The following is a 72,089-nucleotide window of genomic DNA, read 5'->3' on the forward strand; positions in this document are numbered from 1 at the left end:
AAGACTACACATGGACATCACCAGATGGTCAACACTGAAATCAGATTGATTATATTCTTTTCAGCCAAAGATGGAGAATCTCTACACAGTCAACAAAAACGAGACCAGGAGCTGACTGTGGCTCAGATCATGAACTCCTTATTGCCAAATTCAGACTTAAATTGAAGAAAGTAGGGAAAACCACTAGACCATTCAAGTATGACCTAAATCAAATCCCTTATGATTATACAGTGGAAGTGAGAAATAGATTTAAGGGCCTAGATCTGATAGATAGAGTGCCTGATGAACTATGGATGGAGGTTCGTGACATTGTACAGGAGACAGGGATCAAGACCATCCCATGGAAAAGAAATGCAAAAAAGCAAAATGGCTGTCTGTGGAGGCCTTACAAATAGCTGTGAAAAGAAGTGAAGCTAAAAGCAAAGGAGAAAAGGAAAGATATAAGCATCTGAATGCAGAGTTCCAAAGAATAGCAAGAAGAGATAAGAAAGCCTTCCTCAGCCATCAATGCAAAGAAATAGAGGAAAATAAAAGAATGGGAAAGACTAGAGATCTCTTCAAGAAAATTAGAGATACCAAGGGAACATTTCATGCAAAGATGGGCTCGATAAAGGACAGAAATGGTATGGACCTAACAGAAGTAGAAGATATTAAGAAGAGGTGGAAAGAATACACAGAAGAACTGTATAAAAAAGATCTTCATGACCAAGATAATCACAATGGTGTGATCACTCATCTAGAGCCAGACATCATGGAATGTGAAGTCAAGTGGGCCTTAGAAAGCATCACTACAAACAAAGCTAGTGGAGATGATGGAACTCCAGTTGAGCTATTTCAAATCCTGAAAGATGATGCTGTGAAAGTGCTGCACTCACTATGCCAGAAAATTTGGAAAACTCAGCAGTGGCCACAGGACTGGAAAAGGTCAGTTTTCATTCCAATACCAAAGGAAGGCAATGCCAAAGAATGCTCAAACTCCCGCACAATTGCACTCATCTCACACGCTGGTAAAATAATGCTCAAAATTCTCCAAGCCAGGCTTCAGCAATACGTGAACCATGAACTTCCTGATGTTCAAGCTGGTTTTAGAAAAGGCAGAGGAACCAGAGATCAAATTGCCAACATCCGCTGGATCATGGAAAAAGCCAGAGAGTTCCAGAAAAACATCTATTTCTGCTTTACTGACTATGCCAAAGCCTTTGACTGTGTGGATCACAAGAAACTGTGAAAAATTCTGAAAGAGAATAGAATACTAGACCACCTGACTTGCCTCTTGAGAAACCTATATGAAGGTCAGGAAGCAACAGTTAGAACAGAACATGGAGCAACAGACTGGTTCCAAATAGGAAAAGGAGTACATCAAGGCTGTATATTGTCACCCTGCTTATTTAACTTATATGCAGAGTACATCATGAGAAACGCTGGGCTGGAAGAAGCACAAGCTGGAATCAGGATTGCTGTGAGAAATATCAATCACCTCAGATATGCAGATGACACCACCCTTATGACAGAAAGTGAATAGGAACTAAAAAGCCTCTTGATGAAAGTGAAAGTGGAGAGTGAAAAAGTTGGCTTAAAGCTCAACGTTCAGAAAACGAAGATCATGGCATCTGGTCCCATAACTTCATGGGAAATAGATGGGGAAACAGTGGAAACAGTGTCAGACTTTACTTTTCTGGGCTCCAAAATCACTGCAGATGGTGAGTGCAGCCATGAAATTCAAAGACGCTTACTCCTTGGAAGGAAAGTTATGACCAACCTAGATAGCATATTCAAAAGCAGAGACATTACTTTGCCAACAAAGGCCCATCTAGTCAAGGCTATGGTTTTTCCTGTGGTCATGTATGGATGTGAGAGTTGGACTGTGAAGAAGGCTGAGCACCGAAGAATTGATGCTTTTGAACTGTGGTGTTGGAGAAGACTCTTGAGAGTCCCTTGAACTGCAAGGAGATCCAACCAGTCCATTCTGAAGGAGATCAGCCCTGGGATTACTTTGGAAGGAATGATGCTAAAGCTGAAACTCCAGTACTTTGGCCACCTCATGCGAAGAGTTGACTCATTGGAAAAGACTCTGATGCTGGGAGGGATTTGGGGCAGGAGGAGAAGGGGATGACAGAGGATGAGATGGCTGGATGGCATCACTGACTAGATGGATGTGAGTCTGAGTGAACTCCGGGAGTTGGTGATGGACAGGGAGGCCTGGCGTGCTGCGATTCCTGGGGTCACAAAGAGTTGGTCACGATTGAGCGACTGAACCGAACTGAACTGAATCTGTTGCACCTGTCACTTCCAGAGCCGTTCCCTCTTCTTGGTTTATTTTGGCGTCCTCTGTTTGCAAGTCTTTAGTATCTAACTTCCACCCTGACACAAGGGGGCGAAGATGGTCATTTATTTAGGCTCACTTTTTCAATTGTGCTGCGGGGAGGGAGGAACACTGCATAGAAATATCACTGGCATGTGTGGGGAGTGCTCGCAGTGTCTGGGTCACACTGGGCTTGCCCCCACTCACGGTGTGTGTGCTTTCCCGGTCTACACTGCTTAGGCTTTGGGTTGTTCTGCCGGGAACTGTCTGAGGCAGGCCCTGGGTTGTGGGCATTTCCCAGATCTACGCTGCTCAGGTTCTGGTTCTCAGGTACTCCACAAAGGCACAGACTCAGTTGGGCCTACGTTTTGTGCCCTTCCGAGGTCCGAGCAGCTCAGGTGACCAGGTGCTTGGCGAGCCCACACTCCCTAGGTGCGGTGCTCCCCATCCCAGCCGCTCGGTTTCCTGGGTGTGCAGCTGCATCTCAGGTGTGCCTTGTGTCTCTTCTGGGGAGCTGATCTCTGGCTGCGACCCTCCTGATGGATGTTAACCATCCAGGATCCCAGGAAAACTTGGTTAGCGACTGAAAGCCCGCTCGCAGTTTGGTAGGGATGCCATCTCTGGGGCCGAGTTTGCCCCCTTTCCTTCCTGCTCTGGGTGGCGCCTGCCTGCCTCCCTGCCTCTGGCGGGGGATGGACTGGTCTGCAGCCGGCTAGCTCTCCTTTGGCATTTGCTCAGTCCTTTGTTCTGTGGTTGGGCTGGCAGTGCCTTAGATTAGAGCTTTTAGCAGGAAAGTTATCTCTTTCTATCTCTTTCCTCTCCCCGCCCCTCTGGCTATCCCACGGTTTGGGTTACTGTCTCATGTTAGCTCCCTCAGATTGCCCTCAGAGCATTCAGGCCCCATCCTTACCCTAAGCAGTGCAGCCCACACCTGCCTGTTCAGCCCCCGCTTGCTGGTGGCAGAGGCGAGCGTCTGGGCTACTTCTCCACTAGGACTGTAGTCGGACCCATAATCTGTGGGTTTTATTTATTTATTTTTTCCTCCCGGTTATGTTGCCCTTTGGAGATTCCAAAACTCCCCAGAGACCCGCTGATGAGACGGTCTTCTGGTGTTTGGAAACTTTTCTTTTAAGATGGTTCTCCATCCCTAACTCTTTTGTCTCTCTTTTTATCTTTTATATTTTGTCCTACTTCCTTTTGAAGACAATGGGATGCCTTGCTGGGTGCCTGGTGTCCTCCGTTCAGAAGTTGTTTTGTAGTATTTGCTCAGCGTTCAAATGATCTTTTGATGAATTTGTTGGGGAGAAAATGGTCTCCCCATCCTATTCCTCTGCCATCTTAGGGCCATCTCTCAAGGCCTCTACTTTAATCATAATATCTGTTGTCCTTATAGAAGGTATGAATAAGGCAGCAATATACCATACCATACAAGAGTTCACTCATTGGAAAACACTCTGATGCTGGGAGGGATTGGGGGCTGGAGGAGAAGGGGACGACAGAGGATGAGATGCTGGATGGCCTCACCGACTTGATGGACATGAGTTTGAGTGAACTCCGGGAGTTGGTGATGGACAGGGAGGCCTGGCATGCTGCAATTCATGGGGTCGCAAAGAGTCAGACACGACTGAGCAACTGAACTGAACTGAACTGAAGTGATACCATACCATTCTATTGAAACACAGACCTTGTCCACCTAGCATGTAAATAAGGTAGATTTACCAGGGCATGTTGTAGGTACCCTTGGTATCTCTACTTTTCTTGAAAAGATCTCTAGTCTTTCCCATTCTTTTGTTTTCCTCTATTTCTTTGCATTGATGGCTGAGGAAGGCTTTGTTATCTCTTCTTGCTATTCTTTGGAACTCTGCATTCAGATGCTTATATCTTTCCTCTTCTTTGCTTTTCACTTCACTTCTTTTCACAGCTATTTGTAAGGCCTCCACAGACAGCCATTTTGCTTTTTTGCATTTCTTTTCCATGGGATGGTCTTGATCCCTGTCTCCTGTACAATGTCACGAACCTCCGTCCATAGTTCATCAGGCACTCTATCTATCAGATCTAGGCCCTTAAATCCATTTCTCACTTCCACTGTATAATCATAAGGGATTTGATTTATGTCATACCTGAATGGTCTAGTGGTTTTCCCTACTTTCTTCAATTTCAGTCTGAATTTGGCAATAAGGAGTTCATGATCTGAGCCACAGTCAGCTCCTGGTCTTGTTTTTGTTGACTGTATGGAGCTTCTCCATCTTTGGCAGCAAAGAATAAAATCAATCTGATTTTGGTGTTGACCATCTGGTGATGTCCATGTGTAGGATCTTCTCTTGTGTTGTTGGAAGAGGGTGTTTGCTAGACCAGTGCATTTTCTTGGCATTGAACAACAGAATGGGTAAGACTAGAGATCTCTTCAAGGAAATTAGAGAGACCAAGGGAACATTTCATGCAAAGATGGGCTCAATAAAGGACAGAAATGGTATGGACCTAACAGAAGCAGAAGATATTAAGAAGAGGTGGCAAGAATACACAGAAGAACTGTACAAAAAAAGATCTTCACAACCAAGATAATCATGATGGAGTGATCACTGACCTAGAGCCATACATCCTGGAATGTGAAGTCAAGTGGGCCTTAGAAAGCATCACTACAGACAAAGCTAGTGGAGGTGATGGAATTCCAGTTGAGCTCTTTCAAATCCTGAAAGATGATGCGGTGAAAGTGCTGCACTCAATATGCCAGCAAATTTGGAAAACTCAGCAGTGGCCACAGAACTGGAAAAGGTCAGTTTTCATTCCAATCCTAAAGAAAGGCAATGCCAAAGAATGCTCAAACTACCGCACAATTGCACTCATCGCACACGCTAGTAAAGTAATGCTCAAAATTCTCCAAGCCAGGCTTCAGCAATACGTGAACCATGAACTTCCTGATGTTCAAGCTGGTTTTAGAAAAGGCAGAGGAACCAGAGATCAAATTGCCAACATCCGCTGGATCATGGAAAAAGCCAGAGAGTTCCAGAAAAACATCTATTTCTGCTTTACTGACTTTGCCAAAGCCTTTGACTGTGTGGATCACAAGAAACTGTGGAAAATTCTGAAAGAGATGGGAATACCAGACCACCTGACCTGCCTTTTGAGAAACCTGTATGCAAGTCAGGAAGCAACAGTTAGAACTGGACATGGAACAACAGACTGGTTCCAAATAGGAAAAGGAGTACGTCAAGGCTGTATATTGTCACCCTGCTTATTTAACTTCTATGCAGAGTACATCATGAGAAACGCTGGGCTGGAAGAAGCACAAGCTGGAATCAGGATTGCTGTGAGAAATATCAATCACCTCAGATATGCAGATGACACCACCCTTATGGCAGAAAGTGAAGAGGAACTAAAAAGCCTCATGATGAAGGTGAAAGAGGAGAGTGAAAAAGTTGGCTTAAAACTCAACATTCAGAAAACGAAGATCATGTCATCTGGTCCCATCATTTCATGGGAAATAGATGGGGAAACAGTGGGAACAGTGTCAGACTCTATTTTTTGGGGCTCCAAAATCACTGCAGATGGTGACTGCAGCCATGAAATTAAAAGACGCTTACTCCTTGGAAGAAAAGTTATGACCAACCGAGATAGCATATTCAAAAGCAGAGATATTATTTTGCCAACAAAGTTCTGTCTAATCAAGGCTATGGTTTTTCCTGTGGTCATGTATGGATGTGAGAGTTGGACTGTGAAGAAGGCTGAGCGCCAAAGAATTGATGCTTTTGAACTGTGGTGTTGGAGAAGACTCTCGAGAGTCCCTTGGACTGCAAGGAGATCCAACCAGTCCACTCTTAAGGAGATCAACCCTGGGATTTCTTTGGAAGGAATGATGCTAAAGCTGAAACTCCAGTACTTTGGCCACCTCATGCAAAGAGTTGACTCATTGGAAAAGACTCTGATGCTGGGAGGGATCGTGGGCAGAAGGAGAAGGGGACGACAGAGGATGAGATGGCTGGATGGCATCACCAACTCGATGGACATGAGTTTGAGTGAACTCTGGGAGTTGGTGATGGACAGGGCGGCCTGGTGTGCTGTGATTCATGGGGTCGTAAAGAGTCAGACACGACTGAGTGACTGAACTGAACTGAACTGTTGTAGCTTAGGCTTTATTCTGCCATGGGCAGAAGTGAATCCCAGTGTGCAGTGGCCTATCCAGCCGATTGGTAACCAAGGCCAAAGGTTAGGCCCACAAAGCCATTGGGTTCCCTTGAACGCCATCCGGAGAAGGCAATGGCACCCCATTCCAGTATTCTTGCCTGGAGAGTCCATGGACGGAGGAGCCTGGTGGGCTGCAGTCCATGGGGTCACTGAGAGTCAGACACGACTGAGTGACTTCACTTTCACTTTTCACTTTCATGCATTGGAGAAGGAAATGGCAACCCACTCCAGTATTCTTACCTGAAGAATCCCAGGGATTCTGGTGGGCTGCTGTCTATGGGGTCGCACAGAGTCGGACACGACTGAAGCGATGCAGAAGCAGCAGAAGTAGCAGGATGCCACCCAGTGGATTCCAGGGTCATATTTCCAATCAGAGCTTGGCCAATGGATGGACTGATTGGGGTAGTATGTGACCTCAAATGTTCATTTACATTTTTCATGGGATAGGTACCGCATATATTTTAGTTTTTTGGGGTCTAATGAATGTCACCAAACCCTACCCTTTGTTCTTTTTGTTCCCAGCATATAGCAGTGGGAGTAATTAATTGACGCTTTTCTGGGGTCATCCAGAAATATTCTTCCCAGACTTGGTAGAATTGTTCAACAAACTACAGACCTGTCCTCCTTTGCTGGTCAGGGAGCTTTTTTCCTTTTGTTCTTTAAATATGACGTATAGGCTTTTGTTACTCCTATGAAACTGGTGTTTACATTAAATGTAACCCCATGACAGGAGTCTATTGACTGTAGGTATGGCTTACACCAAGAGAGCAGGGAGAGATTATGATTGACAAGAGAAAGGAAAGTCTGTTTTTATCGTCCCAGAAAAGAGCAGAGTGGTTTAAAATCTCCTTGACAGAGCAGGGACACCCACCAAGGAAGTCTATCCATCACAGACAGAGGCAAAGCCCCACATACCCAGCAGTTGGAGGTGTTGTGGAAGTCCGTGTAGGAATGTGCCCATGAGATGAAAACATTGTCCTGAGCTGAAACAGAAGTTAAATTCAAAATCACGTTGATGAGGCCAAGCAGCAGGAGTTGATTATGCGGCTTCATCCTGAAGGAGCTCGTCTGGGATCTTCTTTTCCTTCTTCTTAAGGATGATCTTAGTATCTCGGGGGTCAGTGGGGTCCCTCTGCACACTCCACTCAGCGTTTTCTGGGTCTGCATGATATGTTCTCTTCATCCTCATGTGGTGGATCCAGGGAGCGACACCTGCAACTTTAACTGCCGTAAGGGTGGTTAGAACAACAGTATATGTGCCCTTCCAATGTGGGGCCAAGGAGTCATGTTTCCAGTCCTTGACCCACACCTGATCCCCAGGCACAAATTGGTGAATCTGTTCCCCAAGGGGGAATGGCACTCTTTCTTGTACAAACTTAGTTACCTGATTTATTACCTTATCCAGTTGTTCCATCTGCTGTGAAATCTCATCTCCCCTTACCTGAGGCAAATTTGTTGACACCTGTTTTATTATGGGAGGGGGCCTCCCATATACAATTTCATACAGAGAATAGCCATGGGACCGTGGGGTTATCCTGAGTCTGAGCAGAGCCATCAGAAACAAGTCCACCCAGGAGCAGTCAGTCTCTATGATCCACTTGGAGAGTGTCTCTTTAAGTGTCCGGTTGGTTCCTTCCACCATCCCAGAACTCTGGGACCTATATCCTGTATGTAATTTCCACTTAATGTTTAAAGTTTTGCTTACTTGTTATACTAAATCAGCTACAAAAGCTGGGCCATTGTCTGATCCGATGCTGGTGGGAAATCCAAACCTGGGAACTATCTCCCTAAGCAGGCACTGAGCTACTTTGATGCTCTGTCAGTCCGGGTAGGAAAAGCTTTTACCCATCCTGAGAATGTACATACCATGACCAGCAGGTAACGGTAGTGTTGGTGAGTAGACTTCATTTCAGTGAAGTGGGCTTGGTTACCAATCAGCTGGGTAGGCCGCTGCACATTGGGATTCACTTCTGCCCATGGCAGCATAAAGCCTACCCTACAACAAGCCCTGGTAAATCTACCTTATTTACATGCTAGGTGGACAAGGTCTGTGTTTCAATGGTATGGTATGGTATCAGTTCAGTTCAGTTCAGTTCAGTTGCTCAGTCGTGTCTGACTCTTCACGACCCCATGGACTGCAGCCTACCAGGCTCCTCTGTCCATGGGATTTTCCAGGCAATAGTACTGGAGTGGGTTGCCATTGCCTTCTCCTCAGGCAGCATCTAATAGGGTCTTAATTTCTTCCTTATTTTTAATATCTTTTTCACTAGCTGTCAAAAGGCCTCTCTCCTTATACAGAGCCCGGTGTACATGTAGTGTGGCAAAAGCATACCTGGAGTCTGTGTAAATGTTTGTCGTCTGACCTTTGACAGCTGGAGGGCCGGGATTGGAGCATATAGTTCGGCCCATCAAGTAGACCAGTGTGATGTCAGAGAGCTAGCCTCAATGATGGTTTCTTTCATGACTACTGTATATCCCAACAGTTGTTTCCCTCGTTTCACCAGGCTGGTGCCATTGGTGTACAGGATCAAATCTGGGTCTGGGATTGGCTGGTCTCTCAAGTCACGTCTGCTGGCACATTTCCTTGCAATAATGTGAGGGCCCGCCTTATCCCACAGAAAGAAGAGTGGCTGGATTCAGGGCCTGACAAGGCTTAGTAGTAACATGGGGGTTCTCACATAACAGTCTCTGGTATTGAGTAATCTGGGATGCTGACAGCCATTTATGGGGGTCCCCTCACAGGAGAGTGTTAACCTCATGTGGGACTTTCATGATCAAATCTTGGCCCAAAGTCAGCTTGATTGCCTCCCAGACCAGTAAGGCAACTGCAGCAACTGCCCTACATCCACCCAGTGGCAACATTATCCAGCTGTTTCGGGAGATAAGCCATGAGTCTGTCCCATGTCCCCATAGTCTGGGACAACACTCCCATAACCACTTTGTCCTTTTCGGTCACGTAAAGAGTAAACGGCTTAGCAAGGTCTGGCAGGCCTAAGGCGGGTGCTGATGTAATGGTACTGGGTTCGAGTTGTATTACCAGTGGGACTTGTTTTGCAAGCCTGGAAAGAGGTTGTCTTCTGCCCAGACCTCAGGGAATTGTTGAGTTAACTCTCTCTTTTGACTGTTTAGCCCATCCAGTTTCCCTTCAGGAAATCATGTAACCTCCATTCATCTTGAGGGATTACCAAGAGGAAGAGTAAATAGGTGGTTGAGCCCACTTGAAGAGTGGGTCTTTCGTTGGGAGGAAAGGTCACTTGTGCCCCCAATTTAGACAGTAAGTCTCTTCCCAACAAAGGTACTAGGCATTCAGGGATGTATAAGAGTTCATGAGTCACTTGGTGCCCCCCCATCTGACATTTTCAGGGTAGGCTTGAGACACAAAAGCTGCATTTATCACCATCTGAGACCCAGTAGCCTCTGGATCTATTGGTGTACAAAGTCTACAGGCCTCGCACAGTCTTTTGTAGAACTCAAGGGATGATTTGCTTTCCCTTTGAATCATTTCGGAGGGTTTTGCCATACTCATAGGTTTTGGGGGCCCCCCACCTCTTCAGACCTTGTAAAATAGCTGCCTGATATCTCTCCAGGTGGCCCCTCCCTTCCTCTGTGTTACAGTCCCAATTGGGGCTCTCATCGGGGGTGGCTAGTTCTGCCCACCGCTGCAGGTTTGCAGTACCCTCGGGTGTCATTTATCTTAACCATTTTTCTGGCCTCAGTTAGGATCCTGTGTCTTTCATCAGTGCCGAAAAGGGAGACTAGTAGTTGGATTATGTCATCCCATTTAGGGCAGTGGGTTTGAAAAATAGTCTCCATTAGCCTAATCATGGCTTGTGGCTCCCCCGAGTATGGTGGAGTGTGTCTCTGCTAGTTTAATATATCCGTAGAGGAAAATGGCTGGTAATAATAGGCTACAGGGGGCTGACGGTAGTGCCTACATGAGTCCTGAACTGGAGGCTGTTGTAGCTCTCTGAGGGACATATGTAGTGGGGTTCTTTCCCCCTCTTCCTTGGCAGAGCACAGCCTCTGTCTAATTCCTGTGTTTTCTTCCCCCTTCCCAACAGTACTCACCGGGAGAGGTGGATACAATCTAGGAGATCTGGCTGAGGTGGAATTCTGGGGGCATTGACCAGAGGTCTCCATTGCTGGGATCAGAGCCTGCAGGAACGGCAGCTCTATGATCTCTGGTAGAGCTGGCGGGAGAACAGCAGCTGCTGCAGGAACTTCACCTGGCCCTGGATCAGGCATTAAGGCAGCCTCTGGTCCTGGTGTGGTACTGGGAGGCAGGCGCATCATTACCCAGTATGGGGGAGGGGTCAGGTCATCCCCGTCCAAATCCTGTAGAATTTCTTTTTTTATCATCAGCCAATTTTTGTGCCATTAATATTTTCCCCTTTCCCTTCTAGATACAGAACCTTATCCAAGTAGGACGGTCTTGAGCTAACCCTAGCCATGAGTCAATATATGGATATTGATCCAGGTGTCCTGGCTCTCCTGTGACTACTGTATAGGCTGCTTCCACTATTCTTAAGTTCGTGGTGTTCTCTGGTGGCCATCCTACTCCCACAGGGGGCCATTCGACCTCACAGAGCATGTGGAGGCAGTTAGGCATCATCTTCACCCCATAGTCTCCTCCAAATCCCGTCTTTAAATTTTTAATCATGCACTCCAATACAGTAGCCTTAGATTCACTTCCCCCCATCTTGCTTACCTTCTAGGACCTTCTTCTACTTTTCCTTTTCGTTCTGTCTGTGAAGTTCTCAGTACCCTATGTATTTCTGATATTTCCACTCAATGAAACACTTAAATTGCCATTTCTCCTCCTTCCTAATTGGGGTGAGAAGAGCCTTACCTGCCAGATTCCAGTGGGAGAAGGGGGATTGGCATGTCTTCTCCTGCCAGTCAGCACTGCCAAACCAGAACACCACGTGGTCCAAGACTGTTTCTCCCTTAACTTCTAAAGTCTGTTCTGCCTTGGAGGGCTGGATCAGGTGTGGATGAAGACACATATGGGTTAAATACCCCACGTCCAGGCCATCTCTGGAAAAGCCAATTCATACTCACTTATGTATCCCCCTTCTTCTAGCCTGACAATTCCAAGGGCGCCAAGAATTTCACAGCAGATGGGACATCTCCTTGGGGAGGGCAGAATACGAATACAAAAAGACCAAATTTCTTTTTCTAAAAATCCCCTGGCAATTGCTTGGTAATAATTTTCCCCAAGATGGCCTGGACACCACCTCCTAAATGACCTTCACAAATTTCCTTCCTAAGTCCTAACACACTTGTCAACCTGTGTACCAAGCAATCGCTGCCACCTGCCTGTTTCAGGCTCCTGTGGGTCTGTGCCCCTTCTAGTCCCTCCCAGGGGGGTGATCAGGCCCCCTCTTCCACCCTGCCGGGTGGGTTCCTCCTCACCTGAGTGCTCAGTGCCTCACTACCTGCTACCTGCCCCACTACCTGCTAACTTGAAAGGTCTGGGTGTTGAGAAACAGAATCCTTCCAGAAGGGCGAGGCACCTTCCCTCCTCTAGAAGATTCAAGCCACAAGGCCTTGGAGTAGTCCCAAATGGGACTTGTCTCTTCAAAGTGAGAAGTTTCCCAGCCAATGCATCAAATGTTGTAGCCACGCGTTCTGGGAAACAAACTCACTCAGAAGGACAATGCAGATAGTGGAGTGCAGTTTATTACACCAGTGGGCCCAAGGCAGAGTCTCCTCTTAGCCAAGGACTCTGACCAGTTTTTGTGAAAACTTTATATACCCCAAGGGTACGTGCTCAAACCCACCTCCCCAAATTCTCTGAAACTAGTCTGAACAAAGGAAGAGAAAGATACAATCAAAGTTAACCTGTGATTCGTATGCCTTAAACCTAGGTAGTTAACAGTGGACAATTATCAATAGGCCTGTGGTCATACTCCAATAAGCATAATATAATTTATGATTCTATTTGGTTACACAGATAATTAGGGTATTCTTTTAGGCCACGGAGAGTCTAGGTAAGAGCCCTGTGACTCTTCCATCCGGGGATGGGGGAGTGGGGGTGGAGTTCTGGTTTTCCAGCTGGTATGTCATTTCCATAGATACTGGGCATATAGCTCAAAGTCTACAGTCCGGGCCAAGATGAAGTCCTGCTTTCAAGATGGAGCCTGTTCTGTTTCCTCCTTCAATAATAACCATATGATAATCTCAATAGATGCAGAAAAGCCTTTGACAAAATACAGCACCCATTGTGATTAAAGTTCTTCAAGAAATGGGCATAGAAGGAACCTACCTCAACATAGTAAAGGCAACATATGATAAGCCTACAGCAAACATTATTCTCAATGGTGAAAAACTAAAAGCATTCCCTCTAAGATCAGGAACAAGAAAGTGTGTCCACTATTGCCACTATTATTCAACATACTTCTGGAACCCCTAGCTACAGCAATTAGAGAAGAAAAAGAAATAAAAGGAACCCAGATGGGAAAAGAAGAAGTAAAGCTCTCACTGTTTGCAGATGACATGATACTGTACATAGAAAACCCTAAAGATAGTATCAAAAAATTATTAGAGCTTATCAGTGAATTTAGCAAAGTTTCAGGATACAAAATGAATACACAGAAATCACTGGCATTTCTATATACTAACAATGAAAAATCAGAAAGAGAAATTAAGGAATCAATCCCATTCACCACTGCAACAAAAAGAATTAAATATCTAGGAATAAACTTACCTAAGGAGACAAAAGAACTGTACACAGAAAATAATAAGACACTAATGAAAGATATCAATGATGATATAAACAGATGGAGAGATATTCCATGCTCCTGGGTGGGAAGAATCAATATTGTGAAAAAAATTATACTACCAAATGCAATCTACAGTTTCAGTGCAATCCCTATCAAATTACAAATGGCATTTTTCACAGAACTAGAACAAAAGATTTCACAATTCATATGGAAACACAAAAAACCCCGAATAGCCAAAACAGTCTTGAAAAAGAGGAATAGAGCTGGAGGAATCAACTTTCCTCACTTCAGATTATACTACAAAGCTACAGTCATCAAGACAGTATGGTACTGGCACAAAAACAGAAATATAGACCAATGGAACAAGATAGAAAGCCCAGAAATAAACCCATGCACCTATGGGTACCTTATTTTTGACAAAGGAGGCAAGAATATACATTGGGGCAAAGACAGCCTCTTCAATAAATGGTGCTGGAAAAACTGGAGAGCTACACGTAAAAGAATGAGATTAGAACACCTCCTAACACCATACACAAAGATGAACTCAAGATGGATTAAAGACCTAAATGTAAGACCAAAAAGGATAAAACTCTTAGAGGAAAACATAGGCAGAACACTTGATGACATAAATCAAAGCAAGATCCTCCCACTTTCTAAGGTAATGTAAATAAAAACAAAAGTAAACAAGTGGGACCTGATTAAACTTAAAAGCTTTGCACAACAAAGGAAACTATAAGGAAGGTGAAAAGACAACCCTCAGAATGGGAGAAAATAATAGCAAATAAAGCAACTGACAAAGGATTAATTTCCAAAGTATAGAAGCAGCTCATATAACTCAATCCCAGAAAAACAAACAACCCAATGAAAAAGTGGGGAAAAGACCTAAACAGACATTTCTCCAAAGAAGACATACAGATGGGTAACAAACACAAGAAAAGATGCTCAACATCGCTCATTATTAGAGAAATGCAAATCAAAATTACAATCACCTCACACCGGTCAGAATGGCCATCATCAAAAAGCCTAAAAGGCCAGTCATCAAAAAGGCCAGCATCAAAAATGCTAGAGAGGGTGTGGAGAAAAGGGAACACTCTTGCACTGTTGGTGGGAATGTAAATTGATACAGCTACTATGGAAGACAGTATGGAGATTCCTTATAAAACTAGGAATAAAATCACCATGACCCAGCAATCCCACTCCTAGGTATATACCCTGAGGAAATCAGGATTGAAAACGATACATGTACCCCATTGTTCATTGCAAAACTTTTTACAATAGCTAGAACATGGAAGCAACCTAGATGTCCATTGACAGATGAATGGATAAAGAAATTGTGGTACATATACATAATGGAGTATTCAGTTCAGTTCAGTTCGGTCGCTCAGTCGTGTCCGACTCTTTGCGACCCCATGAATCACAGCACGCCAGGCCTCCCTGTCTATCACCAACTCCCGGAGTTCACTCAGACTCACATCCATTGAGTCAGTGATGCCATCCAGCCATCTCATTCTCTGTCGTCCTCTTCTCCTTCTGCCTCCAATCCCTCCCAGCATCAGAGTCTTTTCCAATGAATCAACTCTTCGCATGAGGTGGCCAAAGTAGTGTAGTTTCAGCTTTGGCATCATTCCTTCCAAAGAAATCCCAGGGCTGATCTCCTTCAGAATGGACTGGTTGGATGTCCTTGCAGTCCAATGGACTCTCAAGAGTCTTCTCCAACACCACAGTTCAAAAGCATCAATTCTTCGGCGCTCACTCCAGTGTTCTTGCCTGGAGAATCCCAGGGATGGGGGAGCCTGGTGGGCTGCCGTCTATGGTGTCACACAGAGTCGGACACGACTAAAGTGACTTAGCAGCAGCATCCTTCTTCACAGTCCAACTCTCACATCCATACATGACCACAGGAAAAACCATAGCCTTGACTAGATGGACCTTTGTTGGCAAAGTAATGTCTCTGCTTTTGAGTATGCTGTCTAGGTTGGTCATAACTTTCCTTCCAATGGAGTATTACTCAGCCATAAAAAGTAACACCTTTGAGTCAGTTCTAATGAGGTGGATGAACCTAGAACCTATTATACAGAGTGAAGTGAGTCAGAAAGAGAAAGATACATGTCGTATTCTGCTTATTTAACTTATATGCAGAGTACATCATGAGAAATGTTGGGCTGGAAGAAGCACAAGCTGGAAACAAGATTGCTGGGAGAAATATCAATAACCTCAGATAAGCAGATGACACCACCCTTATGGCAGAAAGTGAAGAGGAACTAAAAAGCCTCTTGATGAAGGTGAAAGAGGAGAGTGAAAAAGTTGGCTTAAAGCTCAACATCCAGAAAACTAAGATCATGACATCTGGTCCCATCACTTCATGAGAAATAGATGGGGAAACACTGAAAACAGTGTCAGACTTTATTTTTTGGGGCTCCAAAATCACTGCAGATGGTGATTTCAGCCATGAAATTAAAAGACGCTTGAAAAGCAGAGATATTACTTTGCCAACAAAGGTCCATCTAGTCAAGGCTATGGTTTTTCCAGTGGTTATGTATGGATGTGAGAGTTGGACTGTGAAGAAAGCTGAGTGCCGAAGAATTGATGCTTTTGAACTGTGGTGTTGGAGAAGACTCTTGAGAGTCCATTGGACTGCAAGGAGATCCAACCAGTCCATTCTAAAGAAGATTAGTCCTGGATGTCCATTGGAAGGACTGATGCTGAAGCTGAAACTCCAATACTTTGGCCACCTCATGCGAAGAGTTGACTCATTAGAAAAGACTCTGATGCTGGGAGGGATTGGGGGCAAGAGGAGAAGGGGACGCCAGAGGATGAGATGGCTGGATGGCATCACCGACTCGATGGACATGAGTTTGAGTGAACTCCAGGAGTTGGTGATGGACAAGGAAGCCTGGCATACTGTGATTCATGGGGTCGCAAAGAGTCAGACACAACTGAGCGACTGAACTGAACTGAACACATACATACAGAATCCAGAAAAATGGTACTGAAGAATCTATTTACAGGGCAGCAATGGAGAAACAGACATAGAGACTAGACTTATGGACATGGGGAGAAGGGAAGAGAGGGTGAGATGTATGGAAAGAGTAACATGGAAACTTCCATTACCATATGTAAAATAGATAACCAATGGGAATTTGCTGTATGGATCAGGAAACTCAAACAGGGGCTCTGTATCAACCTAGAGGGGTGGGATTGGGAGGGAGACAGGAAGGAGGTTCAAAAGGGAGGGGATATATGTATACCTATGGCTGATTCATGTTGAGGTTTGACAGAATAGAGCAAAATTCTGTAAAGCAATTATCCTTCAATTAAAAATAAATAAATTAAAAAATACAATATTCTCAATCATTATTTATTTTGTTTTTAAGAAATTTTTATTACCTGTAAAATTGTTCACATTCTTTCAGTGAAAAATTAGGATACAGACTGAGTCCAAAATGTAATATCATGTATGTCAAAATGTTATGAGCACTAATCTGTGCGTGGTAGGATTTGGGGTAATTTGGTTTTCATCCACATATTATTCTCATGGTCCACATGTCATGTTTTAAATCTATACTTAGATAAATTAAAGTTCTTTCTTTCTCCCATAAAAAACAGGCACAATTGTAGATTCACACACTCAGGGGGAAAAAAAAAATAGAGCAAGTAACTCCATAGTAGTTTACAGGCCTTCCTTAGACAACTCCTGAGATTCAGTGTCATCACTGAAAATGGGTGACATTTAAACCCAAGTCAGGAGAATCTGGGTCACCAGCAAGAACTTGATCAAGGGCTGAAAACACAGACCAGCCCCAGCTCTGCCCCAGCCACCCACGAAGCTTTCCAGCCAGAGTCCCCGCCTCCACCCCTCCTCCAGAAAGTCTGCCCTGATCACCCTGCTCACACAACAGCAAGAAACCCAGACCTTCTGCTGAGAGAGGAGGGGATGCCAGACAGAAAGTCTTGAGAGGACACATTCTCATCAGGAAAATCCGTCCCCCAAACTGCAGAGCCTCGAGGTCAGAAGATGGGGGAGGGGGTAGGAAGAGGCTGTGCTCATCTGGTGGGTAAAGGCAGGTGGGACTTCAACTTCTGGAAAACACCTTGAAACTCTCCTGGTTGCTGTCAAGGGTCTCCTCTTCAGAGAGAAAGGAGAAATAAACAAAAGAAATCTAGATGGTGCCTCTGTCCCCTGCATGCTCCTTAATCTACTGGGTGGCCACAGTGATACTTTCTGTCCTGGTGAAGTTCAGGATCACCATCGCCAGCCTTCAGACCTCTGGTTCCTGAGTTTCTCCACCCCCTGCTCTGGCACACACACACAGTCAATACCCTCAAGACATGCAGGTCCATCTGCCTGGCTAGCAGTTCCCTGAAGCCCCAGTCACAGCCTGTGATGAAGATGCACTTGTCCCAGACGTACTCATCTCCTGCTTCTCCTGGTATCAGCACATGAGGTACAGCAGGCCCAAGAGGACCACCAGCTACAGTCACATGGTGAGAGGACAGACACAGACAGGTGGGAGTAAACTAGAGTCTGGTAGTGTTCAGACAGGAGGAGATAAGAACATGCACAATTATTATTGGCCAGTCAGCCTCTAGGCTTTCCAGCGTGGAGTTCTCAAGATTTTCTTGTTCACCCTCCTTAGTGACTGACTCTAATGATAGTGCATTCTCTTTAGTACATTAACCCATTTCTAATAGACACCATTGCATTTCTAACACAACCTCTCAGGGATGACAATACTTTCCCCAGTTACTTTTTGCTGGTCCTTCCATCCATGCCTGTTTCTCTCTGCTCTGCTCTCTTCAGCCCCATGACCACACATTTTAAGCCTTACATGCCAGGTTTCATGGTTCACAACTAAATTCTTCCTGTTTTCTTATTCGAGCCTGTGACTTGGGTCTCCAAATCTCATGAATAGTCTTACAAAGAGATACACTTAAAATAAACACATGGCTTCAAAACCCAGTTCTCCTGCCAACTAGCTGTGTGCCCTGGGCAGCTGGCTTAGCCTCTGATCTGGTTTCCTCCTCTGGAGCAGCTCATAGAATTTCCTCCTGAAAGACTAAGTTCTGCCTCTCTAGGATTACAAGGAGAAGGCAAAAGAGAGTAAGTTCTCTCCTGATGAAGTGGTTCTCTGGACCAGCAAGATGTTCAGAAGAGCAGTGGGTGTGTCTGAGGCAAAGAGAGGGGACTCAAAAGGAATGCAGGGATACAGACAATGGTGAAACTTCTCCCAGATGCTGGGACGGATGTTGGAAGGACTCATACTAAGTTGCTGTAACAGTTGTGGCCCTTTTATTCCATGAAAATGCCCTGCTCACAGACCTGGGTGCCCGGCTCCATTGCCCTTTGTGCCTCAGGTGCTCAGACCCTGGCCTGCCCAGCACACACCCAGAATCCATACTCTCAGGCACTGAGAAAAGACTGAGAGTAAAGACAAATTTGTACAGGGACCACGGGATGCGGAGTGTTTGCCTCCCCTAAGCAGGGAGGGCTGTAAACCCCCCAAATTTGAAATTACGTGAGCTTCTATAAGGGTGATGGTGGAGAGGAGAAGGAAGCTGACCCCTTGGGGGACTGAAGAAAGGACCGAAGACTGGACCCCAGAACATCTATGTGGAGGGGGGATATCATCCAGGAACAAGGTGTGAGCCACCAGGGCCGTGGAGCTGGTGAGAGGGACAGGGACAGAAGGAGCTGGGGTCAGTGCGTTTATCACTTTCATCACCCACATTTATCACAGCTGCGACTGCCAAGTCAGGAAAAATGACGGGCACTGGGTGGAAGGAGAGGCTTCCCCAAGGACACAGAGGCTCAGATGCCCCTGAAGCCCATCCCAGCAGCCAACAAACTCTGAGAGGAAGACAGATTCAGAATTTCAGGTTACTGAAGGCAAGCAGAGACATTACTTTGCCAACAAAGGTCCGTCTAGTCAAGGCTATGGTTTTTCCAGTGGTCATGTACGGATGTGAAAGTTGGACTGTAAAGAAAGTTGAGCACCGAAGAATTGATGCTTTTGAACTGTGGTGTTGGAGAAGACTCTTGAGAGTCCCTTGCACTGCAAGGAGATCCAGCCAGTCCATTCTAAACGAGATAGTCCTGGGTGTTCTTTGGAAGGACTGATGCTAAAGCTGAAACTCCAATACTTTGGGCACCTCATGCGAAGAGTTGACTCATTGGAAAAGACTCTGATTCTGGGAGGGGTTGGGGGCAGGAAGAGAAGGGGACGACGGAGGATGAGATGGCTGGATGGCATCACCGACTCTATGGACATGAGTTTGAGTGAACTCCGGGAGTTGGTGATGGACAGGGAGGCGAGGCATGCTGCGATTCATGGGGTCACAAAGAGTCGGACATGACTGAGCAACTGAACTGAACTGAACTGAAGCCAATGGCACCCCACTCTAGTACTCTTGCCTGGAAAATCCCATGGCCGGAGGGGCCTGGTAGGCTGTGGTCCATGGGGTCGCTAAGAGTCAGGCACGACTGAGTGACTTCACTTTCACTTTTCACTTCCATGCATTGGAGAAGGAAATGGCAACCCACTCCAGTGTTCTTGCCTGGAGAATCCCAGGGATGGGGGTGCCTGGTGGGCTGCCATCTATGGGGTCGCACAGAGTTGGACACGACTGAAGTGACTTAGAAGCAGCAGCTACCTGCAAGGGGCAGACTGTCTTCCTGAAATTTTTGTCCCTCAGGTGGGAATTGGTAATAGTAATGCAGAGACAATTAAGGATGAACGATGTGCCCTGGAAACTGGCAGGAAGCCAGGGAGCCATGAAAATCTTAGACAAACACAAACCCTACTAAGGGGTAGAGTCATGACTTTATTACTTGAAAGAAACAGGAGATTTTTTTTTCTCAGTGAACACGAATTTCTTCAACCATAAATTCCCAATGGGCCATGCACCAGACACATCCCAGCCCCAACACGATCAGCTTTCCTTTCGTGAATCCTGAAAGTAATACTGTGGTTGTGGGGGTCTCAGGAGCTTCAGGCTGGGAACAACCACAGGGAGGTCGGAAGAGAGCAGGAAGAGACAGGAGGCTGGGGTGACTCACTCACCTGGGAGCTGCAAGGCCCAGAACTAGAAATCTTTCAGGGAGACTCACTGACAAAAATCTCTGCATCCTTGTCCTGGGGGTTGCAGGGGGGCCACATTCCAAGTCAGCAGCTGTCAAGCCTACACGCTCGGGAGCGGGGCTGTCATCCCCTGGTGGCACTCTCCCAGTCTCAAGAGGACCGCAGTCAAGACTCAGGGCATTCCACACCCATCCGCTCATCTCCACCCAGGATAAGTCCTCTGAAGAGAGAGAGGCTTAGGTAACAAAGGGGCTGGAAGGGGCCACGAATGAGGGCTAATTGTGCAACCTTGTTTGCAGCCCCACCTGTCTGCTGTCCCCCTATTGGAGTGAGCTTCCAGAATGGACAGACAAAGCCTGCCTTCAGGTCCTAAGTGTCTGATTCTGGGAAGAGATGATATTTGCATGGGGAGTCACTGAACCTTATCTCCAAAACCACCAGGACGGCCAAGGGGAGGAGGAGGAAGACTGCCTGGTGGGTGCTGTGTGGACTCTGGCACGGGTTCCAGCCACTGCTCATGTCCATCAGACCAGACCTGGCTTTGCCCCCAGGGAAGGCATTCCGGAAGGGGAGGATTGGGGATCTCTGAATGTCCAGGCTGAGGGCTCAGGATGGTGTGCATTGCACTTGTTTTTCTTGCTGATCTGGATCTTTCTTGCTTTCCATGGGTTTTCTCTGGTTGCGGGGAGCAGGGGCTACTTGTTGGTGAGGTGCATGGGCTTCTCATTGCTGTGGTTTCCCTTGTGGAGCACAGGCTCCAGGCCCGTGGGCATCAGTACTTATAGCACACGGGCTCTGTATTTGTGACTCAAGGGCTCTAGGAACCCATACTCAGTAGTGGCGGCACATGGGCTTAGTTGCTCTGTGGCATGTGGAATCATCGGGGACCAGGGTTTAAACCCCTGCCACCTGCGGGTTATTATACACTGCACTTTGTTTTCAATGCATTTGCTATTCTGTCTTGTCTGAGATAGGGCCCTTGAGTGACAGTCCACACAGTTGCCCATGGAACCCATCTCAGTGAAGCCCTGCCCCCACCACTTGTAGGACCAGCGGGATGACCAGGGCCTAGTAACCTCATAAGCTCTCTACATTCTGGAGAGGAGTCCTGGGGATGAGTCCAAACTTCCTGAACACATATCCCCAAGGCATAAAGTGAATCAATGATGCTTTGATATTAGTTGGTTTTGTGAGACTGGCTATGTATGTGTGTGTGTAAATAATAAATTGAAAATCAGGAGTCTTCAGATTAAGCATGAAGCTCTGGCATGCATTCGAGTAGTTGAAATGTTCTACTATAATTTTGAGGAAAAAGATAATCAATGGAAATTCTTGCTTTTATTTCCTCTTCAGGATCCTATTCTGGCCGAGGTTTACTGAGTTGGCACTAGGCTGATGGGTCAGGCTTGGTCACCTTCCACTGTCAACAGATACCTTCAGGCATTTACCAGAAGGCCTTTATCTCCCCTGCCCATTTCTATCCTGGGGAAGAAGGAGACTGGATATAGCAAAGATACTGTGAAGAGGTGGACACAGGCAAAGCAAGGGGGACTGGAACCCCCAGTGACTCATACCCTCCCCAAAATATGGCTTTGCACAGCTGGATGTGGGTCATAAGGCACAAGGAACAAAAGGGAGACTGAACTCCTGACTCAAGATCCTCAGCCACAAAACCTGTGTCTTTCTTCGTAATACCTCTGAATCCTAAGCAATGTCCCAAGAGAAGCCTGGGGTGGAGGTGACGAGCAAGGTGAGATGGGTGTCCTGGGGATATGAGAAGCCTCCTGTCCACTCTATTTCCCTCCCCCCATACACCCTCTCTCCACCCAGTACCCAACTATCCCCTATCATGCACCCCAGTCTTGGGTTACAGGGCCTTAGCAGGCTGAGGGTAATAGCAGTACACCATGAGATCCACCAGGAAGCTGGGCAGGTAGCTCATGGGGAGGTAGATGAACTTGGCATCCCAGCCAGGTGAGTATCGGGTGGGGGGGTGGCAGGCAGTCAGGGCGTGCTCCATGCAGTCAGTCACCAAGGACAGATTCTGAGTCCATGGTGGTTTCAGTAAACTCAGTGTCTTCAAGACTGTCCAGAAGGAGACACCATCTAAGTTATTCTCATTTTCCAAGCCTCCCAATTCCAGATCAACTTCAAAGTTTCTAAAAATTCCTTTCTCTCCCCAAATCATCCTCCATATTAAATCAATTGATTTCACTGAAAAGTGTCCCAACACCCCCATATTTCTATCCACACTAAGTAAGCCTACCCTAGAGCTCATCCTGTAGGTATACTACATAATCCAAAGATCTCTAAAAACACTAGAAATAAGAAATTGAGGCATCTGAAACAAGGTGGTTCTAACACCAGCTTGCCATGATTCCATGGATGGCATCACTCTATGACTTCAGTTACTTTCCCAAATAAAAGAATATTGTAAAAGAAACTGGTCTCCTGGTCTGCCAAGCCTGGATCCTTTCCTTCTGTCATCAGTTGACCACACGGGACCCTGGAGATGAGCTCATGTCCCCACAGTGTTGGGGGGACTCAGAGCCTGGAGGGTGGACCTGAGACTGGACAAGGCATTAATGATGGGCCCAGGCTTCCAGACAAGAGTTGGTTTCTCTCCCCAAGGACCACAGCTCACTCACAGTCAGCAGGGAAGTTTTCTCCATAGAGTTCTTTCAGCTCTGGGCTGGCCCAATTCCACAATGCCTGGAAGTATTCAATAAAACCCTCACCTTGGGTCATATTGGTAACGAAGTGACCAGGCTCAATCATAGCCACCTTCACTCCAAAGTAGGAGAGCTCCCTTCTGTGGACAGGACAAAGGGTAAGGAATTGAGAGGTCGTTCAAGTAGAGCATGAAAGAACAGTCAGAGACCAGTACAGGAGTGGGTGAGATGGGCTGGGAGCTCTCAGAAGTTGTGAGATGCAGAAGCCAGGGAGAGAAGCTCATGGTGATGTTAGTGCTTCTCTACCAAGTTTGACCATTTCCCCAGTTATTTAACACCGCATGTCTAGCAGCTCTACATCCTACCAACTGTGCTGCAGAGCATCACTGAAATCCTGCATCCTCCTGTTCCTCTCCCCCCCAAAAAATCACCACATTGCACTTTGTGTCTTTCCATAGTGCACGTCTCCTGTTTCCCCTCTCCCACCCCAGTATCCCCTCTGTCCTCTAAGGAGTATCCACCTGCCTGTGGACAGAGCTTCTACACATCAGAGACACCCTCTCTCCTCAGCCAGTAGTCTCTACCACTGATTTGACTAGGTGGTTCCCTTAACTAATTGCTTCAAGGAGTACACTTGCCTCCAGGGCTCCGAGAGCCTAAATACCACAGCAGCTGAGCACATGGAAGGCCTGCACAGTCAAATCTATCCATTATTGTGCCTCCAATAATTTCTGACCGTGGGCCCTCCTGTAAGGCAGAAATAAGTTGAATCAAACTCTACAGGTCAAGGAACAACTGGGTGTGTGAAACATAGGAAGGTGCTTCCCAGTGAAAGACATACACAGAGTAAGAGAGGGACCTGGAAGGAAGAGCCATTAGATATGTGATGTATGAAAATCTCTGCAGAACCTCCGCCCCACTCCCTGCCAACCCCCATCCCCCAGCTTCTGGCTCAGAGCACAGAAGCAAAAGAGAAGGACATCCACCCCAGGCCATTACCTGAGAGAGTCTGAGAAGGCCTCCACGCTGTACTTGGATATGCAGCAGCCTGCAGGATAGAGAGACACCCGGCCCAAGACGCTGGAGACATTGACCACACGGCCCCTCGCCTTCCTCACCAGGGGCAGCAGACTCAGGGTCACGTCAATCGCCCCCAACAGGTTCATATCCAGAACCTTCACAAAGTCCTGTTTGGTCAGCCACTCGTTGGGTACCATGGGTGTGCAAATGCCGGCATTATTCACCAGACCCCAGAGACCTGGGAAGAGTGAGGACAAAAGGACAACAGTGTGCTGGGCCCAGGAGAGAGGACTGGGCCATGGTGCCATTCACCCTCCAACCCAGAAGGACTTTAGGAGAGGGGCGGGAGCAGAGACCAACACGCTCCTGGGGGTTTGGAGAGTCCAGACCCTGTGAGCAGTGGGAGAACAGAAGGTGTGCTCCCTCTTGACTCAGTCTTCACACCCCGCCTACTTCCTGGTGACAAGGAACTAGCACCCCAGAGCTGATGGAGGGAAGTATTGAGCTTGAGGAAAACTTGTGTGTCTACAGTCTCTAACTCAGAGGGTGAAGTTGTGTCTTTCACAGTCCCTGTTCTCTTTGCAGACATGATAAATATTCCCTAGCTGCTCAGATTTTCTGACCCCTCAGGACTGAGTGGTTAACAGCTAATATAAGGGAAAGAGAGGGAAACAGAGAGAGACAGCGAGAGAGTGAGGGCAAGAGAGACAAAAAAGAGACATTGGATAAAAGACAAAAACAAATATGAGTATAGAATGGATGCAGATTGTTTGGATAAATAAAACTTGAAATCCTGGGCTGGGGGGAAATTGTGGATAGGCCTGGTATTGACCTCTAGAGCCTGGGCTTGAAACACCCCCATCAATACTGAATCATGTCCCTGTAGGAATCTGGGGAATTACATGGGGTATTTGGAGGGGAGGCTGGGCTTCTTCTCTTTACCCATCACCCACAGAACACAGAGTTCACCCTCTACCCTAGAAAACCCCACCTGTCCTTCCACTCATATAAGAGATCACTCTAGCCCATCTCCTCGGGAAAGATTCACCAGCTTGAAGGAAACTACCCTGCAGGAATCAAAGACACAATCCTAAGGGTTTTTCTTTTGCCCTATTTTTTTTCTTTTAAAGTTTTAATTGAAGGATAATTTATTTAATTGAAGGATAATATTGTGCTGGTTTCTGTGATATATCAAGCTGCCCGGCCAGCAGTTTCACGAAGCCCGAGTCACAGACTGTGATAAAGATGAACTTGTCCTGGAGGTGGTTCACCACCTCCTAGTACCAGGAGGAGGTAGTACAGGCCCACGAGGACAACTAGGTCCGGCCACATGGCTTTCCAGGGGACAGATACACACAGGCTGCAGTGAAATTGACTGACTAGTGATCAGACAGGAGGAATTAAGAACACACAGGATTATGGTTGGCCAACCAGCTTTCATGCTCTCTGGCAAGGAGTTTTCTAGATTTTCCTGTTCACCCTCTTCAGTGAGTATTACTGGCTCTAACCCCAAAGCATCCTCTTGTGGCCAGCCAAAATCTTGGCCTTCTTTGTCTACAGAAGCCCAATGAAAAATACGGACAGAGTTTGGAGGAAATAGAAAGGTGGCTTTTATTCTCAGCCAGTGGAGAGGGGAACAGAGTAGGCTCATGCCTCAAGAACTGTGCCCTCCCCACCCCCATTCCATGAGGAGTGTGGGGGCTTACATAAGGCAAGGGCTCACAGTCAGCAGTCAGTAATGAAGAACAAAGGTGATAGGATCTTGATTTCTTCCTCTTGCATTATTTCAAAGACAATCATAAACTAGTGTCAGTAATGGGCTTCGCTCATAGCTCAGTCGGTAAGAATCTGCCTGCAATGCAAGAGACCCAGGTTCGATTCCTGGGTCAGGAAGTTCCCCTGGAGAAGGAAATGGCAATCCACTCCAGTATTCTTGGCTGGAAAACCATGGACAGAGGAGCCTGGCGGGCTACAGTCCATTGAGTCACAAGAGTTGGACACGACTTAGCAACTAAACCACCACCACCGGTGTCAGCAACCCAGTATTTGAGTGTGGCAATTCGGTGGCTCTATGGCCTTCTTTCTGACATGGAACTACAAGGGGAAGGATGTTGCAAGGGTAAACGCCTGATAGGGGATGTATTTAGCATAGAGTCAAAGCAGAAAATGTGAATTGTAGCTCCTAATGAGTAAGGGGGCAGAAAAGCAAACTTAGTTACAGACATAAGTCTTAGAAAAAAGAAAAGAAAAGAAAGCTAGGAACGTTGAGGTCTTTTTCTCAGGAACGGAAAAGAGAAAAACTCATTCCTCTTTTTTCCTTCTCACTACCACACTCTTTGGTACACTTACCACATTTCTTTCTTTTTTTTTTTTTTAGATTTTTTAAAAAATAATTTATTTTTAATTGAAGGATAATTGCTTTACAGAATTTTGCTCTATTCTGTCAAACCTCAACATGAATCAGCCATAGGTATACATATATCCCCTCCCTTTTGAATTTCCCTCCCATCTCCCTCCCAATCCCACCCTTCTAGGTTGATACAGAGCCCTTGTTTGAGTTTCCTGAGCCATACAGCAAATTCCCGTTGAATTTACATATCAATATTTACATATTTTACGTGTTTACATATTAATATTTACATATTACTATCTATTTTACATATGGTAATGGAAGTTTCCATGTTACTCTTTCCATACATCTCACCCTCTCCTCCCCTCTCCCCTTGTCCATAAGTCTATTCTCTATGTCTGTTTCTCCATTGCTGCCCTGAAAAAAAATTTTTCAGTACCATTTTTCTAGAGTCTGTATGTATGTGTTCAGTTCAGTTCAGTTCAGTTTAGTCACTCAGTCGTGTCAGACTCTTCACGACCCCATGAATCGCAGCACACCAGGCCTCCCTGTCCATCACCAACTCCCGGAGTTCACCCAGACTCACATCCATCGAGTCAGTGATGCCATCCAGCCATCTCATCCTCTGTCGTCCCCTTCTCCTCCTGCCCCCAATCCCTCCCAGCATCAGAGTCTTTTCCAATGAGTCAACTCTTTGCATGAGGTGGCCAAAGTACTGGAGTTTCAGCTTTAGCATCATTCCTTCCAAAGAAATCCCAGGGTTGATCTCCTTCAGAATGGACTGGTTGGATCTCCTTGCAGTCCAAGGGACTCTCAAGAGTCTTCTCCAACACCACAGTTCAAAAGCATCACTTCTTCAGCGCTCAGCTTTCTTCACAGTCCAACTCTCACATCTGTACATGACCACTGGAAAAACCATAGCCTTGACTAGATGGACCTTTGTTGGCAAAGTAATGTCTCTGCTTTTGAATATGCTATCTAGGTTGGTCATAACTTTCCTTCCAAGGAGTAAGCGTCTTTGAATTTCATGGCTGCAGTCACCATCTGCAGTGATTTTGGAGCCCCAAAAAATAAAGTCTGACACTGTTTCCACTGTTTCCCCATCTGTTTCCCATGGAGTGATGGGACCGGATGCCATGATCTTTGTTTTCTGAATGTTGAGCTTTAAGTCAACTTTTTCACTCTCCACTTCCACTTTCATCAAGAGGCTTTTTAGTTTCTCTTCCCTTTCTGCCATAAGGGTGGTGTCATCTGCATATCTGAGGTGACTGATATTTCTCCCGGCAATCATGACTCCAGCCTGTGTTTCTTTCAGTCCAGCGTTTCTCATGATGTACTCTGCATATAAGTTAAATAAACAGGGTAACAATATACAGCCTTGACGTACTCCTTTTCCTATTTGGAACCAGTCCGTTGTTCCATGTCCAATTCTAACTGTTGTATGTGTTAGAGTACTATATTTATCTTTCTCTTTCTGACTCACTTCACTCTGTATAATAGGTTCTAGATTCATCCATCTCATCAGAACTGACTCAAAGGCGTTTCTTTTTATGGCTGAGTAATATTCCATTGTGTATATATACCACTACTTCTTTATCCATTCATCCATCGATTGACATCTAGGTTGCTTCCATGTTCTAGCTATTGTAAATAGTGCTGCAAAGAACAATGGGATGCATGTGTCTCTTTTAATTTTGGTTTCCTCAGAGTATATGCCTAGGAGTGGGATTGCATATGTTGGTTTTAGCCCTCATTTTTTAAGGAATCTCCATACCGTCTTCCATAGTGGCTGTGTCAATTTACATTCCCACCAACAGTGCAAGAGCATTCCCTTTCCTCCACACCGTCTCTAGCATTTATTGTTTTTAGACTTTTTGATGATGGCCATTCTCCCAGTCCATTCTAAAGGAGATCAGTCCTGCGTGTTCTTTGGAAGGAATGATCCTGAAGCTGAAACTCCAGTACTTTGGCCACTTCATGCAAAGAGTTGACTCATTGGAAAAGACTCTGATGCTGGGAGGAATTGGGGGCAGGAGGAGAAGGGGACAACAAGGATGAAATGGCTGGATGGCATCCCCGACTCAATGGACGTGAGTTTGAGTGAACTCCAGGAGTTGGTGATGGACAGGGAGGCCTGGTGTGCTGCAATTCATGTGGTCGCAAAGAGTTGGACACGACTGAGCAATTGAACTGAACTGAACTGAACTGATTCTGACTGATGTGAGGTGATATCTCATTATAATTTTGATTTGCATTTCTCTAATAATGAGCGATATTGAGCATCATTTCATGGATTTCTGTATGTCTTCTTTGGAGAAATGTCAGTTTAATTCTGTTTCCCACTTTTTGATTGGGTTGTTTGTTTTTCTGGTGTTGAGTTGTATGAGCTGCTTGTATATTTTAGAAATTAATCTTCTGTCAGTTGTTTCATTTGTTATTATTTTCTCCCATTCAGAGTGTTGTCTTTGTTGTCTCTGTGAAAAGACAACAAAGCTTTTCCTTTGCTATGCAAAAGCCTTTAAGTTTAATCAGGTCCCACTCGTTTACTTTTGCTTTTGTTTACATTACTCTAGGAAGTGGGTCATAGAGGACCTTGTTTTGATTTATGCCATCAGTGTTATGCCTATGTTTTCCTCTAAGAGTTTTATAGATTCTGGTCTTAAATTTAGGTCTTTAATTCATTTTGAGTTTATCTTTGTATATGGTGTTAGGAGGTGTTCTAATTTCATTCTTTTACATGTAGCTCTCCAGTTTTCCCAGCACCATTTATTGAAGAGGCTGTCTTTGTCCCATTGTATATTCTTGCCTCTTTTGTCAAAAATAAGGTACCCATAGGTGTATGGGTTTATTTCTGGGCTTTCTATCTTGTTCCATTGGTCTATATTTCTGTTTTTGTGCCAGTACCATACTGTCTTGATGACTGTAGCTTTGTAGTATAATCTGAAGTGAGGAAGGTCGATTCCTCCAGCCCCATTCCTCTTTCTCAAGACCGCTTTGGCTATTCAGAATCTTTTATGTTTCCATATGAATTGTGAAAATTTCTATTCTAGTTCTGTGAAAAATGTCATTTGTAATTTGATAAGGATTGCATTGAATCTGTAGATTGCATTTGGTAGCATAGTCATTTTCACAGTATTGATTTTTCCTACCCAGGAATATGGAATATCTCTCCATCTGTTTATATAGTCTTTGATTTCTTTCATTAGTGTCTTAATTTTCTGTGTAGAGTTCTTTTGTCTCCTTAGATAAATTTATTCCTAGATATTTAATTCTTTTTGTTCCAATGGTAAATAGGATTGATTCCTTTATTTCTCTTTCTGATTTTTCATTGTTAGTATATAGAAATGCCAGTGATTTCTGTGTATTCATTTTGTATCCTGAAACTTTGCTAAATTCACTGATAAGCTCTAGTAATTTTCTAATACTATCTTTAGGGTTTTCTATGTACAGTATCATGTCATCTGCAAACAGTGAGAGCTTTACTTCTTCTTTTCCCATCTGGGTTCCTTTTATTTCTTTTTCTTCTCTGACTGCTGTAGCTAGGATTTCCAGAACTATGTTGAATAATAGTGGCAAAAGTGGACACCCTTGTCTTGTTCCTGATCTCTTAGAGGGAATGCTTTCAGTTATTCTTCATTGAGAATAATGTTTGAGTACGTTTATCATATATGGCCTTTACTATGTTGAGGTAGGTTGTTTCTATGCCCATTTTTTGAAGAGTTTTAATCATAAATGGGTGCTGAATCTGTCAAAGGGTTTTTCTGCATCTAATTGAGATTATCATATGGTTTTTAAATATGAGGTATCACATTGATTGATTTTCATATATTGAAGAATTCTTGCAATCCCTGGAATAAACCCAACTTGATCATGGTGTATGAGCTTTTTGATGTGTTGCTGAGTTCTGTTTGCTAAAATTTCATTGAGGATTTTTGTATCTATGTTCTTCAGTGATATGGCTTGTAGTTTTCTTTTTTGGTATTGTCTTTGGTTTTGGTATCAGGGTGATGGTGGCTTCGTAGAATGAGTTTGGAAGTGTTCCTTCCTCTGCAATTTTTTGAAAGAGTTTTAGAAGGATAGGCATTAGCTCTTCTCTAAATGTTTGATAGAATTCTCCTGTGAAACCATCTGGCCCTGGGCTTTTGTTTTTTGGTAGATTTTTGATCACAGCTTCAATTTCAGTGCTTGTAATTGGGTTGTTCATAATTTCTATTTCTTCTTGTTTCAGTCTTGGAAGATTGAACTTAGTTTCTAACAATCTGTCCATTTCTTCCAGGTTATCCATTTTATTGTCATATAGTTGTTCATAACAGTTTCTTATAATCCTTTGTATTTCTGCATTGTCTGTTGTAACCTCTACTTTTTCATTTCTAATTTTGTTGATTTTATTCTCTCTTTTTTTTGGATGAGTCTTCCCTAATGGTTTGTAAATTTTGTTTATCTTCTCAAAGAACCAGCTTTCAGTTTTATTCATCTTTACTATTGTTTCTTTCATTTCTTTTCATTTATTTCTGCTCAGATCTTTATGATTTCTTTCTTTCTACTAATTTTGGGGGTTTTTGTTTCTTCTTTTTCCAGTTGTTCTAGGTGTAAAGTTAGGTTGTCTATTCAATGTTTTCTTGTTTCTTGAGGTAGGATTGTAGTGCTATAACCTTCCCTCTTAGAACTGTTTTTGCTGCATCCCATAGGTTTTGAGTTGTCCTATTTTCATTGTCATTTCTTTCTAGAAATTTTTTTATTTCCCTTTTGGTTTCTTCAGTAACCTGTTGGTTATTTAGAATGTGTTGCTTAATCTCCATGTGTTTGTGTTTCTTACACTTTTTTCCTTGTAATTGATATCTAGTCTCATAGTATTGTGGTTGGAGAAGATGCTTGATATGATTTCAATTTTATTAAATTTATAGAAGTTTGATTTGTTACCCAATATGTGGTCTATCCTGGAGAATGTTCCATGTACACTTGAGAAGAAGGTGTATTCTGCATTTGGATGGACTGTCCTGAAGATATCAATGAGATCCATCTCATCTAATGTTTCATTTAAGGCTTGTGTTTCCTTATTAATTTTCTGTTTTGATGATCTGTCCATTGGTGTGAGTAGAGTGTTAAAGTCTGCTACTATTATTGTGTTACTGTCAATTTTTCCTTTTATGTCTGTTAGTGTTTGTCTTATGTATTGAGGTGCTCCTATGTTGGGTGCATAGATATTTACAATTGTTATGTCTTCCTCTTTGATTGATCCCTTGATCATTATATAGTGCCCTTCCTTGCCTCTTGTAATCTTCTTTATTTTAAGGTCAATTTTGTCTGATGTGAGGATTGCTACTCCAGCTTTCTTTGCTTCCCATTGGCATGGAATATATTTTTCCACCCTCTCACTTTCAGTCTTATGTGTCTTGAGGTTCTGAAGTGGGTTTCTTGTAGACAGCATATATATGGGTCTTGTTTTTGTATCCATTTAGCCAGTCTGTGTCTTTTGATTGGAGCATTTAATCCATTTACATTTAAAGTAATTTTTGATATGTGTGTTCCTATTGCCATTTTCTTAATTGTTTGGGGTTGAGTGTGTAGATCTTTTTCCTTCTCTTCTATTTCTTGACTATATAAGGCCTTCTAACATTTTTTGTAAAGCTGGTTTAGTAGTACTGAATTCTCTTACCTTTTTCTTGTCTGAAAAGCTTTTTATTTCTCCATCAATTTTGAATGAGATGCTTGCTGGGTACAGTAATCTTGGTTGTAGATTTTTCCCTTTCAGTACTTTAAATATATCCTGCCATACCCTTCTGGCCTGCAGAGTTTATGCTGAAAGATTAGCTGTTAAACATATGGGGTTTCCCTTGTATGTTACTTGTTGTTTCTCCCTTGCTGTTTTTAATATTCTTTCTTTGTGTTTAGTCTTTGTTTGTTTGATTAGTATATGTTGTGGCATGTTTCTCCTTGGGTTTATCTTGTATGGGACTCTTTGTGCCTCTTGGACTTGATTGACTATTTCCTTTCCCATACTGGGGAAATTTTCAACTATAATCTCTTCAAAACTTTCCTCATACCCTTTCTTTTTCTCTTCTTCTTCTGGGACCCCTATAATTCGAATGTTGGTGCATTGGATATGGTCCCAGAGGTCTCTGAGACTGTCCTCAGTTCTTTTCATTCTTTTTACTTTATTCTGCTTTTCAGAAGTTATTTCCACCATTTTATCTTCTAGCTCACTGATTCATTCCTCTGCTTCAGATATACTACTATTGATTCCTTACAGAGTATTTTTAATATCAGTAATTGTGTTGTTTGTCTCTGTATGCTTATTCTTTCATTCTTCTAGGTCTTTGTTAATTGATTCTTGCATTTTCTACATTTTGTTTTCAAGGTTTTTGTTCATCTTTACTATCATTATTCTGAATTCTTTTTCAGGTAGTTTGCCTATTTCCTCTTCATTTATTTGGACTTTTGTGTTTCTAGTTTGTTACTTCATTTGTGCAATATTTCTCTGCATTTTCATATTTTTTTTAACTTATTGTGTTTAAGGTCTCCTTTTCCCAGACTTCAAGGAAAGTTGAATGCTTTCCTTGAAGAAGGTTGAATTCTTTCTTCCTTTTGGCTTCTGCCTTCCTAAGTTTGGTCCAGTGGTTCGAGAGAGCTTTGTACAGGGTGAGATTTGTGCTGAGTTTTTGTTTGTTTGTTTGTTTTTCCTCTGATGGGCAAGGCTGAGTGAGGTGGTAATGCTGTCTGCTGATGATTGGGTTTGTATTTTTGTTTTGTTTGTTGTTTAGATGAGGCATCCTGCACAGGGTGCTACTGATGGTTGGGTGATGCTGGGTCTTGCATTCAAGTGGTTTCCTTTGTGTGAGTTCTCACTATTTGATACTCCCTAGGGTTAAAGCCTTCCTTAGCAATCAATGCAAAGAAATAGAGGAAAACAACAAAATGGGAAAGACTAGAGATCTCTTTAAGAAAATTAGACATACCAAGGGAACATTTCATGCAAAGATGGGCTCGATAAAGGACAGAAATGGTATGGACCTAACAGAAGCAGAAGATATTAAGAAGAGGTGGAAAGAATACACAGAAGAACTGTACAACAAAGATCTTCATAATCCAGATAATCACAATGGTGTGATCACTCACCTAGAGCCAGACATCCTGGAATGTGAAGTCAAGTGGGCCTTAGAAATCATCACTACGAACAAAGCTAGTGGAGGTGACAGCATTCCAGTTGAGCTCTTTCAAATCCTGAAAGATGCTGCTGTGAAAGTGCTGCACTCAATATGCCAGCAAATTTGGAAAACTCAGCAGTGGCCACAGGACTGGAAAAGGTCAGCCTTCATTCCAATCCCAAAGAAAGGCAATGCCAAAGAATGCTCAAACTACCACACAATTGCACTCATCTCACACGCTAGTAAAGTAATGCTCAAAATTCTCCAAGCCAGGCTTCAGCAATACGTGAACCGCGAACTTCCAGTTGTTCAAGCTGGTTTTAGAAAAGGCAGAGGAACCAGAGATCAAATTGCCAACATCCGCTGGATCATGGAAAAAGCCAGAGAGTTCCAGAAAAACATCTATTTCTGCTTTATTGACTATGCCAAAGCCTTTGACTGTGTGGATCACAATAAACTGTGGACAATTCTGAAAGAGATGGGCATATCAGACCACCTGACCTGCCTCTTGAGAAATTTGTATGCAGGCCAGGAAGCAACAGTTAGAACTGGACATGAAACAACAGACTGGTTCCAAATAGGAAAAGGAGTAGGTCAAGGCTGTATATTGTCACCCTGCTTATTTAACTTATATGCAGAGTACATCATGAGAAACACGGGCTGGAAGAAACACAAACTGGAATCAAGATTGCCAGGAGAAATATCAATAACCTCAGATATGCAGATGACACTACCCTTATGGCAGAAAGTGAAGAGGAACTAAAAAGCCTCTTGATAAAAGTGAAAGTGGAGAGTGAAAAAGTTGGCTTAAAGCTCAACATTCAGAAAACGAAGATCATGACATCTGGTCCCATCACTTCATGGGAAATAGATGGGAAAACAGTGGAAACAGTGTCAGACTTTATTTTTTGGGGCTCCAAAATCACTGCAGATGGTGACTGCAGCCATGAAATTCAAAGACGCTTACTCCTTGGAAGGAAAGTTATGACCAACCTAGATAGCATATTCAAAAGCAGAGACATTACTTTGCCAACAAAGGTCCGTCTAGTCAAGGCTATGGTTTTTCCAGTGGTCATGTACGGATGTGAGAGTTGGACTGTGAAGAAGGCTGAGTGCCGAAGAATTGATGCTTTTGAACTGTGGTGTTGGAGAAGACTCTTGAGAGTCCCTCAGACTGCAAGGAGATCCAACCAGTCCATTCTGAAGGAGATCAGCCCTAGGTGTTCTTTGGAAGGAATGATGCTGAAGCTGAAACTCCAGTACTTTGGCCACCTCATGCAAAGAGTTGACTCATTGGAAAAGACTCTGATGCTGGGAGGGATTGGGGGCAGGAGGAGAAGGGGACCACAGAAGATGAGATGGCTGGATGGCATCACTGACTCGATGGACGTGAGTCTGAGTGAACTCCGGGAGTTGGTGAGGGACAGGGAGGCCTGGCATGCTGCGATTCCTGGGGTCACAAAGAGTCGGACACGACTGAGCGACTGAACTGAACTGAACTGAGGGCTAATTCTCTGGTAGTCCAGGGCCGTGGAGTCAGTGCTCCCACTCCAAAGGCTCAGGGATTGATCTCTGGTCAGGAACGAAGATTCCACAAGTGGTTGGTTATGGCATTAAGTGAGATTAAAACAAATATCCAAAAACGAGAAACCAAAGATGAACCCCACAAATGGCAGTTACAAAATCAGGCATGTAATAATTAAAATAATGAAATATATACATATACACCCATGAGCAAAGTGAAAACAATCCAACAAAAATAAAGTACAGTAGATTGACCCAGCAAACAAAGGAAATCAAAAAGTATATTTATCAATTAAGAACAAAACTAACTAAAGCACAAACTGGAAAATAAAACTAAAGCAAGGTGCCAATTAGGGAATAAAACAATGAAAATAAAACTAACAAATATGTTGAGAGGAAAGGAGAATAAGAAAAGAAAGAAGGAATAGATATGCAAAGTTAAATAGAGGTAGATGAAGAAGATTTATATTCATTAAAGACTAACTGCGAGGGGAAAAGAACAATAGGAAAAGCAAACAAAGCAATAAATGTAGAAAAAATAATAATAGGTTTAAAAAATTAAAATTAAAAAAAGAGAAAAGAAAAAAGGGAGGGAAACTCCAGAGAACTGCAAAAGCCCAACCTAGAGGCAGAGGTTTATGACAACAATAAAAAATGTGACTGAGGGGAAAAAAAGCTCAAAAGTTTAATTGGATTTCTTAGTGCCCATAAAATCAACAACTACAATGGGGTGGAGCAGGGGTGGAGAAAAAAAGAAAAAAGTCCAAAAGAATCTACAGAACAAGTCAAAAAATAAGAATAATAAACATTTTTCTTGAGTCACTGCTGTCAGAGTCCTTTCCCTCTCTGGGAGTCACAGTCCACGGTCATCTCCCTAGGATGCCCTCTAACATTGTGCTGATCTCTGGACCTGCTGTGAGGGCAGCTCAGATTCTAATCTGCTCCTACTCCTCTGTGTTCTTGCCTCCAATGTCCACAGCTATCAGAACTAGCACGTTTTCTTTTGTGGGAGCTCTCAATGACTTTTTATATATTCCATAGACACAGAGTCTGCCTAGTTGATCATGTGGATTTAATCTGCAGTTTGTACAACTGGTGGGAAGGTATTGGGTCTTCTTCCTTAGCCATACTGCCCCTGGGTTTCGATTGTGGTTTTATTTTCACCTCTACATGTGGGTCTTCCATGGGAGTTTTGCTCCTGAGGCTGCCCTGGAGGGCCAGTGTGGAGGTGTTGCAGCTGCTTCTGTTGCAGGGTTCTGGCAGCACGAGGTATTCAGGGGGGTTGGCCCCTAGGGCAGAAGGAAATACGATGCTCTAGAAGGGTATGGTAACCAGATTGGCCAATTCGCTCCAGTATTCTTGCCTGGAAAACCCCCTCTCTGACACAGAAGCCTGGAAGGCCACAGTCTACAGGGTCGCAGAGTGGGACAGGACCAAAGCGACCTTGTGCGCGTAGACACAAGACTTTTCTTTGCCTATGGCAGTTCTGCCCCGGTGAGAGCTGAACGTGAGGGTGGCACTGCAGCTTGGCTTGCAAGGACCCTGGCAGCACCGAGTGTGCAAGGACACTGACTCCCTCTGCCACAGGAGTTATGGCCCTATCAGAATCTTTTTTCAAGCCTCTTGTAGCTGGCAGTCAGAAGGCCTCTTTGGCCAGTCTTTCTCTGTAGCTCCACCCATTCAGGCACTTAGAGGGCTCCTTTGCCTGGGGTCTTTCTCCGTTGTTTTGGGTGTCAGGCACAGAGAGGGGCCCTCCTGGCTGGGGTCCTACTCTGTAGTTCAGTGCATCACGCGTTTCATGGGCCAGCCTCTCTATTGTTCAGCTGCAGATGCTGACCTGTGGGGAGAGAGAGACTATGGTGATGGCTCCACCCACTATGCATGACTCAGCAGTATCGCCTTGCTTCCATGGCTGCCTGGCTTTCCTCCACCAGCATTTCCATTCACGATCTCCTCCCTTACACCCCCTTAATCCCTGAGGACAGACTGCAGACTGTCTCTCCACAGTCAACAGCAGCCCTTCACTCTGGGATTGCTCTGCAACCCCTAAACTCTGGCTCCTAGCCACTGTGCTTCCAGGGAACCAGCGTTCCTGTCCGGGTATGTATGGCCGCAGCAAGGACTGTCTGATTCTCATTCCATTTAGCCTGCCGCAGATGAGCTGTTTCACTCTCAGCCTTAAATGTTTCTCCTCTGAGTCAGACAGTTGCCCTGATGTGGGGATTGGACCCCTGCTTCAGTTCCCCGCCCAGTGAAGGCAGGTCCAATCCTACTAACACTCCTGTTTTTCCCCCTAGTTCCTTCTTTCTACTGAGTTTTGCGTGGTCCTATATATTCTTTTCCACTGGTCAGGTACTCCTGTCTGCTCTCAGCTGGTGTTCTGAGTGCAGTTCTGTGTCTGAAGGTGTATATTCCTGATGTATCCGTGGAGAGACATGTACTCCTTATCCACCTACTCCTGCACCATCTTGTTCTCACCCACTTACCCCATTTCTGATGGATGCCATTATATTTTCAACACAACTTCTTAAGGATGACAATAGTGTTCCCAACCACCTACAGCCGGTCCTCCCACTCCTTCATGATTCCCTCTGCCCAATTTTCCCTTTCCACCCCCTTCTCCATATATTAGAACCATTACATTTCTGGTTTCATGATTCACAACTATCTATTTTCCTTTTTCGTATTCAAGTCTGAGAGCTGCATCTTCTTGATCTATTGGAGATTCTTACAAGGGAATACACTTAGAATCAACACACACATGGGTTCAAAACCAATTTCTCCTGCCAGCTAGCTGTGTGACCTTGGGCAGCTGTCTTAGCCTCTGTCCTGGTTTACTTCTCTGGCTCAGCTCACAGAATTCCCTCCTGAAAGACTAAGTCCCCTCAGCCTCTTTAGGATTAGAAGGAGAAGGCAAAAGAGAATAAGATCTCTCCTATACAGTGGCTCTCTGGACCAGAAAGTTGTTCAGAAGAGCAATGGGGGTGTCTAAGGCAAAGAGAGGGGACATAAGGGAATGAGGGGACACAGGCAATGGTGAGACTTCTCCCAGATGCTGGGATGGGTGTTGTAAGGACTCACACAAAGCTTCTCTAATAGTTGTTCCCCTTTCACTCTATGAAGGTGCCCTACCCACAGCCCTGGGTGCCTGGTTTCACTGCCCTTTGCCCTTCTGTGCTCAGACCCTGGCCTGCCTGGTACCACACCCAAAATCCAGACCACGCAGACATGGAGAAAAGACTGACAGTAAAGCTTGGTTTAAACAGGGACAGCGGAATGGGGTGTACAGACCTCCCTCCAAGCAGGGAGATCTGCAAACCACATTGATGGAAGGCAATTCGTTCAATTTGTATGAAGGTGATGGTGGAGAGGAGGAGGGAGCTGACCCCTTCAGGAGAATGAAGAAATGACCCAAGATTGGACCACAGAACAGCTGTGCAAGGAGGGGTTCACGGGGAGGTGGAGGATACCATCCAGTAATGGAGGTGGACCACCAGGGGTGTGGAGCTGGTGGGAGGGACAGAGGCAGAAGGAGCCAGGGTCAGTGTCCTGGGCATCTCCTCACTGTCCACGTTTATCACAGCTCCGACTCCAAGTAAGGAAAGATGACGGGCACTGGGTGGAAGAAGAGGTTTTCCTAAGGACACAGAGGCTCAGATGGCCCTGGAACTCACCCCAGCAACCAATAAACACAGAAAGAAAGACAGGTTCAGCCTTTAGTGATCACTGTCACCTGCAGGGAACCGACTGTCGTCCTGAAAGGGGTTGTCCCTCGGGGGAAGTTGGCAACTGTAATGGAAAGGATGGTCCTGCAGAAACCAGCCTGTGCCTGCTTCTTGGGTGGCCAGCAGGACCCTCCTACAGCAGTTCCCCTAGGGTGAGCAGAAAGAAGGCCAGGATGGAGGATGGTGTCCTGGAAACTGTCAGGAGGCTGAGAGGACATGCAAGTCTTATACAAATACTAACCCTGCTTAGGGAGAAGGTCATGGCTTCTTTACTTGGAAGAAATAAGAGATTTTTTTCTCAGTGACCATGAATTCCTTCACCATAACTTCCCAAGGGACCATTCAGCAGACACGTCCCAACCTTCACCTCATCTGCTTCCCTTTGGTGAATCTGAAAGTAATATGACTCATGTGGTCTCAGGAGCTTCAGACTACATTCTGGGTGGAAACAGCCACAGGGAAAGAGGAGAGAAGGAGCATGGGTGACACTCACTCACCTGAGAGCTGCAGGGGCCAGAACAAGAAATCTCTGAGATGTGAGCCCTCTTGGGAGACTCACTGACATAAATCTCTGCACAGAAGTCCTACAAGGGACAGCTGCACCAGGTTGCAGTCAGCACCCCTGAGCTTCCTGTGAATTGGAGAGCTGAGGGCCTCCCCCAGGTGACCCCCTGCAGAGTGTCAGGGGACACCACTGTCAAGAGTCAGAGCCACACACATTCAGCCCTATTTCCTCCCAGGATGGGTCCTGTGAAGAAGGGAAGGCATCTGTAACACGGAAGGTGGCAGGGCCGGGAGTGAGAATTAATTGTACAGTTTGTTCTCAGCCCTGCATGGATGCAGTCCCACTACCTGGAGACATAACACTGCCTTTCAGTGCTGAAGTTCAGGCCCTTGGAAGGGTTGAGGGTTGATGGTGGGGAGTCACTGACCCTATGTGAGTCACAAAAGGTTAGGACAGCCTAGGGTAAGAGGTACAACAGCTTCCTCGTGGCTCTACTGTGGATGATCATAGCATGGGTCCCTGCCCTTGCACATGTCCATCAGACCAGACTTGCTTCCCTCCCCAAGGAAGGCAGCCTGGAAAGAGGAGGAACAGAGCTCTGCCAAGGGTCCAGGCTGAGGATGTGCACTGGTGTTCACTGAACTTCTTTTTAATGCATCTGTTGTTCTGCATTGTATGAACTGGGGCCCTTGAGTCTCAGTCCACACTGTCTGCCATGACATCCATCTCAGTGCAGCCTTCGCACCCCCACCCCCACCCCAGCCCTCTGTAGGATCAGCAAGGAGAGTCATGGGGTTTAACATCACAAGTTCTCTACAATCTGAGGGGGACTCCTGGAGCTGAGTCCCAACATCCTGAACACATACCTTCAAAGCATAAAGTGAATCAGTGATGCTTTATTTGATTTCATTTGGTTTGGTATATCTGGCTCAGTGTGTGTGTGCGTGTGTAAATATTATGAAAATTGTGAGTCTTCAGATCAAGCATGAAGTTCTAGGTCTGCATCTGAGTAGGGAACATGGAGTGACCTGAGGGCCTAACACCACAGCCTTGAAGGACTCAGAGACTCTCGAGGATCCTCCTGGTCATGTGGACTCCCCAGCAGTCCCCTGTCTAACACCAAGCATTCAGAACAGGTTGAAGTTGCAGTGACATTTCAACCCTATCCTCTCTCTGCTCTCCTCCCCTAGTAATGCCATGGCCAACTCTCCTCTAGGAACATCCCCCTACCTGTGGACATAGCTCCCACACATTTAGAAGCGCCCTCTCCCTGCAGACCCTGGAGTCTCACCCACAGCTGTGATGAAGTAGCTCCCTTGATTAGTTACGTCATGGGTACCATTCTCACAGGGCTTCTGGAACCGATATATGTAGCAGTTAAGCACATGGAAGGGCTGCACAGTCAAATCATTTCAGTTCCAATTCTGCCTCCAAAACTGTGTGACTGTGGGCCCTCATGCAGGCAGGAGTATGTTGAATCAAATTCTTTTGTCCTCAGACCCAACTGGACACCAAATAGACAAAAAGTTTCTTCCCAGTGAAAAACCTACACAGCACAAGAGAAAGGGACTTGTAAGTAATGGTCTCTAAATTTCTAGAGAAAGGAAATCCCTGAAAAACACACCCTGGAAGCACAGAAGCAGGTGGACAGAGGAAGGGATCCATTCAGGCCGCTATATGAGGGAGTCTGAAAAGGTTTCCATGTACTTGGACATACAGTAGCTTCCAAGGGACACCCAACCCATTGATAGTTCACGGTGAACAATGTTCAGATTCATATCTCCAAAGAGGAAGATTTAGCTTCAGGACCAGGTTCCAGGCTTGCATATACTCAGAGCTTTTGTGTGTCAGAAGTTTTATTACAGTGAAGAAGGGCAGAGAAAGTTTCTGACATAGACATCAGAAGACGGATGGAGAGTGCCCCCCTCCCTAGTCTTATCAATGCTTTATATACTTTTACCAGACCCACTCCCACAACATAGATATTAAGATAACAAGATTAGTCAGAAGGTTCTTGTTAAGAAGGTAAAACATGTCCTTGAGCAAGATCCATTGTTACTATATAATTATTAGTACAGAGCTTCAGGAAAAACAATTCCTCTGTTCCCTGGTGGTTCAGACGGTAAAGTGTCTGTCTACAATGCGGGATACCGGGGTTCGATCCCTGGGTCAGGAAGATCCCCTGGAGAAGGAAATGGCAATCCACTCCAGTACTATTGCCTGGAAAATCCCATGGACAGAGGAGCCTGGTAGGCTACAGTCCATGGGGTCGCAAAGAGTCAGACACGACTGAGCCTCGGCTTCACTTTCAGGAAAAACATACCCTTGAGCAAGATGAGTTTTGTTGTGTAATCATTGAATTCAGTTCAGTTCAGTTCAGTTCAGTCACTCAGTATTGTCCTACTCTTTGTAACCCCAAGGACTGCAGCATGCCAAGCATCCCGGCCCATCACCTACTCCCGGACCTTGTTCAAACTCATGTCCATCAAGTCAGTGACACCATACAACCATCTCATCATCTGTCGCCCCCTTCTCCTCCTGCCTTCAATCTTTCCCAGCATCAGGGTCTTTACAAATGAGTCCATTCTTTACAATAGGAGGCCAAAGTATTGGAGCTTCAGCTTCAACATCAGTCCTTACAATGAATATTCAGGACTGATTTCCTCTAAGATGGACTGGTTTGATCTCTTTGTAGTCCAAGGGACCCTCAAGAGTCTTCTCCAGCACAACATTTCAAAAACATCAGTTCTTCAGCACTCAGCTTTCTTTGTGATCCAACTCTCACATCCATACATGATCACTGGAAAAACCATAGCTTTGACTAGATGGACATTTGTGGGCAAAGTAATGTCTCTTCTTTTTAATATGCTGTCTAGTTTGGTCATAGCTTTTCTTCCAAGGAGCAAGTATGTTTTAATTTCATGGCTGCAGTCACCATCTGCAGTGATTTGGGAGCCCAAGAAAATAAAGTCTCTCGCTGTTTCCATTGTTTCCCCATCTATTTCCTATGAAGAAATGGGACCGGATGCCACGATCTTAGTTTTCTGTATGTTGAGTTTTAAGCTAACTTTTCACTCTCCTCTTTTTCTTTCATCAAGAGGCTCTTTAGTTCTTCTTCACTTTCTGCCATAAGGGTGGTGTCACCTACATATCTGAGGTTATTTATATTTCTCCCAGCCAACTTGATTTCAGCTTGTGCTTCATCCAGCACCATTTTTCATGATGTATTCAGCATATAAGTTAAATAAGCAGGGTAACAATATACAGCCTTGACATACTCCTTTCCCAATTTGGAACCAGTCTGTTGTTCCATGTCCAGTTCTAACTGTTACTTCTTGAACTGCATACAGATTTCTCAGGAGGCAGATAAGGTTGTCTGGTATTCCCATCTCTTTAAGAATTTCCACAGTTTGTTGTGATCCACACAGTCAAAGGCTTTGGCATAGTCAATAAAGCAGAAGTAGATATTTTTCTAGAACTCTCTTGCTTTTTCGATGACCCAGAGGATGTTGGCAATTTGATCTCTGGTTCCTCTGCCTTTTCTAAATCCAGCTTGAACATCTGGAAGTTCACCATTCACGTATTGTTGAAGCCTGGCTTAGAGAATTTTGAGCATTACTTGCTAGCATGTGAGAGGAGTACAATTGTGCAGTAGTTTGAACATTTTTTGGCATTGCCTTTCTTTGGGATTGGAATGAAGGCTGACCTTTTCCAGTCCTGTGGCCACTGCTGAGTATTCCATATTTTCTGTTATATTGAGTGCAGCACTTTCACAGCATCATCTTTCAGGATTTGAAATAGCTCCACTGAAATTCCATCACCTCCACTAGCTTTGTTCATAGTGATGCTTCCTGAGGCCCACTTGACTTCACATTCCAGGACATTTGGCTTTAGGTGAGTGATCACACCATCATGATTATCAGGGTTGTGAAGATCTTTTTTGTATAGTTCTTCTGTGTATTCTTTCCACCTCTTCTTAATATCTTCTGCTTCTGTTAGGTCCATACCATTTCTGTCCTTTATTGTGCCCATCTTTGCATGTAATATTCCCTTGGTATCTCTGATTTCCTTGAAGAGATCTCTAGTCTTTCCCATTCCATTGTTTTCCTCTACTTCTTTGCACTGATCACTGAGGAAGGCTTTCTTACCTCTCCTTGCTATCCTTTGGAACTCTACATTCAAATGGGTATATCTTTCCTTTTTTATTTGCCTTTAGCTTGTCTTCTTTTCTCAGCTATCTGTAAGGCCTCCTAAGACAACCATTTTGCCTTTTTGCATTTTTCTCTTGGGGATGATCTTCATCACTGCCTCCTGTACAATGTCATGAGCCTCCATCCATAGTTCTTCAAGTACTCTGTCTATCAGATCTAACCTCTTGAATCTATTTGTCACTTCCACTGTATAATTGTAAGGGATTTGATTTAGGTCATACCTGACTGGACTAGTGGTTTTCCCTACTTTCTTCAAATTAAGTCTGAATTTTGCAATAAGTGGATCATGATCTGAGCTACAGTCAGCTCCTGGTCTTGTTTTTGCTGACTGAATAGAATTATTCCATCTTTGGCTGCAAAGAATATAATCAATCTGATTTCAGTATTGACCATCTGGTGATAGCCATGTGTAGAGTCTTCTCTTGTGTTGTTGGAAGAGGGTATTTGCTATGACCAGTGCATTCTATTGGCAAAACTGTGTTAGCAATTGTCCTGCTTAGTTTTGTATACCAAGGCCAAATTTGCCTGTTACTCTAGGTATTTCTTGAATTCCTACTTTTCCATTCCAGTCCCCTATGATGAAAAGGATATCTTTTTTTGGATGTTAGTTCTAGAAGGTCCTGTAGGTCTTCATAAAACTGTTAATCTTCACCTTCTTCAGCATTACTGGTTGGGACATAGACTTGGATTACTGTACTTTTGAATGATTTGCCTTGGGACGAATAGAGTTCATCCTGTCGTTTTTGAGATTGCACCCAAGTAATGCATTTCAGACTCTTGTTGACTATGAGGGCTACTTCACTTCTTCTGAGGGATTCTTGCCCGAAGTCATAGATACAATCATCATCTGAGTTAAATTTTCCCATTCCAGTCCATTTTAGTTCAGTTCAGTTCAATTCAGTCGCTCAGTTGTGTCCGACTCTTTGTGACCCCATGATTCGCAGCACGCCAGGCCTCCCTGTCCATCACCAACTCCCGGAGTTCACTCAAACTTACATCCATTGAGTCAGTGATGCCATCCAGCCATCTCATCCTCTGTCCTCCCCTTCTCCTCCTGCCCCCAATCCCTCCCAGCATCAGAGTCTTTTCCAATGAGTCAACTCTTCGCATGAGGTGGCCAAAGTACTGGAGTTTCAGCTTTAGCATCAGTCCTTCCAAAGAAATCCCAGGGCTGATCTCCTTCAGAATGGACTGGTTGGATCTCCTTGCAGTCCAAGGGACTCTCAAGAGTCTTCTCCAACACCACACTTCAAAAGCATCAATTCTTTGGCTCTCAGCCTTCTTTACAGTCCAACTCTCACATCCATACATGACCACAGGAAAAACCATAGGCTTGACTAGACGGACCTTTGTTGGCAAAGTGATGTCTCTGCTTTTCAATATGCTATCTAGGTTGGTCATAACTTTCCTTCCAAGGAGTAAACGTCTTTTAATTTCATGGCTGCAGTCACCATCTGCAGTGATTTTGGAGCCTGAAAAAATAAAGTCTGACACTGTTTCCACTGTTTCCCCATCTATTTCCCATGAAGTTATGGGACCAGATGCCATGATCTTCGTTTTCTGAATGTTGAGTTTTAAGCCAACTTTTTCACTCTCCACTTTCACTTTCATCAAGAGGCTTTTTAGTTCCTCTTCACTTTCTGCCATAAGGGTGGTGTCATCTGCATATCTGAGGTTATTGATATTTCTCCTGGCAATCTTGATTCCAGCTTGTGTTTCTTCCAGTCCAGCGTTTCTCATGATGTATTCCACATAGAAGTTAAATAAGCAGGGTGACAATATACAGCCTTGATGTACTCCTTTTCCTATTTGGAACCAGTCTGTTGTTCCATATCCAGTTCTAACTGTTGACTCCTGACCTGCATACAAATTTCTCAAGAGGCAGGTCAGGTGGTCTGGTATTCCCATCTCTTTCAGAATTTTCCACAGTTTATTGTGATCCACATAGTCAAAGGCTTTGGCATAGTCAATAAAGAAGAAATAGATGTTTTTCTGGAACTCTCTGGCTTTTTTGATGATCCAGCAGATGTTGGCAATTTGGTTTCTGGTTCCTCTGCCTTTTCTAAAACCAGCTTGAACAACTGGAAGTTCGCGGTTCACGTATTGCTGAAGCCTGGCTTGGAGAATTTTGAGCATTACTTTACTAGCGTGTGAGATGAGTGCAATTGTGTGGTAGTTTGAGCATTCTTTGGCATTGCCTTTCTTTGGGATTGGAATGAAAACTGACCTTTTCCAGTCCTGTGGCCACTGCTGAATTTTCCAAATGTGCTGGCATATTGAGTGCAGCACTTTCACAGCATCATCTTTCAGGAGTTGAAAGAGCTCAACTGGAATGCCATCACCTCCACTAGCTTTGTTCGTAGTGATGCTTTCTAAGGCCCACTTGACTTCACATTCCAGGATGTCTGGCTCTAGGTGAGTGATCACACCATCGTGATTATCTGGGTCATGAAGATCTTTGTTGTACAGTTCTTCTGTGTATTCTTTCCACCTCTTCTTAATATCTTCTGCTTCTGTTAAGTCCATACCATTTCTGTCCTTTATTGAGGCCATCTTTGCATGAAATGTTCCCTTGTTATCTCTAATTTCCTTGAAGAGATCTCTAGTCTTTCCCATTCTGTTGTTTTCCTCTTTTCTTTGCATTGATACCTGAGGAAGGCTTTCTTATCTCTCCTTGCTATTCTTTGGAACTCTGCATTCAAATGGGTGTATCTTTCCTTTTCTCCTTTGCTTTTCACTTCTCTTCTTTTCACAGCTATTTGTAAGGTCTTCCCAGACATCCATTTTGCTTTTTTGCATTTCTTTCCCATGGGGATGGTCTTGATCCCTGTCTCCTGTACAATGTCATGAACCTCCATCCATAGTTTATCAGGCACTCTATCTATCAGATCTAGTCCCTTAAATCTATTTCTCACTTCCACTGTATAATCATAAGGGATTTGATTTAGGTCATACCTGAATGGTCTAGTGGTTTTCCCTACTTTCTTCAATTTAAGTCTGAATTTGGCAATAAGGAGTTCATGATCTGAGCCACAGTTAGCTCCTAGTCTTGTTTTTGCTGACTATATAGAGCTTCTCCATTTTTGGCTGCAAAGAATATAATCAATCTGATTTCAGTGTTGACCATCTGGTGATGTCCATGTGTAGAGTCTTCTCTTGTGTTGTTGGAAGAGGGTGTTTGCTATGACCAGTGTGTTCTCTTGGCAAAACTCTATTAGCCTTTGCCCTGCTTCATTCCGTATTCCAAGGCCAAATTTTCCTGTTACTCCAGGTGTTTCTTGACTTCCTAGTTTTGCATTCCAGTCCCCTACAATGAAAAAGACATATTTTGGGGGCGTTAGTTCTAAAAGGTCTTGTAGGTCTTCATAGAACTGTTCAACTTCGGCTTCTTCAACGTTACTGGTTGGGGCATAGACTTGGATTACTGTGTTTGGATGTGGCTTATGACAGAAGTAAAGTCCGATGCTGTAAAGAACAATATTGCATAAGAACCTGGAATGTTAGGTCCATGAATCAAGGTAAATTGGAAGTGGTCAAACAGGAGTGGCAAGAGTGAACATCCTAAAATGTGGGTGTTCACTCTTGCCTCTCCTGTTTGACCACTTCCAATTTACCTTGATTCATGGACCTAACATTCCAGGTTCTTATGCAATATTGTTCTTTACAGCATCGGACTTTACTTCAATCACAAGTCACATCCAAAACTGGGTGTTGTTTTTGCTCTGGTTCCATTTCTTCATTCCTTCTGGAGTTATTTCTCCACTCTTCTCTAGTAGCATATTGGGCACCTACTGACCTGGGGAGTCCATCTTTCAGCATCATATCTTTTTGCCTTTTCATACTGTTCATGGGATTCTCAAGGCAAGAATACTGAAGAGGTTTGCCAGTCAATTCTCCAGTGGACCACGTTTTGTCAGACTCTCCACCATGACCCATCCATCTTGCATGGCCCTACATGGCCTGGCTCATAGTTTTGAGTTAGAGAAGGCTGTGGCCCATATGATCAGTTTGATTAGTTTTCTGTGATTGTGGTTTTCATTCTGTCTGCCCTCTGATGGATGAGGATAAGAGGCTTATGCAAGTTTCCTGATGGGAGAGACTGACTGAGGGGGAACCTGGGTCTTGTTCTGATGGGCGGGGCCATGCTCAGTAAATCTTTCATCCACTTCTGTTGATGGGTGGAACTCTGTTCCCTTTCTGTTGTTTGACCTGAGACCAAAGTATGGTGGAGGTAATGAAGTTAATGGCAACCTCCTTAAAAAGGTCCCATGCACGCACTGCCACACTGAGTGCCCCCGATACTGCAGCAGACTACCACTGACCCACGCCTCTGCTGGAGACTCTTGGACACTCACAGACAAGTCTGGGTCAGTTTCTCGTGGGGTCACTAACCTCTCTCCTAGGTCGTGGTGTGCATAAGGTTTTGTTTGTGCTCTCCAAGAGTCTGTATCCCCAGTCCTGTGTATGTTCTGGTGGCACTATGTAATCATTAGCTCTGGGCTTAAAGAAAATAAGTTTCATGTGAGGAAGACAAGACATTGTAGAAAAAAATGTTTGTCCTCTTTTCCTTCCTGACAGCCCTGGACTCCTTATCAACCTACCTAAGAATGAACTCTCTCACCATGACGCTAAAGACATCAACCACATGGCCCCTCACCTTATGCACCAGGGGCAGAAGACTCAGGGTCAGGTCAATCATCCCCAACAGGTTCATGTACAGAATCTTCACAAAGTCCCATTTGGTCAGCCACTGGTTGGGTGCAGTAGGCGTGAGATGCCAGCATTATTCACCAGACCCAGAGTCCTAGGAAGAGTGATGGTGAGAGGGCAACACTGTTCTGGGCCAGGAGAAAGGACCCGTCTTGGTGCCAGGTCACCTTCCAACTCAGGAACGACTTTAAGAGAGAGGCTGCAGAGGGAGCAGCTGTAGCAGAGACCCCCATGCTCCTGAGGGTTTGGGGAGACCAGAGCCTGAGAGCAGTGGGAAGACAGGATATGTGCCTCCCTCCTGACTCTGTCTTCAAGGCCTAGCCCACTACCTGGTGACAAGGGGCAAGAACCCCAGAGAGGGTGAAAGTGAGGAATGAAGATGAGGAAATCTAGTGAGTCCATAATCTGGCACTCGGAGGTTGACGTTCTGGCTTTTGACAGTTCATGTGGTCTTTGCAGTCCTGATAAATATTCCCCTGCATTTTCAGATTATCTAACAATCTTCAGGAGTGAGTGCACAACACCTAATATGAGGGAAAGAGAGGAAAACATAGAGAGATGATAAAGAAGGGAGAGCAAGAAAAGAAATCATGGATAAAAGACAAAAACAAAAAGATGAGTAAAGTCTGAGTGCAGATTGGTTTGGAAGAACAGACCTGACATCTCAGGTTTGGGAAACTTGTTGACAGGACTGGTATTGACCTCTAGACCTGGGCTTGAATCAGCCACATCAAAACTGAGCTTACTCCTACAGGAATCTGGGGATTCAAGCGTAGTCTATCAGGGGGACACACCTGCCTCTATTAAACTATTAAACCCTAAATTGATTTATACTTTGCCTTAGAAAAATTCACCCTCTCCTCCCACACACAGGAGGCCACTCTGCCCCTTTACCCGCAATTCACAGGTCACCCAGATTCATGGAACCTGTTTGCAAAACACAAAGACAAATACCAAGAGCTTAAAGACTAACCAACAGAATTCAGAGCCAAGAGCAGAGTCATGGGAGTTGGGCACAAGCGGTTGGAATTATTAACATACAGATTTAGTTCATCTGCTGCTCAGTTCCAACACTGCACTTGGAGGAATGTATACCCTCCCACCATATTTGACCAATGATCATATTAATACATGTGATTAGAGTGTAGGGAAGTAGGGAGAAAGAAGTTTACCAATACATCATTTATGTTGAATACAGTAAATAACATGTGGGAACCAATTACATTCATGCCATGATGTACTTCTGAATAAGCAGTGCTATTCTAAAGTACATAATATTCTTAATCATTATTTATTTGGTTTTGAAGAAATTTTTGTTATGTGTAAAATTGTTTACCTTCTCAGTGGAAAATTATACTACACATTATAGGCAGAATGTAACATGGATGTGAAAAACGTTATCAGTTCATATCTGTCGTGGTGTGATTGGTGTGACCGTAGTTTTTAATCTGTGTACTTCTCCCATTTTCCACAATAATCATATTTTACATGTATTCTAGAATGAAATTATAGAATTTTTACTCTATAGAAATTTATAGAAATTTTACTCTATGATACATAAAAATTGTGGTAAAAACCAAACATACACACACAAAGAGAAAAACAAAAAAGAGAGAAAGTGACCCCATAGTAGTTTTCTGACCTTCTTTAATGAAGGCTTCAGAGCTCAGTGTCATCACTGAAATTGGGTGACACTGAGCCCCAGGTAGGATGACTACGGGTCACCAGCAAGATCATGGTCAAGGGCTGAGAACACAGCCCAGCTCCAGCCCTGCCCCCAGCCAGCCATGCACCTTCCAACCAGAATCTCCTCCAGGAAGTCTGATCTGATCACCCTGCTCACTCAGCTTCAAGAAACTCAGACCTTCTGCTGAGAGGAGGGGACACCAGACAAGAGGTCTGCAAGGCACATTCCCATCAGGGAAAACTCTCCCCCAAACTACAGAGCCTCCAGGTCAGGAGGTGGGGGTCGGGGATGGAAGAGGCTCATCTGGTCAGCTGAATGCGGTGAATAAGGCAGGTAGGACTTCACATCCTGAGAAACACCTTGGAATCTTCTCCCTGGAGCTGTCAAAGGGTCTCCCCTTCACAGAGACAGGAACCATCTGTCCCACACATACTCCTTCACCCACGGGGCTGCTGCAACATTGCTCTCTGTCTTTGTGATGTGGCGGATCCCTTTCTCTGGCCTCTCTGAAGTCTGGTTCCACAGCTGCTCAACCCCAGACTCCATCAGACACGCAGCTTGGACCCTCAAGCCTCTCAGGTCCAATGCCTGGCCAGCAGGTTCCCAAAGCCTGAGCCACAGCCTGTGATGAAGACGAACTTGTTGTGGAGTTGGCTAACCATCTGCCTCTCTCAGTACCAGGGCAGGTAACACAGGCCATCAACACTACCAGGTTCAGCCACATGGCTTTGCAGGGGACAGACCCCCAGAGGCTGGGGTGAAACTAGAATCTGGCTAGTGTTCAGACATGAGGAATTAAGAACACATATGATGTTGGTTGGCCAGTCAGGCTCCAGGTCATCTGGCATGGAGTCCTCAGGCTTATCCTGTTCATTCTCTTTGGTGACTACTTTTAATATAAATTCTGGCCCCAACACGTTTTTTATTTTTTTAATACACTTGACCCATTTCTACCAGATGACTTTGCACTTGAAAAACAACCCTTTAAGGATGACAGTAGTTTACCCAGTCTCATTTTCCTGGTTTTCCTACTCCTCTTTATTTCCTTCCAGCCACAACTCCCCTCCCCACCCCTACATCCACACATGTAGAACCCTTACATCCCAGATTTCATGGATCACAACCATCTTCTAACATTTATTTTATTTACCTCTGGGACCTGGATCTCCTCATTCTTATAAAAGGAACACAGTGAAATCAAGTCATCTGACTTCAAACCCAGCTCTGCTGCCAACTTTTCCTCCTCTGACTCAGCTCACAGAATTCCCTCCTGAAGGTCTAAGTCCTCTCAGTCTCTCTAGGATTGGAAGGCAAAAGAGAATAAGGTCTCTCCTGTTAACAGTGGTACTATGGACCAGAAAGGTGTTCAGAAGAGCAGTGGGGGTGTCTGAGGAAAAGAAAGGGGACACAAAGGGAATGAGGGGACACAGACAATGGTGAGACTTCTCCCAGATGCTGGGATGGGTATTTGCAGGACTCACAGAAAGCCACTCCAACAGTTTGAGAGGCTAACAGGCCGGAAGGCCAGGGTTCTCCAGAGTGTCAGACATTTTTTATCTCTCTCTTCAATGGCAGGATGAAACAAACTAGTGTTATACTTTTTCTCCTTCTCTATACAAATTTAAAAAGAGGTTGCTCTTAAAATTCTGTGTTGCCATAATGACACCTGGTTCCACCTGAACATAACTTTTCTCAAACCTTGAGCTAACCAATGCATTTTTCTTACGGAAATGTTTATTTTAAGCTATGTTAATGTACTGTGTATACCCTCAACTCTGTCTTCAAGTCGGTTCCCCCTAAAGGCTCTGAACCAACTTGACAAACCGTGCATTGACAATACTCATACATTGTTCTCCTAAACTATGTTAATAAAACTATATATATATATATATATATGGAAATCTGCCTTTCTTCAAGATTCATGTCAATCATTTTTTGCCCCTGGATGACTCACCTGGTGCCATTCTCTGAGTTTTGAGACATTTCCTTTCTTTAATTAGTAGACTGCTAGGGAGGCCTTACAAATAGCTGTGAAAAGAAGAGAAGCAAAAAGCAAAGGAGAAAAGGAAAGACATAAGCATCTGAATGCAGAGTTCCAAAGAATAGCAAGGAGAGATAAGAAAGCCTTCCTCAGGTATCAATGCAAAGAAATAGAGGAAAACAACAGAATGGGAAAGACTAGAGATCTCTTCAAGAAAATTAGAGATAACAAGGGAACATTTCATGCAAAGATGGCCTCGATAAAGGACAGAAATGGTATGGACCTAACAGAAGCAGAAGATATTAAGAAGAGGTGGAAAGAATACACAGAAGAACTGTACAACAAAGATCTTCATGATCCAGATAATCACGATGGTGTGATCACTCACCTAGAGCCAGACATCCTGGAATGTGAAGTCAAGTGGGCCTTAGAAAGCATCACTACGAACAAAGCTAGTGGAGGTGATGGTATTCCAGTTGAGCTCTTTCAAATCCTGAAAGATGATGCTGTGAAAGTGCTGCACTCAATATGCCAGCACATTTGGAAAATTCAGCAGTGGCCACAGGACTGGAAAAGGTCAGTTTTCATTCCAGGCCCAAAGAAAGGCAATACTAAAGAATGCTCAAACTACCGCACAATTGCACTCATCTCACACACTAGTAAAGTAATGCTCAAAATTCTCCAAGCCAGGCTTCAGCAATACGTGAACCGCGAACTTCCAGTTGTTCAAGCTGGTTTTAGAAAAGGCAGAGGAACCAGAAACCAAATTGCCAACATCTGCTGGATCATCAAAAAAGCCAGAGAGTTCCAGAAAAACATCTATTTCTTCTTTATTGACTATGCCAAAGCCTTTGACTATGTGGATCACAATAAACTGTGGAAAATTCTGAAAGAGATGGGAATACCAGACCACCTGACCTGCCTCTTGAGAAATTTGTATGCAGGTCAGGAGTCAACAGTTAGAACTGGATATGGAACAACAGACTGGTTCCAAATAGGAAAAGGAGTACATCAAGGCTGTATATTGTCACCCTGCTTATTTAACTTCTATACGGAGTACATCATGAGAAACGCTGGGCTAAAAGAAGCACAAGCTGGAATCAAGATTGCTGGGAGAAATATCAATAACCCAGATATGCAGATGACACCACCCTTATGGCAGAAAGGGAAGAGGAACTAAAAAGCCTCTTGATGAAGGTGAAAGAGGAGGGTGACAAAGTTGGCTTAAAATTCAACATTCAGAAAACGAAGACCACGGCATCTGGTCCCATCACTTCATAGGAAATAGATGGGAAAACAGTGAAAATAGCGTCAGACTTTATTTTGGGGGGCTCCAAAATCACTGCAGATGGTGACTGCAGCCATGAAATTAAAAGACGTTTACTCCTTGGAAGGAAAGTTATGACCAACCTAGATAGCATATTGAAAAGCAGAGATTTTACTTTGCCAACAAAGGTCCGTATAATCAAGGCTATGGTTTTTCCAGTGGTCATGTATGGATGTGAGAGTTGGACTGTGAAGAAAGCTGAGCACCGAAGAATTGATGCTTTTGAACTGTGGTGTTGGAGAAGACTCTTGAGAGTCCCTTGGACTGCAAGGAGATCCAACCAGTCCTTTCTGAAGGAGATCAGCCCTGGGTGTTCTTTGGAAGGAATTATGCTGAAGCTGAAACTCCAGTACTTTGGCCACCTCATGCGAAGAGTTGACTCATTGGAAAAGACTCTGATGCTGGGAGGGATTGGGGGCAGGAGGAGAAGGGGATGACAGAAGATGAGATGGCAGGATGGCATCACTGACTTGATGGACATGAGTCTGCATGAACTCTGGGAGTTGGTGATGGACAGAGAGGCCTGGCGTGCTGTGATTCATGGGGTCGCAAAGAGTTGGACACGACTGAGCGACTGAACTGAACTGAGTAGCTATATAACATCCAGCTAAAGACTAGCAGCAGGGCACCCTTTCTGCCACCTTCTGATGTCTTGTCAGAAGCTTTATGTATCTCTTTTATACTTTAATAAATCTTTATTACACAAAAACTCTGAGAGATCAAGCCTCTTCTCTGGCCCAGGATTGAATTCTTCTCCTCTGGAGGCCAAGAATCCTGGCATCTTTCATGGTTCAGCAACAACCTTTCAAATTGTTCCCCTTTTAACGCATGAAGATATCCTTCTCACAGATATGGGTGCCTGGACCCAATACCCTCTCCCCTTCTGTGCTCAGACCCTACCCAGCCTAGCACCACATCCAGAATCCTAACCAGTCAGACACTAAGAAAAAGCAGATTGGAAACATGAAAAACATTAACTGGAATGCTAACTCTTCCAAGCAGTGAGATCTGTAAACCACAATGAGGGAAAGAAATTAGTTCGGTTTGTATGAGGATGAGAGTGGAGAGAACAAGGGAGCTGACCACTCAGGAGACTGAAGGAAGGTCCCGAGATTGGATCCCAGAACAGCTGAACGTGGAGGGGTTCTCTGGGAGGGGGAGAATACCATCCAGGAACAGGGGTGAACGATGTGGGGTGCAGAGCTGGTCAGAGGGGCAGGGACAGAAGAAGCCGGGGTCAGTGCCCTGGGCATCTCTTCACTGTCCACGTTTATCACAGTTCCAACTCCGAGTCAGGAAAGGCTATAGTTCCTTGATGGAAGGAAAGTCTTCCCCAAGGACACAAAGGCTCAGATGCTCCTGGAACTTACTCCAGCAGCCACCAAACACAGAGGAAGACAGATTCAGCCTTTAGCAGTCATTGTCTTCTGCAGGGAGCTGACTGTCGTCCTGAAAGGGGTTGCCCTTCAGGTGGCAGACAGCAGCAATAATGAAAAGGATGGTCCATTGCCTGCTTCCTAGGTGACCAGCAGGAACCCTCCTACAGGGGTTCCCCAAAGGGTGAGGCTGAAGAAGGCCAGGATGGAGGATGGTGCCCTGGAAACTGTCAGGAAGCTGGGGGGACATGCAAGTTTTATACAAACACTAACCCTGCTACGGGAGAAGGTCGTGGTTTCTTACTTGGAGATTTTTTTTTTTTTTTCTCAGTGACCATGAAATCATCAACTGCAAATTCCTACAGGGCCATGCAGCAGATTGCTGCCAGCCCTCAGGGCATCTACCTCTGTTCTGTGAATCCTAAAAGTTACAGCGTGGCTTTGAGACCTGTCAGGAGCTCCACACTACATTGCAAGTGGGAAAGACCACAAGAAGATGGGGAGAGACCCAAGACAGGAGGCTGGAGTGACTCTCAGTCACCTGGGAGCTGTAGAGCCCACAACAAAACGTCTTTTAAGGGCAGACGTTGTCAGGCAGACTCACTGACTAAAATCCTGCACCTCTGATCCTGGGAGGTTCAGCTGGACCACATACCAAGGCAGCAACTGTCAAGATTATATGCTCGGGATCAGGGAGTCGCCCCCTGGTGTCAATCTCCCAGTCTCAGGAGGACCACAGTCAAGACACAGGTCATTCCACATCCATCCCCTCATCTCCTCCCAGGAAGAGTCCTTTGAAGAGAGAGAGAGGCTTAGAAAACAGGGGACTGGAAGAGGCCAAGACTGAGGGCTAATTGTGCAACCTTGTTTCCAGCCCTATCTGTCTGCTGTCCACCTACCTGAGTGAGCTTCCAGAATGGACAGACAAACCCTCCCCTCACGTCCTAAGTATCTGATTCCGGGAGGAGATAGTATTAGGGTTGGGGAGCCACTGAAACTGTTCATCAAAACCACCAGGACATCCAAGGGGAGGAGGAGGGAGACTGCTTTGTGGCTGCTACGTGGACTCTGGCATGGGTTCCAGCCTCTACTCACATCCATCAGACCAGACCTGGCTCCTCCCCCAAGGAAGGCAGCCTGGAAGGAGGAGGACTGGGAATCTGCTGAGGACCCAGCCTGAAGACTCAGCTGGTGTGCACTGCACTTCTTTTTCAAAGCATTTGTTGTTCAGCCTTGTCTGAGTTAGAGCCCTTGTGTCACAGATCAAACAGGTGGCCGTGGAACCCATCTCAGTGCAGCCTTGTGTCCCCCAACCCCTTGTGGGACCAGCAACAAGAGTCAGGGCTTTATAACCTCACAAGCCCTCTGACATTCTGGACAGGATTCCAGGGGGTGATTCCAAACCTTCTGAACACACACCCCCAAGGCATAAAGTGAATCAATGATTTATTTTATTTCAGTTGGTTTGGAGACTGGTACTGTTTGTGTGTGTCATAAATAATAATTTGAAAATCAAGTGCCTTCAGTTTAATCATGAAGCCCTAGCATGCATTCTAGTAGGTGAACTTTTCAAATGAAATTTTAGGGAAAAAATAATCCATGGAAATTCTTGTTTCCAAGATGGATGAAAACCTGTTCTGTATCCAAACTTGCCAAGGCCGCTGAATTGGCACCCAGGCTGTTGGGTCAGTCTGATAGTCACTCTTCACGATCAACAGACACCTTCAGGGAAAAGGGGCTTTTATCCGCTTGCTCATCATTTCTATCCTGGGGAAGAGGGAGACAGAACATGGGAAAGACTCATCTGAAGAGGTGGCCAGAGCCAAAGCACAGGGGACTGAAACCCCCAGTGTCTCATGTCCTCCGCACAGTACGGCTTTTCACAGCTGATGTGGGTCATAACACACAAGGGACAGAATGAAGACGTGAGCATCTGACCCCAGTTCCTCAAGCACTATATGTCTGTTTCTAATTTCCCCAAGTTCTAAGCAATGACGCAAGCAAAGCCTAGGGAGTGGGTGGGGAGTGAGGTGGAATGTGTGTTCTGGTGCCCTGAGAATCCCCCTCTCCACTCTATTTCCCTCCCTCCATGTGTCCTTTCCCCACCCAGGACCTCTCTCCCTCCTACCATGAACCCCACTCTTGCATTACAGGGCCTTAGCAGGCCCAGAGTAACCCCGGTACATCATGAGATCCACCAGGAAGCCGGGAAGGTAGCCCATGGGGAGATAAAAGAACTTGGCGTCCAGCCAGCTGAGTATCTGGTGTGGGAGTGGCAGGTGGTCAGAGCATCCTCCATGCAGTCAGTCACCAAGGACAGAGTTCCAGCCCACGGTGGCTTCAGTAAATCAGATGTCTTCATGACTGTACAGCAGGAGACACCATCCTAGTTATTCTCATTTTCCAGCCCTCCCACTTCCAGATCAACTTGACTTCCCCAAAATTCTGTTCTCTTCCAAAATCATGGTCCATATCAAATCAATAGATATCACTGCCATGTATCCTAGCACATAGCAAAAAATACACCTCGACACTAAGTTAGTGTCCTCTAGTACCTTTCCAGGGAATACATATACTACATTCTGGAGGTCTCTACCCACACTAGAAATAGAGGCACCTGAAAAAAGGTGGTCCTAACACCAGTGTGGCTCAGCTGGTAAAGAATTCACCTGCAATGCGGGAGACCTGGGATCGATCCCTGGGTTGGGAAGATCCCCTGAAGAAGGGAAAGTCAGTCGTGTCCGACTCTGTGCGACCCCATAGACGGCAGCCCACCAGGCTCCCCCATCCCTGGGATTCTCCAGGCAAGAACACTGGAGTGGGTTGCCATTTCCTTCTCCAACGCATGAAAGTGAAAAGTGAAAGTGAAGTTGCTCAGTTGTGTCTGACCCTTAGTGACTCCATGGACTGCAGCCTACCAGGCTCCTCCCTCCATGAGATTTTCCAGGCAAGAGTACGGGAGTGGGGTGCCATTGCCTTCTCCAAAGGAAAAGACTACCCACTCCAGTATTCTGGCCTGGAGAATTCCATGGACTCTATAGTCCACTGGGTCACAAAGAGTTGGACACGACTGAGTGACTTACTTTCACAACACCACCTTGCCATGATTCCAGGGGTGTATCCCTTGTGGCATCAGTCTCCTTTCCAAATTAAAAGGGTTTCTGAAGAGAAACTGTTCTCTAGATCTCCCAAGCCTTGATCCTTCCCTTCTGTCACCAGTTGACCAATCAGAGACCTTGGGGATGAGCTAATATCCCCACTGTGGGGGTAAATGAGAGCCTGGAGGATGGAACCGAGACTGGAGGAGGCACTAATGTTGCATTTCTGAATATTTTCCCAAAGCCCACAGCTAACTTACAGTCAGCAAGGAAGTTGTCTCCATAGAGTTCCTGGATCTCTGGGCTGGCATGATCCCATGATGCCTAGACAGTTGCATTAAACACCTCACCTTGGATCATATTGGTCAGGAAGTAACTGGGCTCAGCCATAGCCAGTTTCACTCTGAAGTAGGAGACCTCCCTCCTGGAATGTAGACAGGACGAGGGGCAAGGGCTAGAGATGTCGTGCAAGCAGAACATGAAAGAACAGTCAGACACCAGTACAGGCCTGGGTGAGATGGGCTGGGAGCTCTCAGAAGTTGTGAGATGCAGAAACCAGGGAGAGAAGCTCATGGTGATGTTACTGCTTCTCTATAGAGTTTGACCATTTTCCCAATTATTTTACACCCCGTGCCTATCAGCTCTACATCCTACCAACTGTGCTGCAGAGCATCACTTAAATGTTGTCACCTCCTATTCCTCTTGCTCCAATCAATCACCACGTTTGCACATTGTGTCTTTCCATATACCACATCCCTCGTCTCCCCTCTCCCACCCCAGTAACCCCTCTGTCCTCTAAGAAGCATCCACCAGTCTGTGGACAGAGCTCGCATACATCAGAGCCACCCTCTCTCTGCAGCCAGTGGTCTCTACCCCTCATTTGACAGGGTAACTCCCTTGACCAATTGCTTCAAGGGGTACACATCCCCCCAGGGCTTCCAGAACATAAATACCATAGCAGTTGAGCACATGAAAGGCCTGCACAGCCAAATCCTATCTGCTACTATGCCTCCAATAATTTCTGACCATGGGCCCTCCTGCAAGGCAGGAATAAGTTGAATCAAACCCTATAGGCCTGGGACCCAACTGGGGATGGAAAACATATAAACATGCTTCTCATCAAAGAGACCTATGCAGTGAGAGGGACCTAGAAGGAAGATCCAATAGGTCTGTGATGTATGAAAATACTGGTAGAACCCCCACCTTAACCCCTTCCCTGCCTCAGTGCTCAGAAGGAAGAGAAGAGAAGAAGGGCCTCCCTCCCAGACCATTACCTGTGGGAGTCCAAGAAGGCCTCCATGCCGTACTTGAACATGCTGTAGCCTCCACCAAAGAGAGCCAGCTGGCCCATGATGCTGAAGATGTTGGCCACACAGCCCCTCCTTTTCTGCCCCAGGGTCAGCAGACTCAGGGTCATGTCAATCACCCCCAAGAGGTTAACATCCAGAATCTTCACGAAGTCCTGCTTGATCAGCCACTGATTGGGTGCCATCATTGTGCAAATGCCGGCTTTATTCACCAGGCCCCAGAGTCCTGGGAAGAGTGAGGACGAGAGGGCAACACTGTATGGTCCCAGGAGTGAGGACTGAGCCATGCTGCCATTCACCCTCCAACCCAGGACTTTAGGAGAGAGGCTGCAGGGGAGGGGCTGCAGCAGAGACCAACACGCTCCTGGGGGTTTGGGGAGTCCAGACCCTGTGAGCAGTGGGAGGACAGAAGGTGTGCCTTCCTCCCAACCCAGTCTTCACACCCTGCCCACTGCCTGGTGACAAGGAAGAAGTATCCCAGTGTTGATGAAGGCAGGTATTGAGCTTGAGGAAATCTAGTGGGTCTATAGTATGGAACTCAAGAATGAAGTTTTGGGTTTTCACGGTCCATGGTGTCTTTGAAAGTGAAAGTCACTAAGTCGTGTACAACTCTTTGTGACCCCAGGGACTATAGAGTCCATGGAATTCTCCAATCCAGAATACTGAGTGGGTAGCCTTTCCCTTCTCCAGGGGATCTTCCCAACCCAGGGATCAAACCCAGGTCTCCCGCATTACAGGCAGATTCTTTACCAGCTGAGCTATCAATGGTGTCTTTGCACACCATTAATAAATATTCCCCAGCTTTCAGGATTTTCTGACAGCTTCAGGACTGAGTGCCCAACAGTTAGTATGAGGAAAAGAGAGGAAACACAGACAGACAATGAGGACGGGCGGGGAAGAAAGGAAAAGGGAATCAAGAGATGAAGACAAAAACAAAAAAAGATGACTATAACTGAGTGCAGATTGGTTGGGTGAAACAGACCTGAGATCTCAGGATTGAGGGAACTTAGTGGCAGACCTGGTATTGACCTCTAGGGCCTGGGCTTGAAACACCCGCACTTCAACACTGAGCAATGTGTCTCAGGCATCTGGAGAATTCCAAGGGCTATTTCGAGGGGGAGGGCAGGGATGCCTCTCCTTACCCTTAACACCCAGAGCACAGAGTTCACCCCCTACCCCAGAAAACTCCACCTTCTCCTCCCACTCACACAGGAGGCCACCCTGGCTTCATCTTTGGTACAAATTCACCCGGCTTAAAGGAAACCACTTGCAAGAATCTAAGACACAATCCCAAGGTTTTAAAGTAAACCTTTAGCAACCATAGGCCTCATGGCAGCAGCAGCAGGCATTCGAGGTTGCTGGGGTAAGGGAACCAGAAGTTCCACACAGAGAGCTGCCCTGCTCAGCAATATTCCTGACTTGTACAATAAATACAGTCCAATCATCTGTTATCAAAGACACAATCAATGTACATGGTTATAGTGTAGAAATATCATTTATGTGGAGTATGGTGAATAAAATGTAGGAAATAATTATGTATCGTACCATGAAGTACTTTTTAGTAAGTGATGCTATTTTAATGTGTAGTATTTTCTCAGTCATAATTTATGATGTTTTTGAAGAAATTTTTATCGTGTTCTAAATCTATGTATTTACATATAGTAGAAAGAAAGGGATAAATATGTGCAAATATAAGACCATGTATGTCAAAATACTAATAGCCCTTATCTCTGGGTAGTGAGATTTTCAGTGTTTGGCATATCTCTCAGTTTCCACAATGATCATTCTTTCATCACTTAGATGAAAGAAACTAAAGTTCTCTCCTTCCACTGCAAAACATAAGCAGATTCTAAGAATTAAAAAAAAAAAAAAAAAAGCAGTAGAGAAAAGAAGAAAAGCAGAAAGCAGAGAGAGAAAGAGACTCCATATTAGTTACTTGACTTCCCCTAGACAAGCCCTGAGAATTCAGTATCATTATTTGAAAGTAAGTGACATTTAAAGCCAAGTGGGATGCCTATGGGTCAACAACAAGAACATGATCAAGTGCTGAGAACACAGCCCAGCTCCAGTGCTGCCCTCAGACCCCCTTGCAGCCTATCAGCCAGAGCCCCCACCTCCACTCCTCCTCCAGAAAGTCCACACTGATCACCCTGCTCACTCAGCAGCAAGAAACCCAGACTTTCTGCTAAGACAGGAGGGGACACCAGACAGGGAGTCTGCAAGGACACTGTCTCATCAGGGAAATCTCTCTCCCAAACTGCAAACACTCAAGGTCAGGAAGTGGGTGTGACAGATGGAAGAAGCTTGTCTAGTCAGCTGGGTGAGGTGAAGAAGGCAAGTGGGACTTCACATCCAGGGAAACACCTTGGATTATTCCCCAAGAGGCTGACAACGGGTCTCCCCTCACACAAAGAGAAGTAAACAAACAAAAAATGTGGGTGGTACTTCTGTCTCCCACACACTCCACTCACTCAGTGGCCGCAGCGACACTCTCTGTCCTGGTGACGTCCAGGATCGCCGTCTGCAGCCTGTTGATGTCTGCTTCCTCAGTTGCTCGGCTCCCTGCTCTGTCAGACACACAGCCAGGACCCACATGCCTTGCAGGTCCAGCTGCTTGGCCAGCAGGTACCTGAAGCTTGAATCACAGCCCTTGATGAAGACAAACTTGTCTTCCCAGTAACAGTGCAGAAGGTAGTACAAGCCCACGAGGACCACCAGGTACAGCTACATGGGTTTGTAGGGAACAAGCACACACAGGTTGGGGTAAATAGTGTCTGGTTAGCGATCAGACAGAAGAAATTAAGAACATGCACAAAGGTGATTGGCCAGTCAGCCTCCAGACTCTCTGGAATGGAGTTCTGAAGATTTCCTATTCCCTTCCTCAGTGATTATGACTGACTCTGATCCCAGTACTTGCTTTTGGCTTTTTGGCACAATTAATGCACTTCTCATCGATACTATTGCATTGCCAACACAAACCCTTAAGGAGAACAGTACTTTTCCCACCTCAGTTTCCTGGTCCTTGCACTTCTGCCTGTTTCCCTCTGCCCACCTCTGCCCTCTCAATCCTCACACACCCACAAACACATTAGAAATTTTGGATCCCAGGTTTCATGGTTCACAACCAAATTGTTCCCTTTTTCTTATTGAAGGCTATGACCTGGGTCTCTTAGACTAGGAACATTCTTATAAGGGGATACACTTGGAATCAAGACACACATGACTTCAAAACCCAACTTTGCTGCCAACTAGCTGTGTGACCCTGGGCAGCTGGCATAGCCTCTGATCTGGTTTCCTCCTCTCCCTCAGCTCACAGAATTCGCTCCTAAAAGACTACGTCCCCTCCGCCTCTCTAGGATTAGAATGAGAAGGCAAAAGGAAATAAGGTTTCTCCTGATACAGTGGCTCTCTGGATTAAAAAAATGTTCAGAAAAGCAGTGGGGGTGTCAGACAAAGAGAGGGGACATGAAGGGAATGAGGGGACACAGCCAATAGTGAGACTTCTCCCAGATGTTGGGATGGGTATTGGAAGGACTCACACAAAGCTGCTCTAACAGGTGTTCCCCTTTATCTCCAAGATGTCCTGTCCACATACCTGAGCGCTCGGTTCCATTGCCCTCTCCCATTCTGTGCTCAGACCCTGCCCTGCCCAGCACGACACACATAATCCAGACCAAACAGATGTGGAGAAAAGACTGATTTGAACCTTGATATCTTATCATTAATTGGAATGCTAACTCCCCCAAGCAGGGAGTTAAATAATTGGAAATGAATTAGTTCAATTTGTATGAGGGTTATGATGGAAGGAGTAGCAAGCTGCCTGGTTAGGAGACTGAAGAAAGGACCGGAAACTGGACCCCAGAACAGCTGTGCATGCAGGGGGTTCACAGGGATGGGGAGGATACTATTCAGTAATGGGGCTGGACCACCAGGGTCACTGAGCTGGTGAGAGAGGCAGGGACAGAAGGAGCCGGAGTCAGTGCCCTGGGCATCTCCTCACCATCCACATTTATCACAGCTCTGACTCCAACTCAGGAAAGATGATGGGCACTGGGTGGAAGGAGAGGATTCCCCAATGACACGGAGGCTCCATGCCCCTGGAGCCTACACCAGCAGCCAGGAAACACAGAGAGGAAGACAGATTCAGCCTCTTGTGGTCACTGCCACCTGCAGAGTGCTGACTACCGTCCTGAAAGGAGTTGTCCCTCAGGTGGCAATCAGCAGCAGTAATGGAAAGGATGGTCCTGCAGAAAGCAGCTTCTGCCTGCTTCCTGGGGGACCAGCAGGACCCTTCCACAGGGGTTTCCCAAAGGGTGAGGAAGAAGAAGGCCAGGATGGAGGATGGTGCCTTGGAAACTGTCAGGGGAAAATGCAAGTCTTATACAAACACTAACTCTGTTAAGGGAGAAGCTTGTGGTTTCTTTACTTGGAAGAAACAGGAGATTTTTTTCTCTGACCATGATTTCTTTCACCATAAATTCCCACGGGTCCATGCAGCAGCCCCATCCCACTCCTCACACCATCAGCTTCCCTTTTGTGAGTCTTGAAAGTCATATGATGACTTGCGGGGTCTCAGGAGCTTCAGACTCCTGTTCCAGGTGAGTACAATGACAGGCAGGTCAGGAGAGAGCAGTAAGAGGCAGGAGCTGGGGTGACACTCACCTGGGATCTGCAGGGGCCAGAGCAAGAAATCTTTCAGAGGAGTTACTGTCAGGGAGACTCACTGACAGAAATCTCTGCATCTTATGTCCTCAGAGGGGTAGTTGGGCCAGATTCCAGGGCAGAACCTCTGACCCACATGTGACCCAGAGCTGAGGCACATACCCCTTGGTGTAGAGCATCTCAGCGGGGACCACTGTCAAGCATAAGGCCACCCTCCACCCACTGCCTGTTCTACACCCAGGACACATCCTCCTGGGTGTAGAACACAGGTGGGGGTGTAAGTAAGAAATGGAGGAGCTGGAACGGGTAGGGAGTAAGGGCAAACTGGGCAAGCTTGTTTCCAGCTCCACTGTCTGAAGTGGAGATTCTAAAATGTGGAGACAGGTCAGTGTGTTCAGCTGATTGGATGGGTTGGGGAGTCACTACCCCATGCAACTCACAAAGGCCAGGACAGCCCAGGGAAAGAGTGACAACACCTTCCCTTTGGCACTCCTGTGGATCTTCATAGCATGGGTTCCTGCCCCTGCGTACGTCCATCAGAGCAGACCTAGTTCCCTCCTCAAGGAAGGTGGCCTGGACAAAGGAGGAATGGGGCTCTGCTGAGGGTCCAGGCTGAGAATGTGAGCTGCTGTGCCCTGCACCTTTTGCCAGTACATTTGTTGTTCTGCCTTGTCTGAGTTGGGGGCGGTGAGTCACAGTCCACAGAGCTGGCCATGGAACTTACCTCAGTGCAGCTCTGCATCTGCCAACCCCTTGTAGGACCAGCAAGGAGGGTCAGGGTTTGTAAGCTCACAAGTCCTCTGACATTCTGTAGAGGACTGCTGGAGATGAGTCCAGACCTCCTGAACACATACCCCCAAGGCATAAAGTGAATCAATGATGCTTTACTTGATTTCAGTTGGTTTGGTAGGTCTGGCAGTATGTGTGTGTAAATAAAAATATGAAAATGTGGGGTCTTCAGAACAAGCAAGAAGCTCTAGGTTTGCATTGAAGAGGAGAACATGGATCGACCTTGAGGGGCTGGCACACCACAGCCTGAGGAATTCAGAGATCCTTGAGGATCCTCCTGGTCACGTACATCTCTTCAGCAGTCCCCTCTCTGATACCAAGCCTTTAAAACAGGTTTGAGTTTCAGGGGTCCTGCAGCATCTGACCTCGCTCTCTGTTTACTCGAAAATGGTGATATTGTTCTATAACATAAGGTTCCTGTAAACATGCCATAATCTCAATTTTGAACAAAAAGAGATAAAATTTCAGTTTTTTAGTTGACTCTTGGAAAAGTCCCTCCCATTCCAATTTGCCCTCAGTCCAGAAATTTGTATGACTGTACAAATGCCTTCTCCACTGAGTCCATACTCAGACCATCATGACAGCAGAGGACACACAGAGAGCAAGGGTCTCTGGAAGCACTGGGACATCAGGGAAATTCCTGCCCTGATCACAGTAGGTGCTCAGTAAGTGTTAGCAGAAAACATAAGACCGGGCTCCAGAAGTGACTCACACGCTCCTTCATCGGAGGGTAGGGGAAGGGGATCTGGGCTGGGGGACCTGGCAGGTGGCAAAGGATGGAGGGTAGTGACTCTATAGAAGGGGATGGAAGGAGGACCGCAGGGAGGGTTCTGGTGAGAGAGAGGCTACATGTCCCCGGAAAGAGTTCGGGCCCTGCCTCTCCCTTATAGACCTCTCCTTGTTTGTCCATCCTTGTCTTAATCCTGGGACCCTAGTTCAAACAATACGCCCCAGAAAGACACATTAGCCCCTCGCTTCTGCAGACAAAGGGATGACCTCACTTCCTTCTTCAAACCCTCCTCAGGTGGCCCCACTCACCCCTACACCTCCGCAAGGTCACCTGACTCTTCCTCTCATAGACACACACCCACTGCCCAAGGCCATGGTCACAGTCACCGGGCCTGGATAAACGTCTCCATTTTTATTTTAAGGGAATATAATCAATGGAAATTCATGATTTCAAGAAACAAACAAGAATTAGTTTCTGTGTTCTCTGTCAGGACCTCCATTGAAGATACCGCTTTCCAGCCAAAGTTGGCTGAGTTGGCACCTGGGCTGGTGTGTCAGACTGGTGGTCAGCCCACACACACTCCTGGCTACAAGTATCTTTAGGGAAGAAGGGTTTTTACCTCCCGTGTCCATTTCCATCCAGTGGGAGGGGGAGACTGGCCAGGGCCAAGGCACACCTGGAAGAGGTGGACAGGGCCAGAAGATGGGGAAGCCGGGACCCTGTCAGCTGTTCACACCCTCCAGACAATGCAGATTCTTCAGGGTGGCAGGAGGGCCATAAGTTTCAGAACCTTGAGAGGCTGATCAAGGAACAGAACGCAGAGAGAGCTACTGATCTCAGTTTCTCACTACAAAACATGTTTCTTCCTACTATCCCCGAGAGCTAAGTAATGTCCCAAGAGAAGTCTGGGAAGGAGATGGGAGTGAGGTGAGATGAGCGTCCTGGTGACATGAGAACTCCACTCTCCACTCGATTTCCCTCCCCCAAAGCATCCTGTCCCCACTCTGTATACAACTCCTCCCTACAATGCACCCCAGTCTTGGGTTACAGGGCCTTAGCAGGCTGGGGGTTACTCCAGTACACCATGAGATCCACCAGGAAGCTGGACAGGTAGTTCATGGGGAGGTAGATGAACTTGGCATCCCAGCCAGGTGAGTATTGGGTGCGGGGGTGGCAGGCGGTCAGGGCGTGCTCCATGCAGTCCGTCACCAAGGACAGATCCTGGCAGCAGATTGTCTCCAACAAGTCGACTGATTTCATAACTGTCCAGAAGGAGAAAGAATCCAGATATATTTCCACCTCTGTCTATTCTGACTTAGGGAGCAACTTATGGAGCAATGTTCTCAAGAATCCCTAGACCACCTAACTTGAATCAACCTATATTGTCAAATGAGTGCCCCAACTCTTACATCAGGAGCAATGGTTCCACAGGAAGGCATGTCTAACTCCATTCTGAGAATATCTGGACTACAGAAACTGCAGGTGTCTACAAACAATAAATGTTACAACATGAAAACCAGGTGTCCCAATGCCAATTACCATGACTACACAGGGTCTTCCCTCTCTGGCTTCAGTTTCCTCCCAATAATAATAAGGGGTTCGTGAAGACAGTGGTCCCCATATCTACCAAGCCTGGAGCCTTTCAGAAGAGGTGTTTTAATTGGAGGATAATTGCTTTACTATATTGTGCTGGTTTCTGTCGTACATCAACATGAATCAACCATGGGTATACATGTGTCCCATCCCTCTTGAACCTCCCTCCTACCTCTCGCTCTATCCCACCTCTCTGGGTGGTTACAGAACACCTGATTTGAGCTCCTTGGGTCATACAGCAAATTTCCTTGGCTACCCATCTGACATACGGTAATTTATATTGATACTGATGAACCTTCTTGCAGGGCAGAAATGGAGACATGGACAGAGCGAACAGACACAGTGGGGAAGGAGAGGGTCAGAGGAACTGAGAGAATCTTAAGCTCTGAAAGGAAACACTTAGTAACGACAGGCCTCAGGGCAGCAAGAGCAGGCATTCAGGGTTGCTGGGGCAGGAGTGCCAGAAATATCCACACAGAGAGCTGAGTTCCTCCTCTGCTCAGAAGCATGCCTGCCTTATAGGAAGAATATTCTCCAACCAATTACAGTCAACACATACAGTTATAGTGTAGGGACTTGGGTAAAAACATCTCAACCTTACTGAGATATCATTTGTGTTGAATATGGTGAATTAAAGGTAGGAAATAATTATGTATCATACCATAAAATACTTTTTAGTAAGTAATGCTATTTAAAAGTATAGTATCTTCTCAATCATAATCTATGATGCTTTTGAAGAAATTTTTGAAATGTTCTAAATCTACAGATATTCATTTAGTGTAAAGAAAAGGATACTAACATGTGACAACAGAAAACCATGTATGTCAAAATGTTAATATTACCTTGGAAGGTGAGATATTCGTGTTTGTTCTTAATCCCTCCACATTTGTGAGTTTCCACAATGACCATGCTTTAGATTTCTAGTAAGATAAGAGAAATAAAAGTTCTTTCCTTCCTTTGCAAAACTCGGAACAATTGTAGTAATAAAAAGAAAAAGCAGAAGAAGAAAAACAGAAAAAAGAGAGAGGAAGTGACCCTATAGTAGTTTTCTGACTTCCTTTGCCAAGTCTTCAGAGGGCAGTGTCATCCTCCAAAACAGGTAACATTTAAATCCAAGTCAGACTAATATGTTTCAGCAGCAAGAACCTGATCAAGTGCTGACAACACAGCCCAGCTCCATGGCTGCCCACAACCCAGGCAACTGAGCAGACTTCCAGCCAGAGTCGCTATTTCCACTCTATCTTCAGAAATTGAGACCTGATCACGCTGCTCACTCAGCAGCAAGAAACCAAGTATTTTTGTGAGAGCAGAGGGGCCACCCGACAGCGAGTCTGCACCCCCTGCCCACCCACATTGCAGAGCTTCAAGGTCCGGAGGTGGGGGTGGGGGATGAAGGAGGCTCCTCTGTCAGCTGGGTGAGGTGAAGAAAGCAGGTGGGACTTCAAGTCCTGGGAAACACCTTGGGAATTCCCAATCAGTTGAAAAGGGGTCTCAGCCTTTACAGAGAGAGAAGAAATAAAGAAACACAAAAGAAATGTGGGTGGTACCTCTGTCCCCCACACACTCCTTCACCCACTGCCTCTCCTGGTACCAGCGCAGGAGTTAGTCTAGGCCCACAAGGACCGCCAGGTACAGCCACATGGCTCCCAGGGGACAGGCACACTGGGGTTGGCGTGAAACAGAGGCTGGCTAGAGGTCAGGCAGGAGAAATTAAGAACATCCACAATGATAGTTGGCCAGTCAGCCTCCAGGCTCTCTGGCTCTCTGGATGGAGTTCCCATAGTGATTTAAATTTTCCTGTTCACCCTCTCCAGTGACTGTGACTGACTCTGACCCTGATACATGCTCTTTGGTACACTTAACCCATTTCTAACAGATGTCATTGCATTTACAACACAGCCTCTTAAGGATGACAATAGTTTTCCCAACCACCTCTGTCTGATCCTCCCATTCCTCCCTGTTTCCCTCTGCCCAAATTTCAAACCCTGCCCTCACACCCCACACATTAGAACCCTTACATTCCTGGTTTCATGGTTCACAACCACCTTCTTCCCTTTTGACAATTCAAGTCTGGGCCCTGCGTCTTCTTAATCTATTAGAGATTCTTACAAGGGAATACACTTAGAATCAACACACACCGTGGCTTCAAACCCAGTTCTGCTGCCAATGAGCTGTGTGACCCTGGGCAGCTGGCTTAGCCTCTGAGCTGGTTCCCCACTCTGGCTCAGCTTCAGAATTCCCTCATGAAAATCTAAGCCCCTCAGCCTCTCTAGGATCAGAAGGAGAAGGCAAAAGGGAATACGTTCTCTCCTGATAAAACGGTTCTCTGGACCCAAAAGGAGTTCAGAAGAGCAGTCGGGGGTGTCTGAGGCAAAGAAAGGGGACATGAAGGGAATGAGGGGGCACAGGCAATGGTGAGATCTCTCCCAGATGCTGGGACGGGTGTTGGAAGGACTCAAACAAAGCTGCTCCAACAGTTGTTCCCCTTTTATTCTGTGAAGATGCCCTGCTCACAGTCCTAGGTGTTTGGGTCCATTGCCCTCTGCTCTTCCTGTGCTCACACCCTACCCTGCCCAACACCACACCCAGAATCCAGACTGCTCAGACACTGAGAAGAGACTGATGGAACACACTGACTTGAACAGGGACCATGGAATGGGGTGTGCAGACCACCCATAAGCAGGGATATGTAAACCACAATGACGGAAAGAAATTAGTTCAGTTTGTAAGAGGATGATGGTGGAGAGGAGGAGGGAGCTGACCCCCTCAGGAGAATGAGGAAATGACCCAAGATTGGACCACAGAGCAGCTATGCAAGGAGGGGTTCACAGGGAGGTGGAAGATACCATCCAGTAACGGGGGTGGACCACGATGGGTGTGGAGTTGGTGAAAGGGGCAGGGGCAGAAGGAGCCAGGGTCAGTGCCCTGGGCATCTCCTCACTATCCGTGTTTATCACAGCTCCGACTGCCAAGTCAGGAAAACGACGGGCACTGAGTGGAAGGAGTTGCTATTTAGTGGCTCAGTCGTGTCCAACTCTGTGAGCCCATGGACTGCAGCATGCCAGGCTTCCCTGTCCTTCACCATTTCCCAGAGCTTGCTCAAATTCATGTCCATTGAGTCTTTGATGCCATCCAACCATCTCATCCTCTGTTGTCCACTTCTCCTCCTGCCTTCAATCTTTCCCAGCATCAGGGTCTTTTCCAAGGAGTCAGTTCTTCCTATCAGGCGGCCAAAATACTGGTGCTTCAGCTTCAGCATCAGTCCTTCCAGTGTATATTCAGGACTGATTTCCTTTAGGATTGACTGGTTTGATCTCCTTTCTGTCCAAGGGACTCTCAAGAGTCTTCCCCAGCACCACAGTTTGAAGGTATCAATTCTTCGGTGCTCAGCTTTTTTATTGTCCAGCTCTCACATCTGTACATGACTACAGGAAAACCATAGCTCTGACCAGATGGACCTTTGTTGGCAAAGCAATGTGTCTGCTTTTTAATACACTGTCTAGGTTTGTCATAGCTTTACTTCCAAAGAGCAAGCATCTTTTAATTTCATGGCTGCAGTCACCATCCACTGTGATTTTGGAGCCCAAGTAAATAAAGTTTCTGTCACTGTTTCCATTGTTTCCCCATCTATTTGGCATGAAGTGATGGGACCAGATGCCATGATCTCAGATTTATGAATGTTGAGTTTTAAGTCAGCTTTTTCGCTCTCCTCTTTCACCTTCATCAGGAGGCCTTTTAATTCCTCTTTGCATTCTGCTATAAGGGCTGTGTCATCTGAGTGTCTGAAGTCTGAAGTGTCTGATATTTCTCCTGGCAATCTTGACTCCAGCCTGTGCTTCATCCAGCCCGGCATTTCGCATGATGCACTCTGCATAGAAGTTAAATAAGCAAGGTGACAATATACAGCCTTGACGTATTCCTTTCTCAATTTGGAACCAGTCTGTTGTTCCATGTCCAGTTCTAACTGTTACTTCTTGAACTACATACAGGTTTTGCAGGAGACAGGTAAGGTGGTCTGGTATTCCCATCTTTTTAAGAATTTTCCACAGTTTGTTCTGATCTGAACAGTCAAAGGCTTAAGCATAGCCAATGAAGCAGAAGTAGATGATTTTCTGGAATTCTCAGGCTTTTTCTATGTTCCAGCCAATGTTGGCAATTTGATCTCTGGTTCCTTTGCCTTTTCTAAATCCAGCTGGTACATCTGGAAGTTTTCAGTTCATGTACTGTTGAAGCCTAGCTTGAAGGATTTTGAGCATTTTTATGCTAGCATGTGAAATGAGTGCAATTGTGCAATAGATTGAACATTTTTTGACATTGTCTTTTTGGGGGATGGAATGAAAACTAACCTTTTCTAGTCCTGTGGCCACTGCTGAATTTTCCCAATTTTCTGGCAGACTGAGTGCAGCACTTTCACAGCATCATCTTTTAGGATTTTAAAGAGCTCAACTGGAATTCCATCACCTCCACTAGCTTTGTTCATAGTGATGCTTCCTAAGACCCACTTGATTTCACACTCCAAGATGTCTGGCTCTAGGTGAGTGATCACACCATCGTGGTTATCCAGGTCATGGCAGAAAGTGAAGAGGAACTAAAAAGCTTCTTGATGAAAGTGAAAGAGGAGAGTGAAAAAGTTGGCTTAAAGCTCAACATTCAGAAAACTAAGATCATGGCATCTGGTCCCATCACTTCATGGGAACTAAATGGGGAAACAGTGTAAACAGTGTCAGACTTTATTTTTTGGGGCTCCAAAATCACTGCAGATGGTGACTGCAGCCATGAAATTCAAAGACGCTTGCTCCTTGGAAGGAAAGTTATGACCAACCTAGATAACATTTTGAAAAGCAGAGACATTACTTTGCAAACAAAGGTCTGTCTAGTCAAGGCTATGGTTTTTCCAGTGGTCATGTATGGATGTGAGAGTTGGGCTGTGAAGAAAGCTGAGCACCGAAGAATTGATGCTTTTGAACTGTGGTGTTGGAGAAGACTCTTGAGAGTCCCTTGGACTGCAAGGAGATCCAACCAGTCCATTCTGAAGGAGGTCACCCCTGGGTGTTCTTTGGAGGGAATGATGCTGAAGCTGAAACTCCAGTACTTTGGCCACCTCGTGCGAAGAGTTGACTCATTGGAAAAGACTCTGATGCTGGGAGGGATTGTGGCCAGGAGGAGAAGGGGACGACAGAGGATGAGATGGCTGGATGGCATCACTGACTCTATGCACGTGAGTCTGAGTGAACTCTGGGAGTTGGTGATGGACAGGGAGGCCTGGCATGCTGCGATTCATGGGGTCAAAAAGAGTCAGACACGACTGAGCGACTGAACTGAACTGAAGATCTTTTTTGTATAGTTCTCTGTATTCTTGCCACCTCTTCTTAATATCTTCTGCTTCTGT

At 45.5% G+C, this 72,089-nt stretch overlaps 3 pseudogenes; all 3 read right to left on the reverse strand.

Annotated features, from left to right (window-relative positions):
- Nucleotides 1-22,155: 22,155 nt before the first annotated feature.
- Nucleotides 22,156-50,561, reverse strand: LOC129641624 (retinol dehydrogenase 16-like; annotated as a pseudogene).
- A 6,107-nt stretch (nucleotides 50,562-56,668) lies between these two features.
- On the reverse strand, nucleotides 56,669-61,656 carry LOC129641625 (retinol dehydrogenase 16-like; annotated as a pseudogene).
- A 7,869-nt stretch (nucleotides 61,657-69,525) lies between these two features.
- LOC129648460 (17-beta-hydroxysteroid dehydrogenase type 6-like) overlaps nucleotides 69,526-72,089 on the reverse strand; it is an 18,129-nt pseudogene continuing 15,565 nt past the window's right edge.

The sequence above is a fragment of the Bubalus kerabau genome, chromosome 1 (assembly GCF_029407905.1).
Source record: "Bubalus kerabau isolate K-KA32 ecotype Philippines breed swamp buffalo chromosome 1, PCC_UOA_SB_1v2, whole genome shotgun sequence".
Lineage (NCBI taxonomy): Eukaryota > Metazoa > Chordata > Mammalia > Artiodactyla > Bovidae > Bubalus > Bubalus kerabau.